Here is a 55,558-nt window from a genome sequence, read left to right as displayed (position 1 = left end):
ATAATAACGTACATAGATACAGCTCTATGTCTATAAATATAAGTATAGTTCAGTACCTAATGTGAGCTGCATAATAGAGCAAAGATAATGTATGGCAGTTTCAGTTTCCTAGTACGAGTTTGTCCGCTAGCATGCAAGTTATAGTTGCATGGTGTAAGCTGTCACGTTCACCTGGCATCTCTCCCGCAAACAAACTTGCGTGTTGGTCAAGCGCGATGCCTAACTTACTACCGAGTTCCGTAAATCATACATCGTCATAGCCTGGCGGATCAAATCGTACGTATAGATCAGAATGAAACTTCTAAATAAGGTTTATTTCGTAGTCGTTTCCGTAGTTAAGTCGTTTGCAGTCATCCAGCATAAGGATGAGTAGGCGCGGGTTGGTACCTATTTTATTTAAATTTGCCACTTTATGTTACACATTTCATTGTTTTATTGAACTAAGCTAGCTTTTATTTCCTTAGTTTTACTATTTTACTTGTATGTTTGCGTAAAAATGACTACATTTGTAAGTGTTAGACTTGCATATTTAGCAGCTTGATATTTTCTAATGTATGTCTGCGATTGCACTAGATGTCAGGCACGATATGACAAAGTACCTATGCTAAAGCCGATATACATATACAACACATATTGCTACATTACCACAAATAAAGCTGAATCTAAACAACAAGCCCGTTATCCTAAAATTTTATTACTTTTCTAGAAGCCACTTTACGCATCATGTGCTGTAAAAGACAACCATCACTTAGGCTTTTTAGAAAGGACTAGGTATCCTCGAGGGATTGCCAATCGCTCTGAGTAACGCTAAAAATACTATCGCAACACAAGCAACTCAGGGAAATTGAATATCACGAGCCGAAGTCACGCCCGCGATATTGAAAATTGGATCGTGACCCGCCTTATGGACTTTCGGATGCCAAACCTCCTTAGAAATACATACATACAGAATCAAGGAATAAAGTGCACATTCTTGTGCACACTCTTCTAATCCAAATTGCATCATAGTCTTCTATTTAATCCCTAGGGTCAACTTTGAATAACCTAAATTACTTTGGATTTTTGAAGAATTAGAGGATGTTTTTGTAATAACATATAAGGATATATTATATTAAAATCATAACTTTTTGAAGTCATATTTATCGATAATCATAGTATAAATAATATAATGTTCAATTTCGAGGTGCTATGACATTTCGTAATTGCAGGAACTGATATAGTAAGTGGTACTTTCCCTCACTTTTGTGTCCATACTATTATAATAATTTTAGAAAAACTTACAAGATACGATCCTACGAGTCATCCGTCTTTTAAGTATCTTGTCAGGACTTTAGGCACTTTGCTGCTGGGGTCCGCTCGGCAACCTAATCTTATTTTGACACAGGATTGTTCAGATTCAACGAAAGTTCAACACGAGACGTCAAACGTCGCTTGTCGAATAAGGCCCCAGATTTAACGAAAGCTGGGTACCTAGTTACGGCCCCGACACTATCATTAGCAATGACATGAAATTTTATGACGCTCCAGCGTTTGGTCCAGTCAGGTCACACTCTCTCACAATCTCCCCACACACTTATCAGTATTTCTATCAGTATTTTCATCATTACTTGTCACGGGGAATTTTAAGTTATTATTTTCCTAACCGTTCTTAGTTATGTTGTGAAGAACACAAACCAAGACATTATTCAAGCATCGATTCAAATATTTCTAATCTGTCGTAACTATACTATGTACTGTGGCAACTCTATACCCGATGAGCCAGAAAAATGCAGAAAAAGAAATAAGTAACTAAAATAGTACATTATTGCAGAGGCCGGGAAAGGGCAATTCGTGGACGAGTTTCGATTTTGTCGGACGACGCGAAGCGGAGTCCGACAAAGAAGACGAATCCACGAATTGCTATTCCTGCCGAGGCATATATAGTGCTTTTCTCCAAACATGCGAGGAAATAAGCTAAAATAATTATTATTTAAGCATCAAGCATCACTCAAATCAAACCTTCACATCCAAAATGTCAAAAACAATTTCCCTCTTTAATTAATTTTTAAAAGTTAAAGGCACAAACTTATTCTGCCATTCAGTACCATTCAATATAATTGCGCAATATAGTTTGTCAAACCAACTTTTCAGTCAGTAAGAACCAGGAAAACTACACCCATCCTTTTCTTTTGGGTGCTAGTACTAGTGTAAGACAAAGATAGCATGATTCTCTTTGTCTATGTTTGAAATGAGAAAGTCCTTTGACAAACTATGTAAGCTTTATGAACACGGATGAGATTTAAAAAAAATATAATAATAATCTTTGATTTTATTAAGCAGTATTCGCACGATCATACACGTGAAATGATAGCTGATCGGGTCGTGTAGAAGCGGCTCGCGGCAATAATAATTGGCTGTTTGCGTTTTTTATTATTAAAAAGTAAAAAACACTACAGTAATAAGTTATTACTGTAGTGTTTTTTTACTTCCCGTCCGCTAGAACAGGACAGCGATAGTTTGATGTTTTTTAGTTAGAGTTTGACATTAACGAAGAACTTCCCGTACTATTTTTGCTACAGTAAGGTGAACATTTCCGAGCATATTGGAGAAAAGATTATTTATTTGGTTCAACCTTTTCGTGCGTGCGTGCGTCATGACTGTGTGAAAGATTGGTAGTTAAAAAATGTATACAAATATTTTTTTTATTCTTACCACGAACCGGGAATCAAACTATTCTTAAAGTACGATCAGCATCATATAGTAGGTAGCATCCAAAGTACCTATCCAAATAGTTCGGTACGCCATACATACCTATTATTATATGGTGTACCGAACTATTTGAATACTTTGGATGCTACCTACTATAAGACGCTGACTGTACCTACTGGATTCTTCTTTTATGTAAGAATGTATATATAGTAACAGCACCAGTCATGGGACATTTAAGAGGGAATTTGGAGTATTTGTGATATTTCCCTAATACAAGTGAATGGTCTACCGCTTAGCGTATTGAAAGATGAAAGTCCTACCCGTCTTTCATGTTTCAGGCGTGTTGTATCAAAGATACTGCAATGAGTTTCCACATACTTAACAAATTAAAACTATGCTATTTTTCTCCAGTCATGGACACCAAAGCTCCAGTAATGGGCCCCCCAGTAATGGACACTGCTCTATCAGTATAAAAATTTGAAATAGGTCATCAGATCTGGTCCATGTTATCATAATATTGCATTATCATCCGATTTGCATATTTAATTACGAATACAAAATTTCAACTCAATCTGAAAACGGGAAAGTGGCTCAAACTCGGCTACCAAGATTTGACCCACCCTAAAAAACGATATTAATTTATCCGAAGTCCGAGCATACCTCCTGGTTGACATATTTCGTAACTACATTTTACTTCTGTATTGTTTAAACATGAAATGATGGCATGGCAAGCATCATTATGTAAATTGCCCATTATAGGAGGTATGCAGTTTTACAGCTCCTATAATGGGATTGGGCCAAATACCACTATTTTTTTACATCTGTGGAGTCACAACATAGTATGTTGTATACCTTATCTCATGGTAAATGCAATTAACAAAACACATTCTAGTTTTCATCAAGTATTAATTAATTAAAATTTAATAAATTTACTCACCTCTCTTAGCGAAGTTGTTAAGAATTCGTAGTGGTATTTTTTTTCAGTGACACGACAACTTTTGGGTTGACGCCAATTTCTTAAAAAACAACCAAATTTAATAAAAATTCAAACTGAAACAGCTCTAGGACTCTTATTTATGATAATATACAGGCAGTGTTTATAAACTACTTTTAGACACTTATTTTACAGGATTTGTGGTTTTTTGTCCCATTACTGGTTCCACGCCCATCATAGGGTACACTACTATATACGTATTGGTTAAGAAAAAAAGTACCTGATATGTAACCTAGTTAACTTACCTATAATAAAAATACTTTGTTTTCATTTGGTTAGTAAAATAAAAACGGCTATGGCAGAAATTTAATTGATGTTTTGAAGAAAACTGAATGCAATTTGTCTTCAAGATCTATATTGTGTTCCTTCGAACTTTATCTGAGTATCTCTTTTCGTTTCAGATCCTTATGAAAAAGTCTTTAGTACCGCATTTTTCTGTCGCATTCTATATATTATGCTGAGGGAAGGACCTTTAAGACATAGGTTTTTGGGGTATCCGAAATACTAATACTTGTACATAATTATTAAAAAAGTGGTTAGGATTTTGCTGATTAAAAATAGTCGGGGTTTCTGCGGTTGACCTGACGTTTAGTAAAAACAATATCTGTGGAGGTTCGAAGTAAGGAGGTATAAAAAAAGAGTCCGTCATAAAGCAAGTTCGAACGGGATAGTCTTATATGGAACATTCAACCATAAACACTAACTATTCATCCTCAATTAGTCATAAACTTTTTAAGCTTTACAGGCCTGATTTAGTTAATATGTTTTATCCCTTTCTTACAAATACATAAGTCAAAATGAGAGATAAAGACCAAAACGAGAAGATCAAAACTATTCATAGCTAATTCAGGCCAGTAACGCGTTTATGAATAATGCCATAAACCAGAGAGTTTACTTATAGGATAGGTGCATACTTACAACATGTTATTATATAAGACCATATACAGAATATACGAAACATCCCTAGATGTTGACCATATTTAAAAAAATATATTGAACTCCATTCACGAAATAAAACGCAAAAGGGAATATTACGCAAAAGTCGGCGTAGGGTCCACTAGCAAATTCAGAGGGTCTACTTCGAAATGCGAAAATCTAAATTTCGTTATCAGTCTCTAACGCTCGAATACGCAAGAGTGATAAAGAGGCAGAAAACGAAATTACGCGGTAAGCCCTCAGTATGTGCTAGAGGCGCCCCCTACGCAGAGTATTGCGTAATATTATTCTATTTCCCTGAATAGGGAATATTACTCGAAACTCTGCGTATGGGGCGCCACTACCACAATCCATCACAATCTGGGGGTCTACCGCGAAATACGTAATTTCGTTATCTAACCTCTCTATCACTTTTCATCATCATCATCCTCACTTTTGCATATTCGAACGATAAAGAGGCAGAAAACTAAATTTCGATTTTCGCGTTTCCCGGTAAAAATATAATTAAATTGTTGTAAACAACTTAAAATAAAAGGTTTTTAGTTTTTATTTCATGTATTGAAAATTTTTAGAAAGGGACAGAGATTTTCTTTATGCATCGTATTCTGTATGTTTTCCTTTTTTCTTGAGAGTCAAGTGAAAATAAACTTTAGAGCAATGATAATAGAGTAGGTATACTTCACTTATTGATTTAAATGCCAGTAATGACTCTTGTTAGTATAAAACCTTCTTCTAAAGTACTTTAAATGACGGAATGAGGGATTAGAGTGATGCGCTCCACTCACTATCAGTATAATGTCATTATTATGACATTTCTTCAAAAATATTAAAAATGTTTAATAACTTCATTATCGTCCATCATTCTTTCTGTCATTTCTGATTTCATCATTCTAATCAATTCACTGACAGTATAATGTCATTTCTAGTATCATTACTTTGACATAACTCCAATACTCACGGAAATTATTAAAATAAACTTCATTACTTGCCGTCATTCCTTCATGACACTCCCTACACTATCACTAAAAACGTCATTCCGTCAAAGTAATGTCAGTATCCATGATAGTGTCGGGGCCGTAAGTGATAGGATCTAGTTTCGAAAATGTTTAAGACACGATTTTGACACTATTTACTACGTTGTATCTCCTATGGACGCCAAGATTAGGATTATCTTAAGGCAACGGCGGCTATTTCCGGAACTCATCAATGAGTTAAAGCCCCTATAATCCCTTAGTTATGCTCATGACCTTATTCGCAACCAATAATCCACCGTCCTAATTACTTAAGTACAAGACGCCATTCGGTTTAACTATTCAGATTGCAGCAATTTTCCCGGACGCTAATTGCATGAATAATTCCCGGGATGAACAAACATCGGGAGCTGTCCGTAATCCCTGCAGGGCCACAGATTCCCTTAACTTTGTCCAAACGTCAGTTTTCTTCGAATTATTCAGCAGCTGCTGTGCCGTGGGAAAGCGTGTTAAGGATGCATTATTGCAGAAAAGTTAGCGATTGTAAACCAAAGCAGCATTACTTCTTATCGGCAGATTGCAGACTTCAGTGAAAGTCAGAGATGACGGAAATTGGGAGGGCTTGTCATGGTTATCGGAGATTATTAAATTTGGCTATTTGTAATACGGTATACCTACTTAGTAAAATATTAAAAAGGATATAAGATGTGGAAAGAGGCTAGGAGGGATATGGCTATGTAAGATTTACTTTAAATGGGTAAGGTTGCTTACAGAGTAATTAGGTAACATTATGCATGGGATGTGTAATGATAATGGGAAAATCATAGTAATGTCAGACCGTAAAAACTCTGCAGCGATTTTGAGATCCTACGCAGTGCAAGTGTCATTTTAAACGTCAAACTTCTATGAAATTATGACGTATAAATAACACTTACGCTGCGTGGGCTATTAAATCCGCTGCAGACTTTTATTGTTGCGACTATATTGCAATTTATGCTAGTAACATTAGTAACGAGCAGATTACCTGAATTTTAAAGAAATACTCAAAATATAGGTCTTCTCCGTCCGCTCCTCTTTAAAAACACTGAAACCTTATTTTAACCACGCTAGGTACTCGTACTCGTATCTTAACGCAAAATGAACTTAAATGGTTACAATGAAATGCTACATTGTTATAACAATTGAAGACTCTGCAGGGAACGATATTTCACCCCCTACAATGTTGGCGTTTAATTTTACTAGGTACGAGTATCTTACGTTTACTGATACCCTGATACTAAGACTATGTATTTATCTTTTCTAAGTAGATATTTGGATTTAGGTACTTTGTGTAAAAAATACGATTTAGATTGATTAAGTATATAGGTATTGAACTTAGTGTAAGGACATGCCCGGCTCCAAATTGCTAGAGGAATAGGTAAATATATAGCGCTTAATCCTTCTTCCTGTTCTTAATTGCTGAAATATTTTAATTAGACATGTAAATAAGTTTCTAACTCAAATGCGCCAATACCTCATGCCTAGCAATGTACAAATTGCAGAACATTCCCAAAAAGCGGAAACGTTCTCGAGAATGTTCTCAGAACATTCCTGCAACATGGAAATTATTGTTTAAACAAGAGAATATACTTGAAATAAAGTTTAAAGAGGCATAACTTAAAACTAAATGTTATTATGCATATATTATTGTCTATTACAGTTAGCTATTTTGTTGATGTGATAAGTTTACCAATAAATTGCTTAAATTCTCACTGTATTTCAGAGAACATTTCGACTTTCGACAATTTTTTCCAAAAAAAATTTTTTTTAGGCCTCTATCTCCCGCCATGCCAAATCTCAGCGCGCTCAGACCAACTTGAAAAAATTAAAAAAAAAAGTCGGTCATTTTGATTTTTTTTAATGCAGTTTGTTTTGTCTCGGGGCCCTCTATGACATTTGGTCGAGCACCCCCCACCTATCACGCACCGTTTAAAAGTTGCCATACAAAATAAAAGTGGCCAGTTTTCGCGAAATTGTTGCATTTTCCAAAAAAAAAATTTTCATAGGTATCTAGGGGACCCCGAGATTCCGTGACCAAAATTTCAGCGCGCTAGGACAAAATTAAAAAAGTTAAAAAAAAAAGTCAGCCATATTGAAAAAAAATGGCGGCGTCAAATACTGCCAGGGTCCCTCTATGACATTTGGTCGAGCACCTTCCACCTAAGTCTGACCGTTTGGCCGGCCCGTCATACATTTTTCTGACCGGAAGCGGACGACCAAAAGTCGCAATTTTCTGGGGGTAAGGACTACACCTAAAGTATCGTGAATATTCATGGTATAAACTACGATAAATAAATAAATTCTCGTTCTCGAGAACATTCTCAGAAGTTACCGAGAAATTCTCATGTGGAAAGTTTCGCAACTTTGGAAAGTTCTCGTGCGTGCATTGCTACTCATGCCACAAAATATTCTAGGAGTTACTGCTCCGCAGTTTAAAGCCAACATGGTAGCGCATAATGAAATTCTACCTACAGATTATCTAATATGTATACCTAATGCTCAAATAGCTTGTACATTTTTTTAATAAACGGTAAATGTTTGGAACGTGTTCTACGCAGTTTAGTAGGGTTGTCAGCTATTACAAGTAATACTCGCTTGTTCGGTAGTGACCCCGCCTACGAAGCTGGAGGTCCCGGGTTCAAATCCTGGTAAGGGTATTTATGCCTGTTACCATGTATCGCTTGGTACCCACAACACAAGCCTTATTGAGCTTACTAGGTATATGGGGCTGGGTCGATTAGAGTAAGATTAATATTTATTCAATGAAGAACATTTTAGCAACTTATGTAATAAAACAGCAATTTTATTGGCAAACTGTAAGTTTTTTAGGGTTCCGTTCGCTAAGCGTGTCAATCCGAAGCCTAGTACAATTAATAAGCTTACGCTGTCTGTTCGTCAGTATGTCTGTCTTCTGACTATAAATAATATGTGCGGGAAAAAATATATATAATTGTAAAATATTGTACGAAGATAGTACAAAATCTTCGGGGCGTGACCCAATTCTCTGTTGACTGTATTTTAATCGAAATACGATATCGATATAGGTATATAGTTTGTCTACGGACTGTCTTATTTCAAACATAGACAAAGATAATCATACTATCTTTGTCTTAACACTAATAGTTACTAGCACCCAAAAGAAAAGGAGTATATATTTTTTTCTTATTTACTGACAAATTTGGTTCGACCTAATTGGTGTATATATAGTTGGTAATAGGTACATATATATGACGTCGAGAAGACAAAATCTGCGAAATTAAATGAAGAATTTCCCTTCTATGCCTCCTTTTGAACGGCGTCATCCCTGCCTATAGATTATCCTCAGATACGTTACCTACTACGAGGCTGTACACGGTTATATAGCTACGGTGTAGTAATAAGCTGGAAACCGGGTGATAACGACTTCGCGGCGTGTTCGTAAAACGGGTGTTCGCCAGAATTCAGAGGTCAAAAATAATCTGTTATACCGTCATAAGAATATTTGGTAAACAGTCAACATAATTTACGACTAAAATGACTAAAATGGATTAAATTTAGCAATAACAATCAGTTAGATATAGTAAGTTGGGGTAAGACTATCACCGGGACAAGCAAGACAAACACTTGTATGGAAATCTCAGACTGTGTGTTTTGCCTTATTTACCTTAATTTTATGGCAAACGTTTTAAAACAAATATTTTTAAATCACGTGCTGTGCCAACACTAGCACAGCATCATCATCATCAAGGGTATCCTCACTACCGTTACGTCTTTTCAATTTACTGCTTACTTAATGTATATCCTTAAAAATCAATCCTACCAAAAACATTTTCATGTAAAATGTTGCCAAGACCACGCCAAGACGAAACCATAAGGCCCGCACTGTCAAAAAGTTATCAGATCTCATGTAGAGCCAAGCTTCAAGTCCTAACTTCAGAAACTCTACACCTTATGCAATTGAAACTTATGCTTAAAAAGGTCGCTATTGACATCATACCCCGAGAATTTTGTTTATATGGTATAATCCAGAAAGAAAAAACGATAAAACGCTTTGAGAAAAGAGAATAGGTGGTGCCCATCATGCGCTTCGCTTCGTTATGTATGTCAAAAACTCGATCAAATTATTTTACGAATTCAGATAGGCATAACAAGACCGGTACAGCCAAGACTCAAAGGATCAAATGTAATTTCCAATTGGAATTGTAATATCTCACGGGTTATTTGGCCCGCATTCAACACATCCCTTACTTGCACTATCTAGACAATCCAGTGGATCTGAAAACAAAATCATGGGTTGCAGGGCTTCTAGCTACTTTAAATAGGTGATGTAACCGGTTATTTGTTTTTGACATAATATGTAATTAATGTCAGGTCAGGTGGGATAATAGAAACACGGAGGCAAGGAAACACAAATATAATAAATCAATTCTTTTAATTAATTTCCTGCCGGAAGCGTCATTTTTCCCTTTTTTCCTTTAATATAAAATTTACAAATATAATAGTAGAACAAAAATATTTTTCTTCTAGTTAATATATAAAATGCACGTATGCTTCACGTGCATTTTAAGTAAAGATATCTGCAAGTGATATGGTAAAAACGCGTTTTGTAGCGAGACTGAAATAGTTACTTAGTATGTCTTTTTCATGAGAATAGGTTGGGGTTCTACAAAAAAGAGTATACATGCTTGAAAGGAATTTACTCCCGAAATTTTCATGCATCCATAGGCGTACAAGACGGGCTTTATGCTTGCTTGCCACCGTCTTATATAAAAATTATAATTACTGCCTTAAGTACGGCTGTACGGATATTTGTTAGCTGGCGCCAAGTTAAGCCCACCCGCGGGCCCTGTGACAAATTGCGCGAATGCTGGCTTGTCTACCCTTGTTTCATTGAAAAGTTTCAGCTTAAGAGTACTGATGAGGCTGGGATAACTCTCATATATAGACGCTTGTGTTATCTAATAACCAAATTATTATTTTTTTACAACATTTACCTATTTATTTATTATTTATTAAATTAATTATTTTTTATGCATTATGCATACCTACTTACTATTTACAATGTCAATTCCACCAATTTAAAGTGCACCTACATCACAGACAACTGCACAATAATACATAAGTACTGGAATGAAATGGACACAAATGGATAAGTAATGAAATATGTAATCCACATGAGACTGCAGCACCCAGCGATATCATAACGGTTGGAACGATGGAATAGTTAGGTTTGATCATTTGCGAGTTGCGACGCTTTAGCCAAATGGTATCGATTTGTCGAATGCACATAAGGACTTCTTCTTCTTCTTCCTCGCGTTATCCCGGCATTCTGCCACGGCTCATGGGAGCCTGGGGTCCGCTTGACAACTAATCCCATGATTTGACGTAGGCACTAGTTTTACGAAAGCGACTGCCATCTGACCTTCCAACCCAGAGGGTAAACTAGGCCTTATTGGGATTAGTCCGGTTTCCTCACGATGTTTTCCTTCACCGAAAAGCGACTGGCAAATATCAAATGATATTTCGTACATAAGTTCCGAAAAACTCATTGGTACGAGCCGGGGTTCGAACCCGCGACCTCCAGATTGCAAGTCGCACGCTCTTACCGCTAGGCCACCAGCGCTTCACATAAGGACTGTTATAATTTATCTTTATTCAAGTGCTTTAATTATTATCAGCCTTTATAGTGACTCTGCCTCTATTTTCTTTTACATTAAGTACTTATATATTTTACGATGGTATACAAACATTGCGTAACTAGAATAAGTATGTATAAGTAGATAAGTAGGTAGGTGTAAGTGTGGGCATTCAGATTAAAGAAATATCGTAGTTTAGTTCAAAATACCTAATTGACTTTGATAGGTAAGTTTAAAATAGGTACTGTAACATAAGGTAACTTTAGTCCACAACTTACAACTATGGCCACGTGCAACGTAAAAAACTGGTTTATATAGGACTGGACTTAAGGACTATAGTGTCTATCTATAATATAAAATTATGATAGGTACATAATTTTATATTTATAGGTATTCTTAAAAACGATCTCCAGTAAAACGCTTCTGAACAATTCCCAAAATTCCATGTAAATAACATCAGCTCATACATCAACCATATCGCTTCCCTTGGCAGCATCGCTATTTAACCACCTTTATCCTATGAACGACCAACCTACGCAAGTCTCCCCCGAACCTCTTTCACCATACTGCATCGGTACGGGTTACAGCTATAGCAGATCTAACTCTGGAGTTCTGCGTCAATTGGTTGATCGTGGGAAAGATTCCTTTGAATTTTCAGTAGGGAGTGATAATCAGAAAGGAACTTTATGTATAAGTGATAACGTTTGAATTGTTTTGTGAAATGGGCGTCTTAAGATTTATGTGGCATGCAGCACAAAAGACACAAGGGTGTTGGGTGCTGTGGTTAGATATTATGCTTTTAAGCGAGTAATGGGTAAACGTTGTCAGTTGGATTCGGTTAAAATTAATATGTGTTTTAAGTGAGCCAGCTTACTAATAGGTACTCGCATTGTTATAAATTATGAATTATTTTTTGTTCTACATTTCATACAATTAGACTTAATGCATCACACATCTGATACTAAAATACAAAAATAAACAGAAAATCAGAATACAGCAAGAGTCAGGATCTAATCGGTTAAAAATGCTAACTATAGTACAACCGACCTACGAAGGTTTTCATTGCTCTGCATGGCCTTTCTACGCCTGCAAAATTTGAATGAGAACCAACCGAAAATATGTACACAGAAAATTACCGCTTAAAACAGGATGTGAAACGTGCACTTTTCAGACAACCGTTTGATAATTGTGAAGCCAAACGAATATCGACAGTTCATAATCGCACCTTCGTAACCAGTCTTATGCATAAGTTCAGTTTTGAACTTTATTTAGTCCCTTCAAGGTTGCTTTTACGGTTAAAAAGCGCAGCAGGATACGAGGTTGATAAAGAACAGTCTATATTCGGAAGAGCTAAATGCGCTGTGAATTTGTTGTCAGTTGAAAGATAAGCACGTGCTCTTCCTGAATGCTTGCCTGTTAAAACACAGAGTAGCAACAAATCAGAAACTTTCAAGGTAGATTTATACAGGGTGATTATACGTGAGCAGGATTCACGCTACATACTCAGTTAATGTTAATTGATCTTTCACCGTCGTATTTAAGTGGCATAACCACATCTTTCTCCTGTTTTGCAACTTTTTGGTGAGGTCAAACTTAAATCTATACCATCATGGTCTACCGCGGTCATCATCCTAGTCTACCTACCCTACAATACCTAATTAATAATCTTATCCGTTTATGCACAACTGGGATGTAACTTCCAATAATGCATGTTATGGATCTCTAGGATAAATATTATTACGATCAGGATAGCTCTGGTGTTATTTGGAATCTCGTAGGAAGGAAATAAATAGTATAAAATCGGTCCAGGTGCGGTATCTACTCTATGGCGGCACACCAGCTATCTACATCACAGGCGCAGCAGTGTTAAACGTGACGTGACATCTTTGTCGACCGTAATTAAGGAGATTACGTCTGGTGACAGATCTACCTAAACTTCAATTCAACTTGTGGATGAATAATAATACTAATAATGCGTAGATGAGTTAGATGGACAAGTAGTTTTGAACTAAAGTTACATCGTCACAATCACAACCACAACCAAAAGTTCGTACCACTTCATTTTGCTTCCTGCACAACTCGCTCAAAGACCGCCTCGCGTACTTGGTTCCCCTACTTATTTGAGCGATGCATGAAACATGATTCTTACTTAACCAGTGCATATGTGAAAGCGCGCAACGCTCAAGTTGACTTAGCAGAATGATAACAAAGCACACTGTAATATTAATTAACATTAAATTAAGCAACGTGTGCTGCGATAACAACCCGGCGGGGATTCCCGCTACGCCCCTCTAGTGCTACTTGAAGAAGGGTAAGGCGAACGCTGTGCTTTGCCATGTAGGTTTTTAGTTTCGGACCTCTTTATCGGGTATATTCGGACTTCTTTATCGGGTATATCTTCGAAGCTATGTCCTTACATGATTATTAGTTCTTTTACCCACTCACATGCTTGATATTTTTCAGTTACCTCTATTATCATAATAAAATAAGGGTGACAGCTGGTAGCTACAGTTACCAAAAGCATGTGAGTGGATTAATTGTAATAACTTCTTTTGAAAACTCAAAGACGGCTCAACCGATCATATTTAAAACAGTTTACATTAGAAGTCTTAATTTAGCTCTTATGTTTTTATATATAGGTATTCATAAGTTTTTTTAACATTAACAATATAACAAAACGATTATCGCCGTGAATATTCGCTTCATTAAAATTGGTTATCAATACCCCTTTTAATTTTGAAAGCACTATCCAACGACAACACACGCCATAAGGTTCAAACAAAAAAGTCATCCATCAAGGCGTACGCAATTTTTTTTCTTGTTCATATTTTACCACTTTGTCAGCGTGATGGATCTGTATATCCCTGCCAAATTGCAAATTTCTAGTACGAACGATCACTGAGCGGCGGTCGGACAGACAGACGGATATGGCGAAATGGCCAAACTATAAAGAATCCAAGTTGACAATTGACTACAAAACCCTAAGAATGATCAAATGTTATACTCAATTATTAACTTGTTGCACATTGTAGTTTGTTTTTGGCTCGTACAACACGTGTAATAAATAACTACGGCACGAAAATTTTCACACTTAACCCTAGGTAAAATTATGGCCATTGGCCACGGCAGCTATAAGTTCTGGAAATGGAATTATAGTTTAATTTACCTGTGAGCAGTTCTTGAGGACAATAAAAGGGCAATTTACTCCTCTTCTGCGGATTTATGTTTCACGTCACGGCGGATATTAAAGAAAGTGCGGAATTCCAAGTTAAAATGGCAACGTACATAATCTTGTTTCATAAACTTAGAGGAAACAAGCAAACTTCTTGATAAGTCACATTACTCTTATTAAAACTAAACGGTTGAGCTTCTGTTTAAAACAAATTTAGTTGATTTATGTGACGATATTTTGATCTAAAAACATAAGATCTGTGCAACAACGCTTTTATTGTAGTTTTGTGCTAAAGACAGTATAATAAATAAGTAATAAAAGTAAAATGATATTTTTCTACGCACAAAGCTAAAATGCGAAAAAAATGAAAATAAATAATAAAAAAAAAATCTAATTTTTTACAGGAAAGGAAGCAAGGCCCTTTAGATATAGATTTATAGTTCTTTTTTTAGGTGTAAGTAACTCACATTATAGACGGGTCTAACGCGAATTATATTCAATTACCTTTATTTACCGACGTTTCGACACAGAATATAATTCGCGTTAGACCCGTCTATAATGTGAGTTAATATGTATTCAAAACGCGAAAGTCTAAAACATTATAGGTGTAAGTAAGTTTTATTTTGTAGGTAGTTTTATTTTAGAGAACTTTTTATTGTTAGTTTGTTAAATTAATATTTATTTGAAGTTGTGATTAATAATAAAGACTGTAAAAATGTCTACCTACAAATATTACGCTTCAATATTTTATATCAAAGACGGTAACTTTTAATCATCGATAACCCAAAAAGAGCAAAAACCCTCAATATTTTCTGGCTTCAATTTATATTTATTACCAACAAGAAAAGATAGAGCTCCGCTACCGGAACACACCCAAAATGGCCGGCGGATGCGGAAGCGGCGTACAATTAATTATGCCGCCGCCATAATAACTCGCTTCATTAAACAGAAACCTGAAACAAAGCGCTGACACTACAAAATGGCACACTATTTCGCTGGAAATAATAATTGGGCGACATTTCTATAAATAAATAGGAATGAAATCTAGTTTTCATCACAAACGTACTCATATCTGTCAAAATAACAATAGCTGGGTAATTGTATGTATGTAGGACATGTAGGTACGTATATTAAATTCTACATATATAACTCATTCAATACAAATACTCATACCTACATCATCAGCGTTTATTCCAGTTCATCCCCAGCTTGGAAGCTCAGGGTCCGCTTCTTTCTTTTTCCTCCCCTCTTCGTACGGTCTTGGCAACATCCAGCCAGCAGCAGTTCTTGGCTTTCCTTATACCGAGACCAAACGCAGGCGGCATAATCAGACAGTTGATTAGTCTCGTAGCTTTCCAGTATTAAACACACAAACTTTGCAGGTGTGATGAAAACGGCTTCGATTATATTGTAACCATGCATAGCTTTTAAACACCTGGACCAGGAGTGTTTTAACGAGAAAAAAAACCAAGGCAAAGCACCAGCACAAACTCCATTTTTTATTGCAAAGGTGGATAATATAATATCTTTGCTGACGAGTATCCATTTTTTATCAATTGGATACCATAAGCGTCTGATCTTACAATTGATAGGCTCGGGACTCGGGTACAAAGCCCGTCTAGTGATAATAAAATTCTTGCCTGTGGGCGCGGGCAATTTCGCGGAAATCACCTGGCTGATTCACACGGCTCGCGATAGTCGCAATACCGCGGTCTTTTGAAAATGGTGTTAATAACTTTAAGGTTTATTTTATACCTAATAATGAATTTAAGGGCAGCTTTTGTGTAGGGTTAGTATTTAGTTACACTGAATAAACCGCAATCTAGGAAAATGCTCACAGGACTGATCGTGCCCACTAGCCGCATTAGACTCATGACATCCTTATAGTACTGGAACCATGGGATGTTTTAAATAAGCAAAGTCCTAACCTTTATTACAACCTGATTTTAGGGAAATAGTACATACATTGCGCAATACGGAAGGTATGTATAAAATTGTTAACGAGAGTCAACAGAAATACGATGCGCGTAGAGCAGAGCTTTTTTAACTCGAGTGACGCAATTTAATTTTCTATAAGTTTTTTGTAATATACACATACAACCTTCGAGTAATAATTATATAAGTAGTAAACTAAAGCAAAACTACTACAGGCCACACTATTTTAATACGAGATCAGCTTGGCAGTGATTGAGATAAGTTATTACCATGCATTACTGAAGCGGCCGAGAACAAAGAGTTAGGTATTTTTCTGCGTAACATCTTCATACGGCTATTTAGCCAACGGGAACACGCCCGGAGAAATTGCCGAGGAAATTACGGGGGCGAACCGATTCAATCTGTTCCGTGTAATGATTTAAAACGTTTAATTGGCTCGACAGAGATTCTCTCTTCAACAAGAGCTCAGAGTTTAAGAAGTAACTGACCGATTGTCAGTGTCAACATGTCGAGCGATTTTCAGACAAAATTAATTATCGCAAAGTTATCAAGGTAAAAACGCTGGTAAAAACTATAGGTAGTCTTGGTTGATGGTTTACAAATGAATTTCGATGAAAACTTGTTTAAGCAAGCATAACATCCGTCTCACTGCCGTATTCGAACTTCAAGATATTCACAAGAGACGACACGTACTAGATCCATTCTAAACGTTATGGCACCGGTCCCACCGCGAGCTAGTAAGCTATGAGCTATCGGCTATAAACACGAACAAAAGATAAGCACTCCCGTGTAAATAAAAGAGACACGGCGATATTTATAGCTCACCGCTGGGCGAGTAACTATAAATATCGCCGTGTCTCTTTTATTTACACGGAAGTGCTTATCTTTTGTTCGTGTTTATAGCCGATAGCTCATAGCTTACTAGCTCGCGGTGGGACCAGTGCCCTAAGTTTACATATCAACTAGTTCTCTTTTGCAGCGCAATTCAGGCAACTAATGTCACTTTTACGTTAGATAGAGTAAGATATCTATTAGATGTGAATTGGATCTCTAAGTCATATCCTGTGGAAATCGTTCAAGAGTATCTCCAGAATCGCGCAAATGTCAAATTTGACAGGTTAGATCTTAAACATATCGTTATCGTATCTTGGTTATGTCTAAAAGATGTCTATTACAAAATCCGAATCGGGCCCTCATTCTGCCTTATAAGACGAATGTGTGTAATCCGACAGGCTTGATCCTATAACGAAAAGAATAATATATAATACTATTTAGACGCGTAGGAAACTTAACCAACAATAGGTAAATACCCACCTAGTACCTACCTATGTAAAAGTACATAGTACATATGTAGCCATATGTATTATTGTAGGTACCACTAGGTACATAGTCATAGTAATAATACTAACAAGCTGTCACAAGCACTCTTGTGGTTAGTTAAGCAATACTATTGTGCGAACACAGTCCTAACATCGAATTTCATAAATATCATTCAGCACTTACCCGGGTCATATGTTATTATTAGAAAATCAACCTTGTTACACGCAGAAAAAGATATAAAATTACGTGGCAATACACTGGACAAATACGACGTTCCCAAATTTACATATAGGAAATTGTAGCTAAATTAGACGCATTTATCGCTTTTCGATTAAACGATAATAATCTCTAATAAACAGAACATAAGATTCAAATGAGCAGTCACGTTGTTATATCGCTGTTAGGTTGTTAATTAATTCATGATCTTGTAGATATAATATAACACACGGAGTATACAGTAATGTAATTTGGTAAATCAGGAATAATAATTAATTCATTTATGATTTACGATCGTATATCGCGTATTATCTAGGTTACAATGTATAGGAATCCGTATGTAGAAGCTTTATAGCTTCTGCATACGGCTTCGTCTACGTAGGATGAATATAGATAAAAACTAACAAGTCCTTCCCGGCGACTCCAATTATCTACCTACATGACTTTACATAGAAATTCCAATGCTTACTATAAGTAAGCTCGACCAGGACAAATGCCACTGTGGAGTTATTGAGTTCTTTTTTTATACAACTGGAATTACAAGAGCTCCCGTCATCTAGTGATAAAACCCTCAGCTACTTGGAGAATACAACGTAACATACTATAGGGAATTCCGATCAATCGTAGGTTCGATGTCTCGAACGAGATACTCAGACGCAATAACCCCATAGTTGCATTTAAAATCTCAGTTGACATTATAGGTATCTATTTTCAGATTAAAAAAATATAATTCGCAAGAGAATCATAGACTCATAGTATTTACCTTCAAACAACTCTGTCTGTCAGAAACTATTGGTATATTAAAAACCAGTAAGTATGTACTCGTAAATATCTCTTCTTTCTTTAGCCAGGGCCATTAGGGATTACCATGAAGCATTTCTTTCGTTCGGTTGTCTATTATGCCTCTCTGTCGCTCCAATATGCAAGAGGGACAGAGAATAAATAAATAAAATAACGAAATTTCAATTTTCACGGTAGTGCCTCTAATCACCTGACAGGTCACGAAACCGATGGAAAAGTGGTTGCGGGTCTTACAAAATCTTTTAGAAAATAAAAAAAACACTAACGACTAAGGGCAGGGGGTCGCGAGGGTCGTGTCATGGCTGTAAAAGGTTAAAGGACAGACAAAGATAATGGAACTATACAGATTCCGTTTTTGCCATTTTGGCTACGGATTAACCCTAAAACAATGATGAATTAATGATATACACGAAAAACTTTTAAAAATGACAGTTTAAAAATGTTGTCAGTCTTACTGATCGAGATTATAACATATGTTTGAACTTTTGAAGTGCCGTATGTGGGAAATATATATGCCTTAGCCTGGTAAAGGGTTAAGTAATTCTTTGACCTCCACGCCATCTCTCGATCAAGGCATACATTATTTGGTTGACTAGGTCAGCATGGTACATGGCTTATGGTACAATGCTATGACCCAACATTCGGAGATTTCTACAAAACTGAGTAGATGGCAGTATTTTAACACTTATTTAAATCCTACAATATAGAAAGTTGCAAAATAAAATAAAACTTCAGGTACATACAAAATTAAGTAGGTATGTTAAAGTTTTAACAAATTATACCTCGCACCGGTGCATTGCCGGTCAAGTAATTAAAGCTAAAAATAACAAGGGGCCCCTCATGGCCCTCAGACCGTAGTTTGCTATTTGTTGTTTTTCCGGGAAGGTAAAACATAAACATCAAACTTCGTGTTATTAAATTATATACACTAGAGTGATTTTGTTGTTTGACCAGTTCACCATAATACTATAAGGGGTGAATATGTAGGTCAACAGAACAATTTTATTAAAATAAGTTATTATTATTATGGAGCCAACCTCGAAAATGCGCAAAAATTTATTGACTCACTCATTTCGGCGAATCATACGATTCATATGTCAATGTTTTCTATGCATTTTTTTCGCGATTTCGGGTTTGGTCTCCAGACGAAAAGTTGTTCAGTGTGACCTACATATTGACCCCTTAGAGTATGGTCAGACATAACAAAATCGTCCTGTATGTATAAAACAAAACTTGAAATTTAAAAACTTAACAAAAGTGTTGTTGCGAATTCTTTGCATCGGTGAACGTATTCGAATCGCACTTGGCCGAATTATTCGTTTCTTGCGTAGTAAAATTCCTTGCACGATCGACAATAGGGGCTGATGTGCGTGTACTGCCACACAATTATAGTAACATTCCATTTTTAACCGCAGCTGCACTACCGGTACTGAACGCGTCGCTGTCATTGTCAATTTCCATAGTCCATAGTAAAATGAACAGCAGTGCAGCTGCCGTTGGAAATGGACTGTCACCTTTATGGTAACATTCCATTTCTAACCGCAGCTGCACTAGGCCGGTACTGAACGCGTCGCTGTCATTGTCAATTTCCAAAGTAAAATGAACAGTAGTGCAGCTGTCGTTGGAAATGGACTGTCACCTTTAGTTGAAATCTGAATTATGCCTATGTAGTTATCATCAGCTTTGGTGTTAAGTTTAATTGGCGATGCTCATCCTGTTCGAATAATTGTAGAATATAACCAAGCAATATGGAACTATTTTATTTAAGGTGAAATCATAAAAAAAATCACAATAAATCCATTAGCATCACCCGAAAAACTAAATTTAGTCTCTACATATTCCTCGAATAAATTCTTATTTTTTTAAATAATTGTTTATTTCCTCGAAGTTATTAATCCGGAGTCCGGATTCTTCTTCAGGATAATACTCTGATATCAGAGTATTATCCTGAGGAAGAATCCGTATGAATAATTCCTACGAATACCTAAACTTGAATGCAATTTCTACGAATTTCATACGAATTATTTTTTTCAATATACACCAGTTACCAATACCTTAAGACGAATAGAAGGTTACCAATGTTCACTTGTCTCATTGTGGTGCATAATCATAATCACAGTTTTATGCTACGCTACACATATATACTGTAGCAAACACACCTTGAAATGAGCTTATAGGAGACCAGTACATGACCGAATTCATTACCTCATATACTTAAAGTACATAACTATTCTATAATACGATATAATTGATAAACTGTTCCGTTACTTTTTTTATCCTAAATTCCAACTTTTTACCTTGATATCCGTGATGACATCATTTTGTACGATGCTTCATTTTATTAGGATTCACAAGGCAACTCTGCCAATTATACTGATTTAGACAAAAACAGGAATTAGCTACGTGACCAAGCTAAAAAACTCCAATCAAAATAACAATATTACATGAATATCGGCAGTATCAACAAGAAGATTTACTTTTTGCCAACACTCATCCAATCAAATGCGTGCTAATGCTAAATAACCATAAATGCCATAATTTTGTACTTATATGATTTGTTTACTTTTAAGCTGTGTCCATGTCAGAATTCTACATCATCATTATTATTATTTTTATATTCTACTATCACATTATGGTTTTAAGCATATCCATAAACTTTTTGACTCGGACGTTTAGGTACCTAAAAAAATATTTTTAAACTGTGTCCACATAATCTGGTGAAGTGGTGGCCACATATTTGTGTTTAAGTGAAAAATTGCTGTCAATTTACTTTTCCTATTCCTGTATAGCAGTAATAGCAGTATAAATAGCGGTGTAAATTGCATAAGTACATTCATAAATTTTTTCTTCAAAATACCCATCCTCGATTTAAAATTTCAACTAAAACAAAAGATAAATTTTATAGCGATTGAAACAGATACACTTTATGTACTTTCTTATCGTAATCAGTATAATCACACTTTTTTACAAACTACTTAAACTAAAATATTTTAATCACAAACGAACAATATTAGTACTTACCTACTCGTGTTTAGTATTGCTGTACCTTGTAACTATGTAGATATCCAATTTCAGGTATGTATAAGTTTTTTTTTAATAATAATCTTCATATACCCTCTGTGTTCGAAGTATGGTCACCAAATTTTTAATGTAGACGGCAATCTAATAGCGTTTGCGTTTCGAAGATATCTTCAATAGACGCATTTATCCCGCGCGGTTGATCTTACACGATTATTATGCTCGTTTATTTTTTTATTTAAATCATAAAACCCACGCCGTTTTGTCGACTAAATAGTGTTTAGTTTTAAGTTTATAAAATACATTATGTATGTTAGTCTGTAAGGTATTTGTAATATGGGCCTTGTTGCCTGAATTAAATTTCTAAATAAATAAATAAAACAAATAACTGAAATAACAAAGACAGTGTGAGAGCGATTGCTTTTCTATATTGTTAGGTACGTTACGTACGTACGTATCGTACGTCAGAGTGCGTAATTGAATAAAGATGCAACTGACTGCGTCGCGTGCATTGTAATTAAAACACACATAACTTAAAAAACTTGTAAGTCTCAGTGTTCGTTGTGTAAGTAATACTTTCCATGTAGTCATGTTGCCATTGTTAGCTGTCTTCCCTATAGGTACTGAAATTATCTCACATGTAGGCATCTTACTGTTAAAAAAAACATTTATATAATTTTTATACGCTTAATATAATTAAAACTTCTCATACTCAACTAAACAACGTAATCGCTAAATAATACTAAATACAGGACGGCCTAAAAATACGATGCCAACATATTTTCAGGAATATTTTTCATAAAATAAAACGTAATATGTATATTCAAAATATTCTAGCTTTAACACACTATCGTAAACATTTGTTAAAATTATACATAGCCACTCTGTATGTAATAAAATTTTGTCATCTAATAGTCGTAGAAGTATGTATATAATATAAAACTTAGCGAGTACCTATACCTATGCCATGCAATGTCAAAATAATATGTATATTGGTAATGGTATAATCGAGCTTATTTCAAAAATGAAGTCGTGTGCACTTGGACGCCAAAGTGGGACGCAACTGACGTACAATTCAATGTGACGTAGAAAATCGATAACAAATAGACTCTTAAAATGCCTTTACTTAGCTAGAATTTCGAAACAAGCGCCTCCCGATAGGCATCGTATAAATAGTACTCTTAAATCACACACGTTGTATTACCTAACCACTTAAACGATATTCATTGTGGGCGCCGCACGTGAGAAACCTCCCATTGGAATTGATAGAATCGCGTACGGCCTAACAGTATTGCGGTAAGCATCGTGGCGTTAAGCCGCGCGAAATGTGGAAGGTCATAATAGCCGCGTGCACGAGTCTGGTGGTCACCGCTCCGGTCGACGATCGGGTCGACTTCTCACCCATTAATCAATTCGCTCTAAGACTATTAGATAACGCATATGCTTTCCAAGAGAACTTTGGGCGGCAAAATTTTGCTGTTTCTCCATTATCAGTATGGAGCGTCTTCTCGCTACTCGCTGAAGGATCGGCAGGGGACACCTTCCAGGAACTAATGAAGGAACTACAGCTACCTCAGGATTTGAGGGCAACTCAAGAGTTACATCTTGCGGCGGAAAGCATTTTAAGAAGCAACGATCCTGATCTCGTGATTCACAAACAAGCAGCCTTGTTCCCCGAATGTTCATTAGAGATACACCAAGAGTTTTGTCAAGCAGCTAACATGTACAGAACAGGTGTATATTCTGTTGATATTACTAACACTACCAGACTGGCGGATGATATAAATTACTATATTTGTGTTGCCACAGAGGGACAAATAAGAAACGCAGTGAAAGAAGAATTTCTTAGAGATTTAAGGCTGCTGATAGTAGACGCTTTGTACTTTAAAGCAAATTGGACACATCCTTTCGATCCAACCGCAACAAGAGAAGAAGATTTTTACAATGGCCAAGGGAAAACAATTGGACGAGTAAACATGATGTTTCACAAAGCATCTCACAATATAGGAGACTCAAACTCAATAGGAGCACAGATCCTTGAAATGACATATGGGAAACATGAAGAATTCTCAATGTTGATCCTCTTACCTTTCGAAGGAATGCCACTGAAAACACTACTTAGCAATTTAGTTAAGTCACCATTAGACTGGATAACAGACTTTAAAAGAGACGATAAACGGCCGGAAATCGATGTGTTTATTCCCCGTTTCAAAGTGTCTTCTCAAATTGATTTAATTCCTGCTTTAAAATACACCGGGATTCATACAATTTTCGACAGTGAGAAGGCGCAGTTGCCTGGTATTTCTGACAGTCCTTTATTTGTGTCTAAAACGATTCAAAATGTAGAAATAGATGTGAGAGAAGAAGGTACAGTTGCCGCCGCAGCTACAGTGGTTGGGTTAGAGAATCGGTTTCTCTCCCAGCGGTTTGAGGCTAACAAAGAGTTTGTTTTCATGATCACACATAGGAAATCAAATGTTATCTTGTTTGCCGGTGTGTACAGTGACCCTGCTGTTGTGTGAATTAAAGTATTTTAACTTAATTGTGTTTTAATTGGTTGAGAATAACGGTGATAAAAGTGGGGAATTCCACAATTGAAACAAATTTTGAATACGACTTAGACGGAAGTGTGAAACATACCATAATTTAATAATTTGACATTAATATGACTAAGGCCTCATCGCGCGAAACGTTTTTTAACGCGCGTTGTAAAAGAGTTTGTGCTAATAAGAGTCTAAGTAGAGGGTTCCGGACCTGCACGTCATTGACATACAGTCTGTAACTGAACATTAAACAACTATTTACTCAAACCCGTTAATGTATAAAATGTATAAAACAGCCAAACTCACCTACTTTTCTTAAAAAGTTAATTGAATAGGTACTCGTATCTTAATTGATTTATTGTTATTCCAAGCTATCTAAGCGACTACTTATTATGGAGTGCCCCCAACCTAATAATCTATAATTTAAAAATTCTAATAAGTCCACTAATTAATGGAACACAAAACACTCCTATGTTTCAAATTTCATTTTGATAATTAGTAAATAATTAATTAATCTTAGTTTCCGAGTAAAATGAGACACGGGCGAACTAACAGACGAACATGACGACGTTTTCCGTTTTATGCCGTTTTGTTTACAGAACCCTAAAATACTGCATGCCTTATAAAGTGTTATCTATTATATTAATAACTGTCATCTAGAGCCGGTCAGAAAGCAGAATTTGAATACCTACCGAGATTCCTAAGTATATATTGTCACCGTCATCTATCATGAATACTATTATTAGTGGTTTTGGGGTCAAAACGTTATCTTTGAAAATATTAGATACCTATTTAAATTCGGAGTATAAATTACATGAGCAGACATATCTATAAGTATATATTATCTATTTATTATTTTATCTACATATAGATTGATTTATAAGTATAATAAATATTCGGTGCCAGCTAGGTTTTGCAAATATGTATTTCAATATACAGAGAAAAACTTTTAACATAATTATCTGTGCGTTGAATTGGGGACACCGCAACGATAGGTATCTTCAAGATAGTCCAATGTTGGAGAACAAAGCTATAGTAACTCTGGTAATCAAAGCTTATACTTATTGATAAATTGATAATTTACATCAGCAAAAAAGTATTGAGATTGCCATCCTGCCCTCCTAAGCCGAAGTGCTATCTGAATAATTTTTAAGAAAAAAAAACCGACTTCTATGGGGCCCGGTGAAAGATTATGGTAGATGGTGCACTATGTAGAAAAGGAGGTAAAACGAGTACTTTCTAGTAGCATTTCGTTTCCGTAAGGGTCGTAGTTCTAGCCTAACCGAACCCACTTCTCTGATAGCAGTTCGGTTCCGTGTGGATCGCAGTTCGAACCTAATCAAACCCACTTTTCTAGTAGCATTTCGTTTCTGTAAGACTCGCAGTTCTAACCAATCCTAACCCACTTTTGTTCGGTTCTGTGAGGATCGCAGTTCAAACCCACTTAAAGGCGCATGCGGTGCGGTGTACCGGAGTTTGAGCGGGAGGGTTTTGGCATCATCATACCCACATTTTATGGTAGGTAATCATAGTAGTTTATTTAGTTTAGGTATCATAGTGGTTTTCCGGGTCAAGGTCCGGGTCTCTGAGTCAGAGTCCGGGTCCGAGTCCCGGTCCGAGTCCGGGTCTGGGTCCGGGTCCGGGTCCGAGTCCGGGTCCGAGTCCGGGTCCGAGTCCGCATCCGAGTCCGGGTCCGAGTCCGAGTCCGAGTCCGGGTCCGAACCGGATCCGGGTATGAGTTCGGGTCCCAGTCCAAATCAAAATCGAAATTCGAAATCACCAAACATGTACTATGCGTCGTTGAAGAGTTCTGTTCTGATCATCATCAGCAGTTCCACTTCATCAAATGCGACAGTTTTTAATGTAAATGCTTGATTTTATGATGAAAATACAAAAAAAATCTATACGTATGCCTTTAAGATTTGAGGAGTTCCCTCGATTTCTCATGGATCCCATCATCAGAACTCGAGCTTGACAGAAATGTGGCTTAAAAACTAAACTTGCTTAACAAACATAACGAAGAGGACAAATCGCCAAACGTGAACTATGCATCGTTGAAGAGTTCTGTTCTGATCATCATCAGCAGTTCCACTTCATCAAATGCGAGAGTTTTTAATGAAAATGCTTGATTTTCTGATGTAAATACAAAAATCTCTATACGCATGCCTTTAAGATTTGAAGAGTTCCCTCGATTCCTCATGGATCCCATCAGCAGAACTCGAGCTTGACAAAAATGTGGCTTAAAAACTTAACTTGCTTAACAAACATAACGAAGAGGACAAATCGCCAAACGTGAACTATGCGTCGTTGAAGAGTTCCGTTCTGATCATCATCAGCAGTTCCACTTCATCATATGTCACTTTTTTGGATGTATATGCTTGATTTGTTGATAAAAACCCAAAAATCACTATATGTATGCATTTAAGATTTGAGGAGTTCCCTCGATTCCTCATGGATCCCATCATCAGAACTGGGTTTTGACAAAAACGGGACCAATCTGTATGCATATACATTCAATCAAAAAAAGAATTTTCAAAATCGGTCCAGTAATGACGGAGATATGGAGTAACAAACATAAAAAATACAAATAAAAATAAAAAAAATAAAAAAAATAAAAAACATACAACCGAATTGATAACCTCCTCCTTTGGGATTTGGAAGTCGGTTAAAAACAAATGATTTTGAAAATGGAACTCTCAGTAATAGAAACTAAAGTACCTATAAGTTAGCAATGAATATTTTTAGTTTTAGTTTTTATAGTTTCTAAAAGCACTTAATGACTTAATGAAATAAAATTAAATGTTTAGTGGCGTTCAAAAGTGCATGGACTGATGTCGACCGTAATGCCTTAATATTACGGTTGAAACATGTCCATGCACTTTTGAACGCCAGTGTACAAATGAAAGACTGCCAAACTACATTAACCCATAATACATATACATAACATAACCAAGAGAACGTAACTATACTAAGAAACATAAAATTCCACTTGATTTATTTCATAGGATCCTGCTGTCGTTCAAATAAATGCATACTTAGTGAAGGACATTCCAGTATCTATGTAGGTAGGTACTATGACTATAATTGTGACATAATACGAGTATGAACTGTAGGTGTTTGCGTGGAAAATTATGTACAGCCGACTGAAAAATGCAATAGGTATGTACTTAGTGCATTTACGGTGGCGGAAATTCACGACTCTTAATTAAAAAAAAGTAAAAACAAAAATACTTCAGTTATTAAATTAACTATGTACCTACTATTAAATAACTTTTTTTAAAACACTCGTTTTGTGGTGTGATTTTATAGTTGGTCAAGCAGATCTTGTCATTAGAAAAAGGCGGCAAATTTGAAAAATTTTGGCGCGAAGGGATATCGTGTGAAAATAAAAATTTGAATTTCGCGCGTTTTCTACTGGCAAGATTTGCTTGACCATCTATATTTAAATAAAGCATGGATGTTTTTTAAATCTATATTTTTGTTGACAAGATTTACTTAAATACATACATAAAGAAAGATGAAAAACCAACCTAATTTAATCTAGGCAAGATCAAGGAATATTTATTTGAAGTACCTAAGTAATCAGAATACAACAAAAATAGGTACCGCAACCGTGTTAAATGAACCTTGTAACAAGTTTATAAGTTTTAGTACTTAGTTTATAAGGAAACAAAGTACCTACTCATCATGTCATCATTGACACTGTATGTATGTATGTATACTTGTATTGTGTGCCTATAAGATGGCATTGGAACCGGTTATAATTAAAGTTGGCATCACTTATAATAGCAATTAAGATATCAATGGCATTTGTACCACTTAGGCATTCCTAGATGATAATGTCATGTTCTCCCTTGCTTATGATTCGGTTAAGTTACGTTCGTGGAAGACAAAGTAATGCCTCAGGCTAATTTAGGGTTAGATTTATGATTTATTTATTTTGTTATTAAATATCTGGTGTGAAATAAGACAAAGTAATTAATACCGTTTTGAAACTAGGTAATGTAGTATGAAACTCCCTCTTAGCATCAAATTTTCACATTTTCAGGTCTGCTCGTTTTTGAAGTTGTAAAAATCTCATAATTCTAAATCCAGGCACAAAAAAACCGGTACAACGTTTAGTTAAAAGCATTAAATTTGGCAACAGGATTGTCTTATAGCTCGAATAAAAGAATAATTACTAAAACTTAATATTACTTTTTGATTGCAAAGTTGTATTTGCTGGTAGTATTGCTAGTCATGTCGGTGTATAGGGTACAACTTCAAGAAGTTTATATTACAATCATACAAAGCTGCTATTAAAAAAGAGTTTAAGAATATGTCAATCTATAATTTACATTTATAGATTGACATATTCGTAGTATTCGTAAATTCTGAAAGTGCTATTCGTAAATGTACTGTTCATTGCATCATTATTGATCTAATAGGAACTCCAAAACAAAATCCAATGTTAGTAAAGATTACTAATTTATTGAGTCATAAATTACCCAAGGAAGAACCCGTCCACAGCTATTACTGTAATTGTATTAACCACTACAAACGTTACAATTACAAATGGCGTCTCATCAGGTTAGGTAATTTGCGTAAATCGTAGTCTCTCATTACGAGCCAATTACTGTCGGTAAAAAATGTTTATTGATTCGAGTGGGGTTCAGTATTTTCCGTAAACTAATGATTAGTTATGATAATAGTAGATATTAAACAATTTACTTATTGGAAAACTTTGTAAGTATTGGAAAATCATACCTACATAGTTTTAGCTTGGAATTTACTTCGCGATAATAGGGTAAACGATTGAATTACTTTTCTGATGTCATTTCCGCTTGTTATGCATTGTTGGGCACAATTTCAGTCAAATAAAAAGATATTTCAAGGCTTGAACTGAAGAGTTATCCTAGCTTTTACGAGTATCTATTGTTATGAGATTGTTAGTGAACGAATAATAAATGCCAACAAAATCTATAATTTACTTAATTAAACAGAATCCAAAGAAGCCTCTGCCATTACTACTCGTACGAGTAGGTATTGTACATTATAATTATTAGATAGGTCAGAAAATTTAATTGTTAGTGTTATTTAAACTTTATAATTTCATAGACGTTTGACGATTAAAATAACACTTGCACAGTCCGGGCTATCTAAATCACTACCATCTTAACTTGATCTAACTATATAACTCTAATAGTGTCGCATTTCCCTATTTCCCAGCTGTTTAATGTACTATTAAATGCAGGTACTTACCTACATAAACAGTTTTTCGAATGTACTTCCTAAAAAACATACATATGAAACCTTGTCACGAAGTAAATATGTAGTTAACAGCCATGTTAACCTTACGAGGATGTTCTTGACTTTTAAAATTTAATTAAAATAAAAGCAATAACACTTGCATACATGTAGGAATATTGCTGTCATATAACTATTTATACCTACTGTTCATAAAGTTAGCTCAACGATGCCATCTTCATTATATAATATTGATTAGATTGATGTACTTAATAAAATATAACGGATTGAATTTAACATATTTTTCGAAGGTAAAATGTCCATGGGAAGGGACCAACAATAGAAAAGCAATATAAATAAGAGAAAATGGGAGATGACACCATCTAGATATCATTCTGGCCCCTATTCCACCACCGTGACAGGTCCGACAATTGGCTACGGTAACCGCTTACCATCAGACGGACGGTGTGATTGTTTGCCACCAACATGTTAATTAAAAAAAACTCCACTATATCTCCAGTTAATAAGTACTTATTTTGCGAAGCTAATGACAATTGTCACAAGAAACACGACAATTGTCACGAAATTCCGACACAGAACTCATTTGCTGCCAAGAATTACCGAAAGTTCTTTGAAATCTTGTAACAATTGTCATCATTATCATCATAAACATCGCAAGAGAAATACCTGTTATTTGCCGATATAATAATAAAGTTTATTTTAAATAATACAATGATGGTGACAAACAGGAATACGGCCCGCCCGATGGTAAGCGATAACCGTAGCCCATGAATGCCTGTGACGTCTGCAACAATGACACTCGTCGAATTGTCGCACCTGTCACCTTGGTGAAATAGGGGCCTGATGTCACGGTACGTTACAATTAGTACCAATGTAAATCATTTAACTTGCGCGTAAGGATAGTCAACTAATCGTTGGCGTCGCTAGTGACCCGCGTAGTCACGAACCTGGCACATTGCTGCCACTTGGAGGGAAAATCCTCAACCCACTTCACATTCATGCCAGGATGTCAACGTGTCGTGTCGTGAGCGATTAATCTTCTGATAAGCCAGTCTTAAAAGGACTATGCATTTTGAATACGTTATTTTTATCTTTGTTCGATAGTTTTTTATTTAAACTTTAATGGAAGTAGGGAGGTGTTTTTACACGCCTTTTTTTTTTAATAATCGCATATAAATCAAAAGATTAAACGCTTGATTTATGTGTCAACGTACAAATAAATCACTAAAATCATTTTTAAAAAGATTGGCGAAGTGCTACTCAAGGCTAAAGGCGAAGAATTTTAGCATTATTCCCTCTTCATTTAAATATGTTCGGAATATTATCCTCAAACTAAAACAGTTTGATCTGACGAGTAGATGTACCTACTTGCGCCTAATATTTCTTCATCGCCATTACACCAGAAAGCGGTTAAGTGCAATTACGATTACTCAAGACTTTAATTTTTTTTTTTAAGAAATGTTAAGTTCCTGAAGTGGCCAAAAGTGGGCAGGGATTTATAGTATTTATACCGAAAAACGCTAAAAGTTTAAAGAAAATGATTGCTTCTTACAAATATTGATTTATATTTGTTTGTAATCCTGTAATGAAAATTATTACACCGGAATCCGAATTATAAAATTAATTCTGTTAGCAACGGGAAGTCAACTTCTTCTTTCTTCTTTATTTAAAGCATTAAATTGTCAAAAATCATTGTAGCGGAAGCAGTTATAAAGTTGACCCAAAATTTTTTTATTAAGCTATGAGCTTCATCACATATGTTCCTTGAGTAATTCTAAGCATTTCAAGCCTGGGAGGCAATAAAAAATGTGTGTCTACTAGGATTTGTAATGGATTCAAACTTTCAACCCCTTTTTAACCCTGTTAGAGGATGAATTTTACAAAACGTTGAAATTACTTTTCCTGTCTTTTAATAATATCCCCAAATACAAAGATTCAAGTCCCGCGTTCGAAATTTTTTTTGATATCCATACAAACTTTCAACCCCTTTTTCACCACCTTAGGGGATGAATTTTCAAAAACGCTGAAATTAGCTTTCTTGTATTTTAATAATATATCGTTTTACGAAGTTTCAAATTCCTAGCTTAAAATAAAACTTGAACCCCATACAAACTTTCATCCCCTTTTTAACTCCCTTAGGGGTTGAATTTCTCAAAATCGCTTCTTATCTCTTGTACACTTTATAAATGTATAAAGGGGTCACAACCGATTTCGATTTATATGAATGTGACGAGAAAAGTGGTTGATTCGATTGTAAGTTGTAAGGTCGTGATGTGACGTTACCGATCAAATCAGGAGGTGCGGATGCGAAACTGACATATTTCTATATAAAATATTACAATATTATATTATATATGTATATCGTTGTCTGAGTACCCACAACACAAGCCTTCTTGAGCTTACCGTGGGGCTTAGTCAATTTGTGTAAAAAATGTCCTATAATATTTATTTTATTTTATTTATTATTTTTATTAGGGTGGAGCGCGCTTGTATGGAAAAAATTTTTTTTTCGTAGATTCAATTCTAATAGTGCGAAAAAGTTGTCTTATGGTAAGAGTATATTGTGTGATTTTTTATATTTTTTTATGACGTCATCTTGTGCCGCATCGCCTTCAAAATATTTAAAGAAGTGGAAAAACGTGACACGTGTGTAACCATCAAAAATGATATAAAGCTTTATTTCCTGCCTAAATATTTAATTATACAGTTATTGGAAGCACCTATATAAACAAATATTTATTAAAACTATAAGTACCAATTATAAAAAAAAATATTGCTTGATGAAAAGGGCCTTGAAAATCCATTACGGGCAGCATCAACATCGCTAAAGTGAAAATAACCGAAATAAAAAAATAAAACATTATATGTATATATTGATTGATGTATATCATAAAAATATGTTTTCCTTCTTCGATATTATCCATTTCCCAGTTAAATAAACTATAATAAATGGTTTCAAATACCTAAGCAGAAACCACCAACACTACGTGAGTGCAATCAACTTTTACTCTCATATGTATGTGTTAAATATTGTTTTCCTTTTTTTTAAAAAGGTTCTTACTTTAGATAAATATGTATTGGAATACATTTAGGTGTTAAAAGAGTTTTTTCTTTTATTTTGACTCCATAAAAAGGTTTGCAATATATATTTGAAGACTACACTCTTCTCACCGTATAACCCACTTCAGGACGACAAGATATTAAACGTGATTAATTACAATTTAAGTTATATACAACGACAAACTAAGTGTCTTCTGAAACAAAAATAATCAACTTTGATAAATAATTCAGAAACAATATAATTGTGTACCTATTTATAATATTATAATCAATATTTAAGGCCAAAGCGATATATATCCCTCCTCCACTTAATCATCAGATAGAAAACTGGAATTCGCAGGAAATTTCGTCAAATTGGTATTTATATTTTGCAATAGCATGGATTCACTTTCATCGCTGATATAATGAAGACATAAAACATACTTTTTTACCACTACTTGGTCAATTTGACTATATTTCAAATATACGTCATTGCAGTGGCCCATATTTGACTACTGGTATAATCAATAATTACTATAGAGGTGAATGTCTGATTGAACTTTTTATTCACCTAAAATAATAACTTTAAATAAAAAAGAATAATTAATAAGTAAAAAACCTAAATTTGTCATTTTAAGTCCAAATAATCCTTAAACAATGTTGGTGCTATATACAGGACAAAAAAATTTCATACAAAAGTTCATTGACCTTGCGGAGGCACCTACTCCCTTTTAATAGTAAAGTCCTCATAATAACTTCTTATCTTAAACCCTAAAGGCAACTTTTTATCACTATTAGAAATCCAAAATCCAAAAAAAAATATTTCGCTCCACCCTAATTTTTATCCAATATCCTTGTCTCTATTAAATACTATAAAATTGCACAGTTTTCGAAATACCAAGTAACATTTGTAAAATAACTTAAATTACTTAAAGATACATTTTAACTGACCGCGCAACAGTAACGCCGCTAGCGGTGAATTTTCGCTATATTCTCTAATTCAAACTTTTTTGAAAATATCGATATGAACAGCACTGGCCAAACTGTGGTATCATTTGTGCACATTGACCTGTCAATTTAGTTCGCGAGATTCTGGAGGCAACCTTATAGGAGGAATTGACACACGGTATTAAGAGAAAGTAGGGCGGATAGAACCAAAACATTTAAAAAGCAAATCAGTGAAATGGCTTAAATGGCAAAATTAAATAAATTTGCAACATCCTGCGTAAAATCCAAGTTTTAGAAGTTGCTGATACCTACCCCTACTTGTATTCGCACATTAACTTCAGGACTTTTTTAACAAACTCCTAATTCCCGTTACAAGCTTACAGGTGATATCAAGGCGAATCTTATAAATGTGCAAGTAACTCTGTCTGTCTGTTATCTCTTTACACTTAAACCGCTGAACCGATAGTGAAATTTGGCATATGAAAGTTTAACTGCCGGGAAATAGGGTAGTTTTTATCAATAATTATCGTTATTCCAAGCAGACAAAGTCGCGGGCTTTAAGCTAGTAATAACCGATAAAAATTGTTTTGTTATTTTTACCAGTGTAGTGCCCAGCATTTGCTTCTTCTGTTTTGCTGCTGACTTTACATACAACCAGTTTTAACGTTTCACTTTATTTTACGTTTAGGGTTAGGTTATAGACAATGTAAACCACAACCAGAAGTTAGGTTCCAGCGTGATCCATATCTCCGGGTAAGAACATAAGAGATATTTTTATTTTCTGGCTGCGTATAACCCTGATACCAATCACTATCCGCTAAATCTATTGCGACAGACACACGCAACCAAAGTGATTAATAAGATGTCATTCAATTGACCGTCCATTTTACAAACAGATCAACAAAGCTGTTACTTCATCACCATCCCATCTTGCCTAGCTCGCATGTGGTGAAACTTGAGGCTGGTGCAATGTTGTCTTTGCTAAACAGAGGATTAGAGAGGTAACTACCTTTGACTAGTTTTAACTGAGTAAGTACCTACGCAATGTCTGTACCAAAAATCTCTGCATCTGCATTAAAAAACAAAAAGTAATTCAAAGATGCCCTTTTTCCGGTCGCAGTTTTGATAATCATATAATATGTAGACGCTTCTCCGTTGCATCGGGGCTAGGTATTTAAATACAGAGTACAGATGGAGGGTGCAAGACAATAATAGTACGTTACATTACGATACAAGTGCGAAAAGTAGGAAATTACCTTTTCGCATGTGTATTGTACAACGTTTTACAGTACATATGGCCCTTTAAACTTTTGACATACGCACGGAAAGTAGGACCATATGCTCTGTAAAAGTATATTACCTTATCGTCCTGCACTCAGTTAAGCATTAATATTTGCTCTGGTCAGTCTGGTCGTGGTTCATTTTAGTAATAAAATAATTTTACGAAGCTATAACATATTTCATTTAGAGGCTAATGCTTAATCCTAAGGGCACACTTGCGATTTGCGAACGATTTGAAAGCGAGGCGAGCGCGTAGCGAGTTCGATGCGAACGTGCAACGAGCTCGTCGCCAGCACGCAACGATCTCGCCACGAGCGCGCCGAGATTTCGCTTCATACTGGGATTCTTTGAAAATACGGTGCGCGCTTGCGGCGATATTGTTACGCGCTCGCTGCGCGCTCGCCTCGCTTTCAACTCCCTCGCAAATCGCCAGTGTGGTGGGGCTCTAATGCGGTTGCACATCACTATGGCGGCATGGCCATATACAGTGAAACCTGGATAAGTGAAATCTCAAGGGACGAGCAAATTTGTCTCACTTAAAGAGGTTTTCCACTTACACAGGCTCCCAGTTAGCCAGGTACAAATAAATTTCTGTCTCATTTACAGAGGGTTCCATTAATAGAGGTGAGAATAGAGTATATTTCAGTTATAGAGGTGGTTAATAAGGTATTTAGTAATTATCTTTAAAAATAAATAAGGTAATATAATCCTTGTCCCTAAATATTTTTTAAGTCTGTTTAAATATTTCTTTGAATTTATTATGAATGATTCTCCAAAGGATATATATTTCAAAATCAAATTAAATTTGATACGGACTTCATTGCGTATTAGAAATTTAATAAATGAAAATTTATTTTTTCGTGTTAGTTATCAAAATTTCAGCTTTCGTTTCGATAGTTTTAACTACTTACATAAATTAACTAAATCAAACTTGAAGTTGTTTAGACACAATTAGGCAAATGCGGAATTTGTGGATAAACTAAGAGTTAGTAAGAATACGGAAATTGTTCAATGAAGTCCAAGTTAGAGAGGTCATAGATTGACGTTATCTCAGATACAGAAGTAAATGTCCTATAAAATTCTAAAAAACAATTAGGAAAATGTAATCTTATAAATATAGTCTCAGTAAAAGAGGTAAAATACACTCTCTGTCTCAATTATAGAGGTAAATGTGACTATAAAATCACAACAACGAATCCCAGTTATAGAGGTTCGTTTTTTCTCAGTAACAGAGGTAATTCAGTGCTAAAGTGTCGGGACCGCACCATGAGTCCCAGCTATAGAGGTTTCTCACTTATCCAGGTCCCACTTAACCAGGTTTCACTGTATTATCATAGAATAACATTAAATGACTAATGTGGGCAATGGTTATTCGTAAAGGGCAATCAGAATGCCTTTTGTACCTATCGATGCAATACAGCGATGAATATTAAGTAGGTAGGTACTTAGCGACCATTTGAACCTAAGCCTGTTTACTATAGGTAGTGTTTGTACATACTATGTACTATTATGTATACTATATTATTCAAACTCGAAGGGTATGGCAATGCAAATTAGAAACGATTTTTTACGTTTCTTGGGTAAGGTACAAAGGGCCATACTAATAGACCACTTAGGGCCCTTGCACCATGCCACTAAACCCGGGCTTAAGCGGTCGATGTAACTCCAGGTTTAACCGGTTAACCCTGGGTTAGTGGGATGGCGCAAGTGGCAGTTGTCACTTAGTATCGAAGAGGAGGAAATACCGCTAGTAGGATGTGACTCAACGTCCTTTTGTGTTGCTAAATCTGGCACAACTCAGTGTGTGTGACAAATGAGTCAAGAAAATATTGTTAAACGTTAAAATAGACGTCAGTCTACGTGAAAAAAAACTACCTGTGGGATCTTTTTACTTCAGAGCGTCATAATTTTTGCTTACAGAACATGAAATTAAACAATCTATCTGCATGTATTAGGTAGGTACATCAGGTAATTTATATAATTGAAATTAATGAAATCAATAGAACTAAAAAAGTACATACCTACATCATGGATCTTTTCTCATTTGACCGCTTATCCCCAAAATTGCACTAGGACAGGCCCTTTTTGGTCGTAGGCATGACGTTAATCGGTAATTTTTACCCCCATGACAGGTAGGTAGGCATAGTGCCCGCAGCTTCAACTTAATTGTTTACAATGTTAATGTGGCGTATTTTCCGATCCTCGCGTGAGTCAATGATCAGTGATACTCAAACTTTGCACAACTGCTCAAAAAGAACGACCATATTTATTTTGAGATGATTATTGATTTTATTTTTTAGTCATACTTAGTAGTCCAAAAAAAATTATACTACAACCCAACAAATGAGGCACCCATGAAAACTTAAATCAGACCAAGCAATTCGACCTTGCGATTTTTAAATACGTACAAAATGTGATTGTTTCTTTAACAAAAGAACCATTAACATCCAAATACAGTTACACTTATCTGGAGAGACAAAATAAAGACCATTGTTGCTCGTCCTTGGAAGTAACTATGTGAAATTGAATAAAACAATGTGTTACATTGTTTTATTGGATGCCTCCTTTTAAATGTCGGGTTGAAGGGTCCGTTGGAGAGTTAAAGGAGTGACAAGAGGTCAAACTGTTTGTCTAAACTTCGTATGAGTCGTACTTATCCAATTCCACTCAGACGGCACATAAAAATAAAATATACCTACATAATTAGATGTACATACATACATAGTACGCATAATACTAAATACAAGCAGGGTTCACTACTTAAAAACAAAAAAATAACTCAATAAATTGCGGTAAGTTGGTAAGGTAAGTAATCCGAACCTAATAAATTAAATGACTTTAAGAAAGTTAGAAGAAAGTAGATCATGCACTGCACCATAGGCAACTATGGGGCACCTTTAATATAATTATAGAAAAGTAATATCTACCTAAAATGTAAAGGCAAATGAAATATTGAACATACATTTTCGGAAAAAATATGATATGGTAACCAGTCAGCCAGTCACTTTGTACCTTAACACAGATTGTACGATATCCAAGAGATTATTAAGAGATCTCATATAACTGTTATCGTCACCAGGACCATTTTCTCCCGTTTGTGACGTTTCCAGGGCCCTAACATAGATTCGTCTCTAAGAAGCTTTTGATCCAGGAGAGAAATGGAATTGATCGGCATCAGAAAAACAAATTGAACAAGTTGACGAATTTGTCTCTGGCTTAATTTTTTTCTAAAATCTGTAAATCTCAATACTTAACTGTTTTTAAAAAAACCGGCCAAGTGCAAGTCAGACTCGCGTTTCTAGGGTTCCGTCACGTTCCGTACATAAGTCCGACTCACGCTTGACTGCACATTTCTAATAGGTTTTCCTGTCATCTATAGGTAAAGAACTATATGTATATATTTTCAAAATTTTAGACCCAGTAGTTTCGGAGATAATGGGGGGGGGCATGGTCATTTTTTGGCTTTTTTTCTTAAATATACTTGGTCAAGCAGATCTTGTCAGTAGAAAAAGGCGGCAAATTTGAAAAATGTAGGCGCAAAGGGACAGCGTCCCATAGAAAATTTAAATTTCACGCCTTTTTCTACTGACAAGATTTGCTTGACCGTCTATAACTTCGAACCTATGTATTTTAATATTATAAAAAAATATGTCCATCTTTGGGTCACTAATTCACATATGTGTACCAAATTTCAACTTAATTGGTCCAGTCGTTTCCAAGAAAATATGCTGTGACAGACGGACAAACAGACAGACGCACGAGTGATCCTATAAGGGTTCCGTTTTTTCCTTTTGAGGTACGGAACCCTAAAAATTAAGGAAGGTCTCCTAACAGTCCTAAGACAATTTTGGGGGCAAAAGTCTAACAGCACGAGATCTGTTAGCTGCCCTGTAAACAAGCTGTAAACACTGTTTATTTACCTATCTCGAGTCGAGTTGACTGGTTGAATTATATATTATTAGAAGTTTAGAACCCGGTACGTCAGAGTAGAGGTTGTCTGTAATTTATATAAAGTCACGCTTCTCATATGATTATAATTACACGAAACGCTTGTGGGGAAACCCGTGGCGTAACTACGATCGTGGTGTGACATTGGCGTGGACATGTATTGTCAGAAAACCAATACAATATAAAACTTTGAAATAAGAAAACCTACGTTATTCATAAATGAAATAAGTTTTTGGCAAAAATTTCATTTTTGGTACAAGCTTTTATCGCCGACTGTACTTTTTTTTTCCACAGGCAACTAATACTCATCGAGACAATTCTAAAAACCCCAAACACAATTATATAGGTTTCGTTGTTTTATCACAGAGTCTCCATCATCAGATCAGCTCGATGACACCATAATATTGCATTGACACTCGACTTACGTATGTATGCAAAATTTCACATCAATCGGAAACCGGGAAGTGGATCAAATTTAACTTGCAAGATTTGATTACAGACAGACAGATAGACAACGGTCTGGTGAAAATAAATAAAAGCTTGTAAAAATGTAGGTACATTATAACTAAAATAATCAATAATCTTAAATAACTGACTCTAACGACATAGGAATCCACAGAAATTTGGCGCACGATGTCTTCCCAGCTTCTTTGGCAAGTTGGGAAATCCTTTCTCGGGCAAGCACTTCACCAAGCTTTCTTTGCTTCGTCCAAGCCCGCCATCTCATAATTTGAGGGAAGACCCCATAAGGTTGTACGACTGTACGTAGGTAAACTAGTATGAGACTTGCCTGAACTTCTTCAGCATGATTAGTACTACTTACTTACAGACAAAAGAAAGAACTTGATAGCACAGCAGCACAGCACCTCTTAAAAATAAACAATGCAAACAATTTCTGGCATAATACAAACTTTGGAAAACTTTGGACACTCCTGGCATAAATGATAATTATAATTATTTACCTGTTCTGATAAAACAACTAAACATATTATATACGGTTTAGTTTATGGAAAAAGACGATCATTTCGTTCAAGCTGCCGACGACCCAAGTCAAGTTCATATCATTGAAAACATTATAAATCATTACGTAAATTAAACAAAATAATAACTTATTTCTATAACTGTAAGGCATATAATCCATCAACAGGGTACGGTAAGCACAAATGATATTGCCGGAAACCTGCTTTAGAGACTACCTTGACATTAGCACGATAATTGCCGCCAGTACATAGACGACCGCGGTCGAGGCCACACGCAATGAAGACCATAGTTTTCCTACTTATTTGTCGCGACATGTTATGCCGAGGAGTTTAGTGCGCGATCAAGAAACTTCAGCATCGAACTTCTGCATCATACACAGAAACAAACTGGTGGACATGTAGTAATATCGCCTTTTGGAATATGGACCCTAATGACCGGAGTCGCGCTCGGTGCAACGGGCAACAGTTTCGCGGAGTTGCAACGCGCTTTCATCCTCCCAAGGAGTAAGAAAACCGTTATTGCCGGCTACAAAGAATTGACAAAAGCTGTGCTAAATCCGTCCACAAACGGAGTATCACTGACGAGCAAAAACTTTGTATTCATCGACGACGATTTCACTTTGAATCCGGACTTTCGGAAAACGATTAGCACAGATTTCGACGCGACAATAAAAGTACTCGATTTTAAGAATCCTGACCTGGCGGCTGGCAAAGCGAACAATTTTATCCAAAATTCCGGAGGGCGAGTCTCTAACGTGCTAACGTCGGATGACTTTGCGGAGTCTAGGATGATTTATTAGTTAAAATCCCTTTATTTTTACCCGACTACGGCAACGCAAAAGGAGGGTTATGATTTTGACCGGTATGTATGTGGGTATGTATGTATGTATGTATGTATGTATGTTCATTTGTTCCCTCATAACTTCTAAAGTACACATTATAATTTGACAAACGATATGTCATTCGAATTATCTTAATCGTCCGCTGGTTATAGGCTATATGAAGTCACAAAAAAATGAACAAGGCGTCCTCTACAGGTCATAAAGTCACGAACGAAAAAAATAAAAATAAGTAATGATTACGTGATGTATATCATTTGAAAGAGCTCAGTTAGCACATTTCAAATATATAAATATTGTTAGCTTTTGCGACCGGCTTTGCTTGCATGCACCCGATGAAACATTAATTTATCGGGTAGGTAATTCGAACTACGAATCTACAAGCGCTCTGGATTCTATCCGCGTATTACCCGACTACGGCGATACAAGAAGGTATTTGCAAAATAAATTTGTTTGGCCGCTATAAACATAGTGTTTTTTTTAATGACCTGCAATATTTTATAACGTGAATAGGTATAGAAGTCCAGATCAGCCAAAATGTATGAAACAGCCGTACAAGAGACGTAGGAAGCTCGCTGTACGCGTTCCAAAGCCGGGCGCCTTCGGCGCCCTCATACTAGAGGAGTCGGGCGTAGCCTGACGTACGTGGCGCGCTGCAAGCAGTCCAAAGCCAGGCGACTTCGACTTTCTCATACTAAAAGTGTCGACATACGTGACACGCTGGACGCTTACCAAATCCGGGCAAATGCATGAAACAGCCGTACAAAAGACGTACGGGCACGCTGTACGTGTTCCAAAGCCGGGCGCCGAAGGCGCCCCCATACTCAACGCGTCGGGCGTAGCCCGTCGTCGTACGAGGCGCACTGTATGCGTTCAAAGCCGGGCGCCTTGGGCGCTCTTATACTAAAAGAGTCGGGCGTAGCCCGACGTACGAAGCTCGCTCTACGCGTTCCAAAGCCGGGCGCCTTTGGCGCCCTTATACTAAAAGAGTCAGGCGTAGCCCGACGTACAAGACACGCTCTACGCGTTCCAAGGCCGGGCGCCTTCGGCGCCCTCATAGTAATAGAGTCGGGCGTAGCCCGACGTAGGAGGCGCACTGTACACGTTCCAAAGCTGGGCGCCGAAAGCGCCTCCATGCCAAAGGATAGCGCAGCCCGATATATGTGGCGCTCTGCGTGTATTTCTGTACTGGGGATGCCCTCGAAAAAGTAATATAAAGTGACTTCGAATAGGTAGTTAGTAACGAAGTCATGACCCCAAAATTAATTAAATAAAAAATGTGTTCAAAAACTAAAACCCGACTACTGCAAATCGCGCTCTAAAAGAATGAAACAAGATAGAATTCTTATCTGAAGTTATCAAACAGGAAATATTATAAATGTTATAATTTTTTTAATAAAAAAATACAACGTAATATGTATAATTTACTACATTATTTATATTTTTACAGAGATTCAGAGGATAGCTGTGGTCGTATGCCACTTTACCTTAAAGTTTATAATCGTGGCATACGACCATGCACGGCGATCCTTTGAATATCTCTGTAAATATATCAAAAATGTAATACATTTTATTACGTTGTATTTTTTTATTAAAAAAATTATAACATTTATAATATTTCCTGTTTGATAACTTCAAATAAGAATTCTATCTTGTTTCATACTTTTTAGAGCGCGATTTGCAGTAGTCGGGTTTTTGTTTTTGAACTTATATCAACTTTGATAGGAACAAGATCACTGTACGCGATAATAATAATATGTGTAACTCAGCTAATTATTATTTTCTAGGACGCAACTCAAAAGCTTCATTTAAAACGTGTGCTTTATAGCCACAACTCAAAAGTGGCTGTATTGCAGGGAATTGTCTGACAATTTATGGACAAATGCATAAGGCCACTTGTGAGAAAAAGGCTCTTAAAGACCTTTTTTGCTATGGCTCTCGAAATAAGGTCGTAAATTGAACAATTTTGAATACGAATCTGCAATAATCCAGAAAATCAAAAATTTTGAATTGTGGCAGTATAGCAGGCACACGGCGATATGTAGACGCTTCTCCGTTGCATCGGGGCTAGGTATTTAAATACAGAGTACAGATGGAGGGTGCAAGACAATAATAGTACGTTACATTACGATACAAGTGCGAAAAGTAGGAAATTACCTTTTCGCATGTGTATTGTACAACGTTTTACAGTACATATGGCCCTTTAAACTTTTGACATACGCACGGAAAGTAGGACCATATGCTCTGTAAAAGTATATTACCTTATCGTCCTGCACTCAGTTAAGCATTAATATTTGCTCTGGTCAGTCTGGTCGTGGTTCATTTTAGTAATAAAATAATTTTACGAAGCTATAACATATTTCATTTAGAGGCTAATGCTTAATCCTAAGGGCACACTTGCGATTTGCGAACGATTTGAAAGCGAGGCGAGCGCGTAGCGAGTTCGATGCGAACGTGCAACGAGCTCGTCGCCAGCACGCAACGATCTCGCCACGAGCGCGCCGAGATTTCGCTTCATACTGGGATTCTTTGAAAATACGGTGCGCGCTTGCGGCGATATTGTTACGCGCTCGCTGCGCGCTCGCCTCGCTTTCAACTCCCTCGCAAATCGCCAGTGTGGTGGGGCTCTAATGCGGTTGCACATCACTATGGCGGCATGGCCATATACAGTGAAACCTGGATAAGTGAAATCTCAAGGGACGAGCAAATTTGTCTCACTTAAAGAGGTTTTCCACTTACACAGGCTCCCAGTTAGCCAGGTACAAATAAATTTCTGTCTCATTTACAGAGGGTTCCATTAATAGAGGTGAGAATAGAGTATATTTCAGTTATAGAGGTGGTTAATAAGGTATTTAGTAATTATCTTTAAAAATAAATAAGGTAATATAATCCTTGTCCCTAAATATTTTTTAAGTCTGTTTAAATATTTCTTTGAATTTATTATGAATGATTCTCCAAAGGATATATATTTCAAAATCAAATTAAATTTGATACGGACTTCATTGCGTATTAGAAATTTAATAAATGAAAATTTATTTTTTCGTGTTAGTTATCAAAATTTCAGCTTTCGTTTCGATAGTTTTAACTACAGTGAAACCTGGATAAGTGAAATCTCAAGGGACGAGCAAATTTGTCTCACTTAAAGAGGTTTTCCACTTACACAGGCTCCCAGTTAGCCAGGTACAAATAAATTTCTGTCTCATTTACAGAGGGTTCCATTAATAGAGGTGAGAATAGAGTATATTTCAGTTATAGAGGTGGTTAATAAGGTATTTAGTAATTATCTTTAAAAATAAATAAGGTAAAATAATCCATGTCCCTAAATATTTTTAAGTCTGGTTAAATATTTCTTTGAATTTATTTTGAATGATTCTCCAAAGGATAGATATTTCAAAATTAAATTAAATTTGATACGGACTTCATTGCGTATTAGAAATTTAATAAATGAAAATTTATTTTTTCGTGTTACTTATCAAACTTAAAGTTGTTTAGACACAATTAGGCAAATGCGGAATTTGTGGATAAACTAAGAGTTAGTAAGAATACGGAAATTTTTCAATGAAGTCCAAGTTAGAGAGGTAATAGATTGACGTTATCTCAGATACAGAAGTCAATTCCCTATAAAATTCTAAAAACCAATTAGGAAAATATAATCTTATAAATATAGTCTCAGTAAAAGAGGTAAAATACACTCTCTGTCTCAATTATAGAGGTAAATGTGACTATAAAATCACAACAACGAATCCCAGTTATAGAGGTTCGTTTTTTCTCAGTAACAGAGGTAATTCAGTGCTAAAGTGTCGGGACCGCACCATGAGTCTCAGCTATAGAGGTTTCTCACTTATCCAGGTCCCACTTAACCAGGTTTCACTGTACTTACATAAATTAACTAAATCAAACTTGAAGTTGTTTAGACACAATTAGGCAAATGCGGAATTTGTGGATAAACTAAGAGTTAGTAAGAATACGGAAATTGTTCAATGAAGTCCAAGTTAGAGAGGTCATAGATTGACGTTATCTCAGATACAGAAGTAAATGTCCTATAAAATTCTAAAAAACAATTAGGAAAATGTAATCTTATAAATATAGTCTCAGTAAAAGAGGTAAAATACACTCTCTGTCTCAATTATAGAGGTAAATGTGACTATAAAATCACAACAACGAATCCCAGTTATAGAGGTTCGTTTTTTCTCAGTAACAGAGGTAATTCAGTGCTAAAGTGTCGGGACCGCACCATGAGTCCCAGCTATAGAGGTTTCTCACTTATCCAGGTCCCACTTAACCAGGTTTCACTGTATTATCATAGAATAACATTAAATGACTAATGTGGGCAATGGTTATTCGTAAAGGGCAATCAGAATGCCTTTTGTACCTATCGATGCAATACAGCGATGAATATTAAGTAGGTAGGTACTTAGCGACCATTTGAACCTAAGCCTGTTTACTATAGGTAGTGTTTGTACATACTATGTACTATTATGTATACTATATTATTCAAACTCGAAGGGTATGGCAATGCAAATTAGAAACGATTTTTTACGTTTCTTGGGTAAGGTACAAAGGGCCATACTAATAGACCACTTAGGGCCCTTGCACCATGCCACTAAACCCGGGCTTAAGCGGTCGATGTAACTCCAGGTTTAACCGGTTAACCCTGGGTTAGTGGGATGGCGCAAGTGGCAGTTGTCACTTAGTATCGAAGAGGAGGAAATACCGCTAGTAGGATGTGACTCAACGTCCTTTTGTGTTGCTAAATCTGGCACAACTCAGTGTGTGTGACAAATGAGTCAAGAAAATATTGTTAAACGTTAAAATAGACGTCAGTCTACGTGAAAAAAAACTACCTGTGGGATCTTTTTACTTCAGAGCGTCATAATTTTTGCTTACAGAACATGAAATTAAACAATCTATCTGCATGTATTAGGTAGGTACATCAGGTAATTTATATAATTGAAATTAATGAAATCAATAGAACTAAAAAAGTACATACCTACATCATGGATCTTTTCTCATTTGACCGCTTATCCCCAAAATTGCACTAGGACAGGCCCTTTTTGGTCGTAGGCATGACGTTAATCGGTAATTTTTACCCCCATGACAGGTAGGTAGGCATAGTGCCCGCAGCTTCAACTTAATTGTTTACAATGTTAATGTGGCGTATTTTCCGATCCTCGCGTGAGTCAATGATCAGTGATACTCAAACTTTGCACAACTGCTCAAAAAGAACGACCATATTTATTTTGAGATGATTATTGATTTTATTTTTTAGTCATACTTAGTAGTCCAAAAAAAATTATACTACAACCCAACAAATGAGGCACCCATGAAAACTTAAATCAGACCAAGCAATTCGACCTTGCGATTTTTAAATACGTACAAAATGTGATTGTTTCTTTAACAAAAGAACCATTAACATCCAAATACAGTTACACTTATCTGGAGAGACAAAATAAAGACCATTGTTGCTCGTCCTTGGAAGTAACTATGTGAAATTGAATAAAACAATGTGTTACATTGTTTTATTGGATGCCTCCTTTTAAATGTCGGGTTGAAGGGTCCGTTGGAGAGTTAAAGGAGTGACAAGAGGTCAAACTGTTTGTCTAAACTTCGTATGAGTCGTACTTATCCAATTCCACTCAGACGGCACATAAAAATAAAATATACCTACATAATTAGATGTACATACATACATAGTACGCATAATACTAAATACAAGCAGGGTTCACTACTTAAAAACAAAAAAATAACTCAATAAATTGCGGTAAGTTGGTAAGGTAAGTAATCCGAACCTAATAAATTAAATGACTTTAAGAAAGTTAGAAGAAAGTAGATCATGCACTGCACCATAGGCAACTATGGGGCACCTTTAATATAATTATAGAAAAGTAATATCTACCTAAAATGTAAAGGCAAATGAAATATTGAACATACATTTTCGGAAAAAATATGATATGGTAACCAGTCAGCCAGTCACTTTGTACCTTAACACAGATTGTACGATATCCAAGAGATTATTAAGAGATCTCATATAACTGTTATCGTCACCAGGACCATTTTCTCCCGTTTGTGACGTTTCCAGGGCCCTAACATAGATTCGTCTCTAAGAAGCTTTTGATCCAGGAGAGAAATGGAATTGATCGGCATCAGAAAAACAAATTGAACAAGTTGACGAATTTGTCTCTGGCTTAATTTTTTTCTAAAATCTGTAAATCTCAATACTTAACTGTTTTTAAAAAAACCGGCCAAGTGCAAGTCAGACTCGCGTTTCTAGGGTTCCGTCACGTTCCGTACATAAGTCCGACTCACGCTTGACTGCACATTTCTAATAGGTTTTCCTGTCATCTATAGGTAAAGAACTATATGTATATATTTTCAAAATTTTAGACCCAGTAGTTTCGGAGATAAAGGGGGGGGGGGCATGGTCATTTTTTGGCTTTTTTTCTTAAATATACTTGGTCAAGCAGATCTTGTCAGTAGAAAAAGGCGGCAAATTTGAAAAATGTAGGCGCAAAGGGACAGCGTCCCATAGAAAATTTAAATTTCACGCCTTTTTCTACTGACAAGATTTGCTTGACCGTCTATAACTTCGAACCTATGTATTTTAATATTATAAAAAAATATGTCCATCTTTGGGTCACTAATTCACATATGTGTACCAAATTTCAACTTAATTGGTCCAGTCGTTTCCAAGAAAATATGCTGTGACAGACGGACAAACAGACAGACGCACGAGTGATCCTATAAGGGTTCCGTTTTTTCCTTTTGAGGTACGGAACCCTAAAAATTAAGGAAGGTCTCCTAACAGTCCTAAGACAATTTTGGGGGCAAAAGTCTAACAGCACGAGATCTGTTAGCTGCCCTGTAAACAAGCTGTAAACACTGTTTATTTACCTATCTCGAGTCGAGTTGACTGGTTGAATTATATATTATTAGAAGTTTAGAACCCGGTACGTCAAAGTAGAGGTTGTCTGTAATTTATATAAAGTCACGCTTCTCATATGATTATAATTACACGAAACGCTTGTGGGGAAACCCGTGGCGTAACTACGATCGTGGTGTGACATTGGCGTGGACATGTATTGTCAGAAAACCAATACAATATAAAACTTTGAAATAAGAAAACCTACGTTATTCATAAATGAAATAAGTTTTTGGCAAAAATTTCATTTTTGGTACAAGCTTTTATCGCCGACTGTACTTTTTTTTTCCACAGGCAACTAATACTCATCGAGACAATTCTAAAAACCCCAAACACAATTATATAGGTTTCGTTGTTTTATCACAGAGTCTCCATCATCAGATCAGCTCGATGACACCATAATATTGCATTGACACTCGACTTACGTATGTATGCAAAATTTCACATCAATCGGAAACCGGGAAGTGGATCAAATTTAACTTGCAAGATTTGATTACAGACAGACAGATAGACAACGGTCTGGTGAAAATAAATAAAAGCTTGTAAAAATGTAGGTACATTATAACTAAAATAATCAATAATCTTAAATAACTGACTCTAACGACATAGGAATCCACAGAAATTTGGCGCACGATGTCTTCCCAGCTTCTTTGGCAAGTTGGGAAATCCTTTCTCGGGCAAGCACTTCACCAAGCTTTCTTTGCTTCGTCCAAGCCCGCCATCTCATAATTTGAGGGAAGACCCCATAAGGTTGTACGACTGTACGTAGGTAAACTAGTATGAGACTTGCCTGAACTTCTTCAGCATGATTAGTACTACTTACTTACAGACAAAAGAAAGAACTTGATAGCACAGCAGCACAGCACCTCTTAAAAATAAACAATGCAAACAATTTCTGGCATAATACAAACTTTGGAAAACTTTGGACACTCCTGGCATAAATGATAATTATAATTATTTACCTGTTCTGATAAAACAACTAAACATATTATATACGGTTTAGTTTATGGAAAAAGACGATCATTTCGTTCAAGCTGCCGACGACCCAAGTCAAGTTCATATCATTGAAAACATTATAAATCATTACGTAAATTAAACAAAATAATAACTTATTTCTATAACTGTAAGGCATATAATCCATCAACAGGGTACGGTAAGCACAAATGATATTGCCGGAAACCTGCTTTAGAGACTACCTTGACATTAGCACGATAATTGCCGCCAGTACATAGACGACCGCGGTCGAGGCCACACGCAATGAAGACCATAGTTTTCCTACTATTTGTCGCGACATGTTATGCCGAGGAGTTTAGTGCGCGATCAAGAAACTTCAGCATCGAACTTCTGCATCATACACAGAAACAAACTGGTGGACATGTAGTAATATCGCCTTTTGGAATATGGACCCTAATGACCGGAGTCGCGCTCGGTGCAACGGGCAACAGTTTCGCGGAGTTGCAACGCGCTTTCATCCTCCCAAGGAGTAAGAAAACCGTTATTGCCGGCTACAAAGAATTGACAAAAGCTGTGCTAAATCCGTCCACAAACGGAGTATCACTGACGAGCAAAAACTTTGTATTCATCGACGACGATTTCACTTTGAATCCGGACTTTCGGAAAACGATTAGCACAGATTTCGACGCGACAATAAAAGTACTCGATTTTAAGAATCCTGACCTGGCGGCTGGCAAAGCGAACAATTTTATCCAAAATTCCGGAGGGCGAGTCTCTAACGTGCTAACGTCGGATGACTTTGCGGAGTCTAGGATGATTTTAACTAATGTGATATCCTTTAAAGGTTTATGGTCATCCCCTTTCAACGCGAGCGAAACAACAGTTGAGAACTTTTACAACGAAAATAATGAGGTCGTAGGACAAGTCAACATGATGTATCAAAGAGCGGAATTTCCATTCTCCAATATCGTTGACTTAAAAGCGTTTGTTGTCGAATTGCCTTATGGAAATGATGGAAAATATTCTATGCTGTTAATTCTGCCTCATCCCCGAGTAAAATTGGACGATGTCTATAGAAGGCTAGAGAATGTGACCCTTACAGAAATAACAAAGAAGCTGCAGAGCGATATTGAAGAATACGGGTCGACTGACGTTGACATTAAACTTCCTAGATTCAAGATTAGTACGAATGTTGTTATGAACAAGCCATTAAACGACATGGGTGTTTACGACATTTTTCAGCCAGATGTGGCTAGTTTCAAACGTGTCACGAATGAGAATATTTATGTGTCGGCCATTGTGCACAAAGCTGACATTGAAGTCACTGAAACTGGGACGGTAGCCTCTGCTGCGACTTCCGCCAATTTCGCCGATAGGATATCGACGCCACTTATGAGAGCCAATAAGCCTTTTGCGTACTTTATTATTGAGAAAACTACTACGACTGTTATATTTGGTGGCATCTATTCGAAACCAACTGTATATTAATGTTGTTTGTAGAAAAACTCGTGATTTCAGTACGTGCTTTTTAAATATTAGTTACATAATGTACCAATCAAGTGCCAGAAAGTGTCATAAAGTTATGTTATACCTAACGCTCGAGATTACATAGTTAGGAAAAATAATTTAAGTGATCTAGGTAACTAAGCTACTTGATAATTAGGCTGATGCCTTTGAACATGTTTGTTTTTTTTTTGTTTTTTATCTCGCCGCGTTACTTAAAATAATTTAATCAGGTAGTTTTAAGTTAAAATGTTAGACTGAAATTAAATGTTCATACTTTTTTATTATTATTAAATATTCTCTTGCATTCAAATGTTCCTTTTACATTTGCTTCATTTTTCCCTGCTATTAGTTGCTCTTATCTACATTTCCTTAATTTATGTACCAATTGTGTTAATGTAAAATTGATGTGTAAGATACACAAACCATACAACAACGCCTATTTTCTTAAAACGGAGTGGAGTTCGTCAAATTTAGACTTAAAAGACTCAAGTTGTGCCAACATTAGTTATTAAGTTTCATTCCACAGAATAATATTTTTTTCCGCAAACAATTTGTGACGTCCCACGGGTAAAGGTACCTTATGGCGGTTGGCGCTTACGCTATTATTGACGCCGCTCCAAAATTATTACGGCGCTATGCGACGTAAGCGCCGGCCGCCATAACGTACCTTTTTCCGTGGAACGTCACATTTAGATTAAATGAGGAAAATGTATGTAATACCTACCTAAACTGCCTGAAGAATAGTAGACAAGCCATTCTTCGTGTTTTTTCTTGTTTCAACATCTTGTCGTCGCTGATAGGTACCTACTTCCAATATCGTCAGCCATTTCGTAGCGTACTGTTAGCTACAAACAAATGGATAGAAAATAATATACAGACCTATTTAATTTGAATCTGTATCCTTAGTGTAAATTTCATTCGATAGTGTGACGTGACGTACACGGGAATCCTCGCGTACAATATTGAGTTACCAAAACGTCCCGCTTGGCGCGCTGTTCAAAACCCCATACAAAAATAAACATTTAAAGCCATTTTAAAGCAAACGCGAACGCTCGTCACGGTATCGAATGAAATTTACTCTATGGGGGATCTGAGTCTGAGTTGGATTACTCGGAATCTGTAAAATAATTGTGAATTTTGAAGTTCGACTTCTACCCACAACCTTTTTGATGGAAGCCTGATTTATGAGCAAAATCGTGGAATTTTTATTAAAAAGTGTTAATTGAACTGCCGTTAAATTAACACACCACAATTAAAAAATGTGTACGTAGACGAAGTCTTAGTGTTGTTAACACAGCCACGTCAACTGTTTAAGTGGTCTATTAAACAACACCGAACAATAACAATAAACTTTATTGCTAATTTTCACAATGCATTGGCCTTGGCAGTCAAGCCGGATAGACGCTCAGATCCCATTGTGTTTTTTGTATGTCATTCACATTGTTTTTCACATGACAGCATAATTTTAGCGAATGTTTTTTTTGTAGACGGTATGTACCTATGACGGGTATGTAGTATATGTATATAGGACACATGGTCACTAGGGTCAAATAACTTTTGAATACATAATTTTATATTGTGGGTGTGTATACGGTCTGGCACTATCCGCACTATACATACGGGAGAGGCGGTTACAAGTAGAGATGCACCGGATATTCGGTTACTATCCGGTATACGGCCGTTATTTTAACATCCGGCCGGATACCGGTTAGTGACCTACTATCCGGCTGGATACCGAATAGTAACTTTACTTGATTTCGGATTAAACAAATTGGATTTAAGAAACAGTAATTGTACTCGTTTATTATTTTAAAACAATTTAAACATTCCACTCACACTCGCGCGAACGTTCACTATGAAACAGGTCAAAACCAAAACCTGCACAATGCGCACCTGAAGAACCGAAAAGTAGGTATAGTTCTGCCGGCCGAATATCCGGCGGCCGGATACCGATTATTCGGCCGATGGTCAGGCCGAACATCCGGTATCCGGTATCCGGCCAAACAACTATCCGTTGCATCTCTAGTTACAAGTGTTAAGGTTCATACACACCAAACCAATGAACGCCAACGAAAGAGTTTCGCCGGCCTTCATTGGCTCTGTCTGGACGTGTCAACAAACGCCAACGATCGTTCCATAATCATTCGTTAACGTGTGCCGGCATCCGCTGCGTAGCGGCCTAGCGGCATCATTACGGCTCCTCTACACGATGGGCCAACGCCGGCCACTCCAAGGGACGCAGCCATGCGGTAGAATGAGATAGCAATATCACTTGCTCCCTCAAACGCATAAAAGCGTCCCTTGGAATGGCCGGCGTTGGCCCATCGTGTAGAAGAGCCATTACACACCAGACCAACGAAAGATAAGTATTCGGCGTTGGCGTTGGCTAGAACCAACAAAGGTGCGACAGCCAACACTAAAAAACGTTCGCTGGCGGTCGTTGATGGCTTGATACGCACCCCAATCCACACCGCGATGGGTCAATTGCTTCAAATTCCACGCCAACAAACAATCGTTTGCGTTTGTTAATCCATCTAGACACAGCCAACTTCAAACTCTGCTAGAAGGCCAGCGAAACCCATTCGTTGGCGTTCGTTGGCCTGGTGTGTACTGTACGCACTACGCACCTGAATGAGAACCAACAAACGTACAACAGCCAACACTGAAAAACGTTCGTTAGCGTTCGTTGGCTTGGTGTGTACGCACCATGAGCCTAGTAGCGCTGCCGAGAACACCCGAAAGTTCTGGTTTTCCCCCACTGGTATAGCCAAAGACCATTTAACTCTGAGTCCAACGCTGTATGGTTTAATATATATTTTCATACATGGATGCTTAAATCTCCGACTGATGAATGTAAAATCCTCTAAATACGCGCCGACCACCCATCAGGGCCTCGCCACTTTTACGCTAATCCTCGGCGTCACTTGATTACTTTTCCCGATTCCGCTGATGCCACTTGAAGGGATACATTATCTTGTATGAAACCAACAATATACTACAGCTAGAGCTAAAACTTACTGTATTTTTTTTCGGTATTAGTATATTAACAGCAGCGGGCTTCGAGCAACACGGAAGGGAGGCGGCATTCCCACTATTTCCCCTCTGCCGAGGTACAAGATTAGCACGTCAATCTAATCTAGCGCGGGTAATAAAACTAGTTACACTTGGATTTTTCACTAGACCGAGTCCAGACGCGCGCGTGAACACTGCTGCACAAAAATGCCTGTTTGCTCGGTTTTTTGTTATAAAAAGAGGTCGGGGACATCAAATTTACAAAATGAAAGTGTTATATTTCACGTATAATATTTTTTTTTACATATCATACGTTTAATTACATTTAAATACAATTATTATATTTTAGTCTCAAGTAATTGTTGGATTTATCGATTTTGCTCGCTCAGTACAAATTGCGGATCGGTCGAGCGACAAATCCGACTTCTCATCTCTCAGAATACAATGACATACTTCAACGAAAATGTGTTAGTGTGCGTGTTGTGATACTAGTCACTCGTCCGTACACAAAAAGAGATCGAGGTTTGCAAGATTTGTCTTTGACGTGTGTCACTTTCTATGTATTTGTGTCGTCATTACAGAGGGCCTACCGCGAACCACGTTCGACGTGTTGCCTCCCTGTCACACTTACGTATGAATTTACAAGTGCCATAGAGAGGCAACACGTCGAACGTGGTTCGCGGTAGGGCCTTTGATTGGATTTTGTATGTAAGTGTGTGAGAAGTGCGACTGTGTGCACCTTCCCCCCGCGAAAAATGGCAGAATGATTTGTACGGTGAGATATCGCTTGGGCCCCTCCCTTCCGACGTGTCGGAAGCCGGTGTTGCTCGAAGGCAGCGGGAGAAGCACAAAAACGATCTGTCAATTTGAATTTGACAAGAGAAACAATGTCTGGCTATTTGCAGCCCAGACAGTTGGGTTTTGGCACAATTCTGGGCTGCGAGGCGGCAATACATGCCACTCGTCACTTCGCAACGGAACACCATACGACCAATGACATCATCATCAAGATAGATATAAAAAATGCTTTCAATAGTGTAGAAAGAGACATCATCCTCAATGAAGTCCTAGACAAAATTCCACGCCTGTACCCCTTTATCTATCAATGTTATGCCTCCCCGAGTAATCTCTTCTACTCGGGTGAACCCATCCAATCTCAAGTCGGCGCTCAACAGGGCGACCCTCTAGGGCCCCTTTTATTCTGTCTGGCCATACATAAACTGATTTCTGCAGTTAAAGCACCATTAAACGTATGGTATCTTGATGATGGTGTCATTGGAGGGAGCCATGATGTTGTCATAGAGAATTTAAAGACCTTAATACCGGCATTAAAAACAATAGGACTAGAAATTAATCCTTCAAAGTGCGAATTCTTTACTTGCGGCGATATAACTTTTGAAACACTCACAGACCTCGAAACTGTTTTGCCGGGAATGAGGCAGATCGATAAATCCTCCTTCGAACTCCTACCCTAGTAGCATTTTCGTTGGGGCCCACGGTGCCAACGGTAGGGAAAACGTTGGGACGAGGTTCGTTCCGTAGCCAACATTAATTTTGTATTGGCCCACCATCGCATTTACCAACATTCGCTGTGGCACAGATGCCCAACAATGGGCCTTTGTGTATTTTGGTACCGTTGGCTAAACAACGATAATATTCGTTGGCCCAATGATGACATATATCGCATTTACCAACATTGGCAGTGGCAGTGATGCCCAACAATGGGCCTTTGTGTATTTTACTACCGTTCGCTAAACAACGATAACATTCGTTGGCCCAATGGTGACGAATACCGCATTTACCAACATTGGCTATGGCACGGATGCCCAACAATGGGCCTTTGTGTATTTTGGTATCGTTGGCTAATCAACGATATCATCCGATGGCCCAATGACGACAAATATCGCATTTACCAACATTGGCTGTAGCATTGATGCCCAACAACGGGCCTTTGTTTATTTTGGTAACGTTGGCTAATCAACAATATCATCCGATGGCCCAATGATGACAAATATCGCATTTACCGACATTGGCAGTGGCACTGAAGCCCAACAATGGGCCTTTGTGTATTTTGGTAACGTTGGCTAATCAACGATATCATCCGATGGCCCAATGATGACAAATATCGCATTTACCAACATTGGCTGTGGCACTGATGCCCAACAATGGGCCTTTGTTTATTTTGGTAACGTTGGCTAATCAACGATATCATCCGATGGCCCAATGACGACAAATAACGCATTTACCAACATTGGCTGTAGCATTGATGCCCAACAACGGGCCTTTGTTTATTTTGGTAACGTTGGCTAATCAACGATATCATCCGATGGCCCAATGACGACAAATATCGCAGTTACCAACATTGGCTGTAGCATTGATGCCCAACAATGGGCCTTTGTGTATTTTGGTAACGTTGGCTAATCAACGATGTCATCCGATGGCCCAATGATGACATATATCGCATTTACCAACATTGGCTGTGGCACAGATGCCCAACAATGGGCCTGTGTTTATTTTGGTAACGTTGGCTAATCAACGATATCATCCGATGGCCCAATGACGACAAATATTGCATTTACCAACATTGGCTGCAGCATTGATGCCCAACAATGGGCCTTTGTGTATTTTGGTAACGTT

The 55,558-nt window shown here is 36.8% G+C and overlaps 3 protein-coding genes across 3 annotated transcripts; all 3 read left to right on the top strand.

Moving 5' to 3' along the window:
- Positions 1 to 22,914: 22,914 nt before the first annotated feature.
- LOC134676048 (serine protease inhibitor-like) lies at positions 22,915 to 24,247 on the top strand. The gene has a single exon (XM_063534348.1). The coding sequence runs from the start codon at positions 23,031 to 23,033 to the stop codon at positions 24,225 to 24,227; it is 1,197 nt and encodes a 398-aa protein (XP_063390418.1). The 5' UTR covers positions 22,915 to 23,030; the 3' UTR covers positions 24,228 to 24,247.
- Positions 24,248 to 39,344: 15,097 nt separating this feature from the next.
- LOC134672767 (protein Z-dependent protease inhibitor-like) lies at positions 39,345 to 40,506 on the top strand. The gene is made up of 2 exons (XM_063530713.1): positions 39,345 to 39,368; positions 39,982 to 40,506. Exons 1-2 carry the CDS (start codon positions 39,345 to 39,347, stop codon positions 40,489 to 40,491), a joined length of 534 nt encoding a protein of 177 aa, XP_063386783.1. The 3' UTR covers positions 40,492 to 40,506.
- An 8,037-nt stretch (positions 40,507 to 48,543) lies between these two features.
- LOC134676034 (serine protease inhibitor 2.1-like) lies at positions 48,544 to 50,230 on the top strand. Its single transcript, XM_063534347.1, has one exon. It carries the CDS (start codon positions 48,707 to 48,709, stop codon positions 49,889 to 49,891), a length of 1,185 nt encoding a protein of 394 aa, XP_063390417.1. The 5' UTR covers positions 48,544 to 48,706; the 3' UTR covers positions 49,892 to 50,230.
- Positions 50,231 to 55,558: the final 5,328 nt, after the last annotated feature.

The sequence above is a fragment of the Cydia fagiglandana genome, chromosome 2, assembly GCF_963556715.1.
Source record: "Cydia fagiglandana chromosome 2, ilCydFagi1.1, whole genome shotgun sequence".
NCBI lineage: Eukaryota > Metazoa > Arthropoda > Insecta > Lepidoptera > Tortricidae > Cydia > Cydia fagiglandana.
Note: the sequence above shows the minus strand (reverse complement) of the source record. Positions and strands in the feature narration are given on the sequence as shown.

Excerpts from the sequence above, each read along its gene's own strand:
- LOC134676048 (XM_063534348.1), top strand. The coding sequence starts at position 23,031 with ATGTGGAAGGTCATAATAGCCGCGTGCACGAGTCTGGTGGTCACCGCT.
- LOC134672767 (XM_063530713.1), top strand. The coding sequence starts at position 39,345 with ATGTCTTCCCAGCTTCTTTGGCAA. Across the intron at positions 39,369-39,981 it reads CTTCCCAGCTTCTTTGGCAA|TTTTCCTACTTATTTGTCGC; the intron begins GTTGGGAAATCC and ends TGAAGACCATAG.
- LOC134676034 (XM_063534347.1), top strand. The coding sequence starts at position 48,707 with ATGAAGACCATAGTTTTCCTACTATTTGTCGCGACATGTTATGCCGAG.